Raw genomic sequence first — 72,089 nt, 5'->3', positions numbered from 1 at the left:
GGGCTGCCTTAAGCAAAGAGAATCTACGTAATCTTTCTTTTCTTAAAGAAATGAAATCCTTTGTTTATTGTAATTAACAGCAAGTATTTTGTCAACTGAACAATAACACTAGGCCCGAAGTATAGATAGTGTAATTACAGAGTATTCTAAAGGTTTCTAAAAATATTCATAGTGACATCAAGTCAAATCATGTCTATCCCTACCCTCCCCACACACATACACAAAGGACGCCTTACTCCCTGATTTAGCTACATAATTTCCATTCAAAATGAAAGTCACATAGATAACACCCCATTCAGTTCTTTGAATCTTTCATTAATAAAAAAAATAAAACCATAAGGCAAATCCTGTGGTTAAAGGCATTTTTAGCCCAGAGGACCAGACAGCAGGTTCTGGAGGGCTCCCTTGGATACAATGTCGTTCAGGCTCTAGGTCTTCTGTGGGCTCAGCAGTCTGGCAGAGGTTGTGGTCACTTTGGCTCTCGGTGGCCCCTCTTGGCAGGGAAGATGCTCCCTTCCTCAGTTCAAAGAGCACAAGAGCATCCCAGGCCTCAGCCCTCTCTTGCCTGCCCAGATGCCAGGTTGCCACAGGAGGTGAAACTTCCTGGCCCTTTCCTGCGCAGCAATCCCTGCAGGCGTTGAGTCCTGGGGGAGCCCACACTCTTCCAGTGTCTCCATTAGGACTGCAAGTCTCACCACACTCCATGGCATGGCAGAGCCAAGGCGCACACACTGGGGACTGTCATGCCTGGGGCTGGGGGCGTGGCTCTGCTTTGGGTTGGATTTGAGACTTGGGTCCTGATCCTGGCCCTCTCTAAACCTCACGTTCCTCATCAATTAGATAGTGACTAATACTTACTTCATAGGGTAATTGTGAGCTAAAAGTGTGCACACCAGAAATGATGATGATGATGATGATGATAATAATAATAGTAATAATAAAGGGGCAGAAGGAAACTTTGGGAGAGTTTTACGGCCTTAATAGTGGTGATAGTTTCACAGATCTATATATATCCCCAAACTCATGGAGTTGTATACATTAAATATGTACAGCTTTTTAAATATCAATCATACTTCAATAAGGTAGTTTAAAAAAAAGAAAAAGAAATAAATAAAACATACAAAGATACTTGGTAAATGCTCACTCAATTTCAGTCTTCTTGGTTTCTTTCCCCTTTAATGTAGTTTTCCCTTCAATTTTCCTAATGGAATTAAGAATTGAAACGGTTGATTAACTATTTTAACAATAGTCTTTGGCAAAATTCTGGAAAAAGAAGCTTAAAGGATGGAATGTTGCCTACAGAGCATCAGAATTGCACTGGCCAATAGCTAGCAATGGAGAGGAAATCCACATGGGAGGAGGGAGGCCTGGGATCTGAGGTTGGCCTTCTTGGGGTCTTAGGGTGCTATCCACTGCCAGCCCCGCTGTTCTCAGGGGCCTGTCCTTTCCCTTTGTCCTCCAACCCAGGCATTGTACCCTCCACCAGCCCCATTGTGACAAAGCAGACACCTGGCCATTGCTTTTTTGGAAGAATTACACTAATGGTGAATGGATCAAAAAGATAAATTAACAGGGGCACCTGGGTGGCTTAGTGGGTTAAGCATCAGACTCTGATTTTCAGCTCAGGTCATGATCTCAGGGTCATGAGATGGGGTCCCACATCAGGTTCCACACTGGGTGTGGAGCCTGCTTGGGATTCTCTCACTCCCTCTCCCTCTGCCCCTCCCCCTCTGCTCACTCTGTCTTTCTCTCTCTCTCAAAAAAAATAATAAATCAACAAAAAATAACAACCAATCAGATCATCTAGTTTACATAATGTAGTTTATCCATCTTTAGTATGTAGCCTCAGTGGGAAGGCCTCCCTGCCTGGCTGTCCTTCTGCCTGCCTTTGGTGGAGGTCACATTTAGCGCCTGCCATCCTAGAGGGATCCCATGACTCTCCACACCAATTGCCAGTTCACATCCTACATGCTGCATATCCTTCCTAGGTTGCTCAGGACAGACATCACCAATCAGTCACAGCCCTCTTCTTTGTTGAGTGCAGACTTGGACTTAATACTCTAGGTATCAACTACCAATCAGCCAAAGTTACATCAATTTGTGATCCCTGCTTTAGATCCCTCGAAGCCCTTATCAAAGATAACAGAGCCCTGAGAAAGCTAGAAAATTCCCCATGATGTCAGACTAAGGCCCCCTTCTAAGTTCTGGTTCCCTGTCTGAAGACTACCTAGTCTCCAAGTGAGTGATCTTACAGGAATGACATATGCAGAGGAGCCCATACCTGCCCACAGAGGTGCCCCTCTCTGCTCACCAACTCGAAATCACACATCCATATGAAAGTCAATAAAAGAAGGCTCCTCACAGGAGTCTCCTCTTATACTTTCCACCTAACCCTCAGGCCCAGAATCAAAAACACCAGATGCCACAGTATTGGCTGAAGATGGACATCTTCATCATGTTGTCACTACTCAAGCCATTGTTACCCTCACTGGGGACAGAGAAAAGTGCAAGCCACTAGTTGGTTAAAAGAATACTTGTGCCCCATACTATGTTTTCTTCCCTAAAAGTAGGTGAACACCCACAAAGAACATAAAGATTTTGTTCTGGGGGTGCAGTAACATCAGGGCCCAGGCCAGGGTGAGGGAATGTGAAGAGTGCTCCCTCTTTTCCCTGAGCTTCCTCCTTTCCCACTTAACTGGTTCTGGGGAGGACCAAAGGCATTAAGTGCCTACTAAGTACTTTACTTAGGTCATTAGATTTTCACACAAACTCTGCCAGTCATGTATTCTTGATGCCCATTTTACAGATAAGACAACTAAGGCTTAAGGAGGTTAAAAATCTTTCCCAAGGTCACCCAGCTTGAAATAGGCTCTGTACAGCTTCAAATCTTACGCTCTTCCTCTGCCATGCTGGCCCTCATGTCAAACCCTGCTTAGGCACAGTCAGAGGCCACACACAAACCCAGAATGGTCCCAACCAGGGCCCTATCGCCATTGTCTTTGGCCTTAAAAGATACAAGAAAAAGTCTGACCCCAAAGGAGGGTTTTGATAATATTGTTCACTAGCTTGCCTAGTAGGAGTTTCTCTCCCCCCAGAAATAACTGGTGATGACCAAATGCTGGAATCTTTTGATGACTCAAGAATACTAAGACTGCCTTTGTGGTCATCAGCTTGATGGAGACAAATGAGAGCAATGGCTAATAACCATTCTTCTAGACCAGAGACTTTAACTCCAACCAACCCATTGCAAGTTCAGGCAGTCTTCCTCTGAAACAAACCTCCAATCAGAACACTTTTGCCCACCAGCACTCACACCACCCTGGGCCAAGCCACTACCATGTCCTTCAGGAGCAGAGCAGTAACTCCCCTCCCTGAGTCACTCTGTTCCAAACTCTTGTCCCCACAGCTATCAAACTCCCTGCTTTCAGAAGCCAATAACTGCTCTTAGAATAGAATTCTGTCCCCCGTGATGGCCTCCATGCTTCTATCTGCTTTGACTCCTGCCTGCTCACTTCATATCTTATTTATGTCCTTCGTTATCTCTTTTTCTTCCTGTTTCCAATAGAAAGTTTCTCACAGGAAAGGAGACCTTTCTGTCTTGTCAAATATGTGAGTGAATGTTGAATATATGAATGAATGTTATCTGTGACATGTAGAGGAATGCAAACGCTCCCGGAAAGACTTGCTCAGTTAGTTGGTTTGAGGGACTAGAGAAGTGTAATGACCTAGAAACTGGAAGCCTTGGGTTTAGTCATTGCATTGCTACTTAAATTCACAGCATGAGTCTGGAAAAACCTTTTAACTGTCTTTGGCCTCAGTTTCCCTGTCTGTTAGTTCTGCCTTCTCCATGAACAGATGGGATGATGCTCCTGACATGGCAAACTTTATTGACCAACTCTTTGCAAGGCGCGTCACTGGGTACTGGCAATGCCAAGAGGAATAAGACAGAGCACTAGCTAAGAAGGAACACACAGGTGACTTGGGGCCAGAGACGAGCACATAAATAATGTCTGACATCCTACTATGTGCTCTAACAGAAACCCAATGAAAATACAATACAACACGAAGGAGCGAGTGCCAATTTCATCTGGTATTCAGAGTGGAGACCACTCTTGGGCCGGGCTTTGTTAACGCCCAGAGGATCAGAGGAGAGCACGGAGGATGTGCAGAGGCAGGATGCGTCAGGTGCAGGGAACCGGAAGTGGTTCTGGATGGCCGGTTATAGACCGTAGAAAGGGGCACAGGTGGAAAATGAGGTTGCCCAGGTAAGCGGGACCACGGAGCATGGAGCTTCTATGCCAGGCTGAGGAGTTTAAATCTTACCCTGTAGGACAAGTGTTTTGAACAGAGGCATGACCTCACTAAGTGTATTTTAGAAAGATTATTCTGACAGCAGCCTGGAGGGTGGATTAGGAAGGAAACACAGTGGAAAGAGGACTGCAGAGAGCAAGCTGTGGTAGTAATCCAGGCAAGCAGGGCGCCAGAAGGAGACGCGGAGAACCAGAGAAGAGTTAGCATAGGCATGAGCATTAAGAGACCCGTTAATTCTCCAAAGCCTGGGAGAGGTGGAAGTGCCTAGCTTGGGTGATTGGTTATTGCCTTTTCCCCAACAGGGCAGATAGGACGAGGATCCAGGTCAGGAAGAAATGCACCGAGTTCTTTTTTGAACACGCGAGTCCGCTCCTATGGAAGCATATGAGCGCAGGGTGTTGTAGCCAAACACTTGTTTTAGGGTGGCTGGAGGGGCTGGGACGGTGACCAAGTCACTGTTCGGTTCTCACTTTGTCACCTCTCTGGCAGGAGGAAGGCAAGTTAGGATTGCCTCTTTCCTCATGGGGGTATGGCGAGGCTTTGTTTAGCTGTTTCAAGGGCTGTGCCACACCCAGCTGAAAGGAGCTCTGTCAGCCAGGAGCATAAGGAGACCAGGCACAAAGAAATGTCTAAAAGGCTGCCTGAAGGGTAGGAGACAGACTTGCAGGGGGTTCGTTCTGGCTTCATAATGAGATTTAAAAATCCAGAGATGAAAATCAAAAGATACAACCAGCAGAAGATACAGATTCATTTCCTCTCCAGATGGACTAACATTTGGATTGTTTTTCCCAGATGTAAGTGGCCGGGATTAAAAACCTACCATGCTTCTCCCACAGGGGGACAGCGCGGAGAGGCAGACCCGAAGGGCTCCTAAAGAGACAGCTGTCAGCGCATCAGCTCACTGTGGGGACCGCTCTGTGCAGAGGTGCGGAGGCTGGAACCAGCCACGCTTCAGGCGTGAGATGCAGCCCTTCATAAGCCCAGGGAGCCACCGTGGGTCCCTCCACCCTCACAAAGCCCAGATGCCTAGAGAAAATAAAAAGTTTGCTTGGTACTAAGCATCAGATGGCTTCCTTTCAGATAAGACTTTCAAAGTGTCCAGAGTATTCTTTCTTCTCGGCTCACCCCCGAAGCAGCCCCTCTGACTGCACCTGCCCCCCCATAAGCTGCTCCTCCCTGGGTCCTCTGTGAAAATGGGTCAGCTCTTGTGAGTTCTGGAAAAGCAACTTCTCCCCCCACTTACCAGTTTCTGGGAGAAACCGCACCTTCTTGCTGCAGGATTGGCTCCTTCACACTCACCTTTCCCTCCCTCTCCCTCACTGCCTGGCCTCTAGCATTTGAGTCTTACCCATCCTTCAAGGCCCTGACAAATCACACCTCCTCCCCAAAGCCTTCCTGGCTTGCCAAGTAGGAGTTTCTCTCTCCTTGTTCTCCTATTGCACTTTATTTGATATAATCCTGAGTTAAATCTACTTGCATTATACTTGCGGTGGTTCTAAGCTTCTCTCAAGCTCTTGATTGCCAGCCCCTGGAGACCAGCGCTGTGGCGGCTCGCCCTGTTAGCCTCGGGGCCTGCCACATTGAAGCAGCTTCATCAGTGTTTGCCGAGTTCTTTAGAATAGACGAGTAAAAGCTGCAAATTGTACTACTGCGGTGAGGAGAGGCAGGTGCTCCCAGAGTAAGTCTGCTTGTGCCAGAGCTGCCTGGATCTCATAACCTGACATTATTGCAGGGGGACTGAGGGATGTCTGGCAGGGGCCATGGTTATAGGTCGGGGAGCATCCACTGGTCTGGCCTGCCAGCAGTGAGGAAGCACAGCATCGTTACCTGGGAAGGGTCCTGGCTCAGACGCCATGGGTTCAGTCGTGGCTGCCTCTACCGGTTTTGAGTCCTGGAATAACAGGCAAGTGCCTGTTCATGTTTGGATCCTCCATTTCTTCATCTGCAAAGTGATCCAAGTCATGCCTACCCTTGCAGAGGATGGTAGGAAGGTAACTGTAGGTGCGCGGTGTCTGGCACCTAAGAGACGTGCCCTGAGTTCTCTGAGTCACTCATTCATGGATGGAGAACGTGAGTGAAGAGAAGGCACAGCCCAGAGATGGGAATCCACAGCCTGTGAACGAGAGTGATTCTTGAGAAGCAGGTTAGTGACAATGTCTAGGTGTGGAAACATCTGTAATTCTGTCCTCAAAACTCTGGTACTCACACAACTTGTTGAGCAACTGAGCCTGGACTACGCCGGGTCAAAGCCATGCTTCCTGCCACCTCCAAGCGGTGACTGTGAGTAGTAAACCACCGCGGGCTGTTGAGTCTTCTACGACATGCAGACGCACCACCCAGCCCGGCGCCCAGCCCCAGGAAGCAAGCCATGAATAAGGGTTCCTGTGATAACGATCTTTCTTTCCCTCTAGACTCTAAGTGCCACAGAGGCGGGAACTGGGTTTTGTTTTCCACGCTATACCCAGATCCTGCACACAGCACCTGATAGATGGCGGCACAGGGGAGCGTAACGAATATTTACTGAAGATACGAATTAATACCCATCTGCCATTTTTTAACTCTAAAGCATGAGGGTTGTGATGGTCCTTAATGTTTATTTCATTCTACGGCATTCAGTGATTTCCAGTGAGGGGGGACCCGTTCAGGTCAGGAAGTATTTCAACTATTGAGTCTATGATTGCATTGCTTCATGAATGAAAATAAATCAACATTTTTTCCTTTCTCAATCCTGTTATTATCTCTGTGCAATAATTGGGGATTGAGAGAAATTCTATGTTCCTTCTTTTTTCATGTTGACCAACAGACTTGTGAACTTGAATGCATGTTAATAATTAGTATTGATTAATGTGATTTACAAGCTTGGGCATATCACTTTACCCTGGAAATTCTGCAAATTTTCTTGACCACCGCCAGAAATGGCCAGAGAACAATCTGAATCCACGATCACACTGAGCTTCCTCTGGACCAAAGACCCATACTTCTGAACCTGCCCAAACTCATGGCTCCAGGAGTGGAAAAGAAGAGGGAAGCTACAATTTTTCATGTGCCACGCTTTGTGCAAGGACTTTGCATTTCCCTGGCAGTATTTCGTGCTGGCCACCAATGAGTATTTTAGGTCTTCTAGGCACACTTCCTTTCTCCCTTGAAATTAGGTTTAGCCACATGACTTGCTTTGGGCAAAGACATGCGAGCAGAAGAGATGCACATTCCTTCTGGGATGTAGTTTCAAGAGACAGCATGCTATTTTGCACACTCGATTTTTCCCTGCCATGACAACGTACCACATGATGAAGCCTCCGTCAGCCTAGAACCCAGAGTGAGGGTAACCTAGAAGAGAGCTCCACTGATCCCCATGAGTGAGTGGCATTAGCAAAAAAAACGTACACCTTTGGAAGTTTAAGACACTGAAACGGGAAGTCATTTGTTACTGCAACATAACCTGAATTATCCTGACTAATATAATACGTTAGTTCATTTCATCCTCATAAAAAAGATCCACAAGGTGATGCTGGGAGGTGATTCATCATAGATCTCATGCATTTCTACATCCATGTCTTACAAGCAAAGCCATGGCTCCCTTTAGTCTGAAATATATTCTCAAGAACTCCTGTATAGCAAATGGCCTGGAAAGGCAGAGATAGTATCACCCTCCAGGGGAAAGAGCAAGCATACTTACCGCTCATTATAAATTCAGGATCCCTAAGCCTGGGGTCACTCTCCTAGGACACAGCTCACCATGTGTGCAGGCGTCCATCTGAGCCACTTGCAAGGAGAAGTTACACAAATATGGTAATGTTCATGTTTTGCTGTGCCATGAGTAATAAGTCCGTGTCTTCTGCCAGCCTCCCTGAAATTGTGACAGGCTAACATGTTAGATGGAAGTAAGGCAAAATTTCAGACTTTTCACAGTTCTTGACAGTAAGTATTAACATCACCATTTCACACATGACAAAACAGGGCCTCAGAATCAGTTACCCAAAGTCATGCTACCAATAATTGGACAATACCATTTTCCCCATTATTCCCCATTGGTTGCTATGAAAAAACAAAACTTAAAAAACCATTCATTTATTCCTATATTCCTGAATTCATTCATTCACTTATTCACTTATTCAATTAATGTCTATTAAACAAATGCTTTACTATAGCACCCAAGTACCATGCTAGGATGCTATTTTCCAGAGTTCTTTTAAAATTAGCATTGAATTATCCCAACATACCCAGTTTTGATACCTAAAGTAAGACATTTGAGACTGTCTTAATCTCGGCATACACTACACCCATTTTCAGCTGCTTTCCCCCCAGCAAACAGGTGACCTGGAGAGTATAGTAAACTGTCAGATACCCCATATCTAATGTCAAGAGTACATTTTGCCCATTGATGCAGTGATAGGTCTGGGAGCTCTGGAGATCTCTGGAGGAAACACAGAGTTACATGTAGACTTAAAGACCTTTGGGACACCAAGGGCACTCAGACTCAAGCAGTGGCCTCACTCCACTTCCCTGCCATCTTACAGGTGCTGCAACAGGACAAAGTGGTGGCCGGGGCTCAGCATAATTAGCGTAATCACGCTGCAGCAAAAGCACACACATCGCCCACTACAAAGCCTGGGCTCTCAGGTCCCAAGAAACCTGAGCCGGAGCCTCACATCCACCCTGCTCAAGTCATCCTTTCCTAGCAGGACATCACAGAAGGGACCTGGGCCCATAGATCTGGCTTCAAGTCTTTGTTCAAACTCTGATCTACTACGTTAGTGATTTGAGTGCAGGATTTTTAACCTCTCTGAGCTTCAATTTCCTCATCATAAAGCAGGATAACAATATCTAATTTATAAGGTTTTTATGGACATTAATGAATGAGATCCCCTATGTATGTCCGGCACACAGCAGTCTTTCAATAAACAGCAGCAACTCTTATTACCATCATCATTTTGCTTTGACTGAGTAGATAGAACATCCCTTCAAACAAAAAGAAAATTAGAAACTAGGTGCAGCGCCATTGGCTGAAAGCCAAAGGGGAAGATAAAGCGCTATAATTGCCTCTCCTGGGAAAAGCAATAAATCCAGGCAGCTGTGTGGCTCCCTCCCTGTGGCAGCACAATGGGGGGGGGGCTGTGTTGGAGAACTTCCATCTCGGGACCTGAGTGTCCACCGTGTACCAGGCATTCTGGGGGGTGATGTAAGGGGTACAGAGAGGAGGTGAGCGCTGTTCGGGCTTCCAGGAGTTTATTATCTGCAGAGATTGGCACAAAGGGAAGATTCGATAACAAGAGAGAGATGATGAAGGTACATAATCTTTATCATCTACCAAGATTTGGACAAAGGGAAGATTAGAAAATACTGTATTTTGGAGGAACTGAGAAAAGGGAAGTGATGTGCACAGGTGTTCATGGTGGGTGGGCTCTTATTCTAGGGATGGGGTGTTAAGACAGGCTTCCTATATGGGTACTCGGGATGGGCACTGACAAATGAAATTCCAAGACAGACATGGGAACAGGGAGGGCAATTAAGCAAAAGGAAAATAATGAATCTGACAAGGATCGGGTCCTTTCAGGGAACAGAGAGTAATGACGTTCGGCTGGAAAGTGTTATGGGGTAACCAGGAAACAGCCTACATGACAGATGGCCTCAAGAGTGCGCTTAGTCTGGTCCGCAGTGAAGAGCGGCAGCCTCAAAACCATGTCTAAGCAAGACTAATCTGGTGGCTGTGTGTAGGACAGACCACGGGAGGAAGACTTTGGCAGCAGAGAGACCAAGTAGGTAAGTATGCAGCACCCAAAGCATGCAGAGTGGGAGCCCTGAACTGGGAGGATAGAAAGGGTAAATCCAGGAAAGGTGAAGATTCTGGATTCAAGGAAGAGAAGCTTGAGGAACAGCTTAGCACTACCTAAGCCATGTAGCAAGCATTCCCTGTGCTGGACCCAGAGAGGTATCGGCGGAGCACCCCTGTGATGCGGTCACCACCCACACACTGTGGAGAAAAGACATGTTCTTGAAGACCTCTGCTTAACGGGACCAAACTGGTTGAGGATATAGAGGGTAAATTTAAGCAGTAACTTTCTAACAAATAAGGGGTACTATCCACACAGCAAGAGACTAAGCAGAGAACCTATGGACTCAACTCTTCTGAAAACTTTGAAAGACGGGCATGACAACGGATGCCATTCGCCTGGTCAGAAGACTGAATTCCGTCAGCTGAACTCACAAGGTCAGCTCAGGTTTGAATAAGTCTGCAAACCAGAGAGAACTGAGGCTCCCTGAAGAGGAGGAGATTCCAAAGGACTCCCGGATCAGGGACACTTCCAATGGTCCTACGTGCTGCCCAGGAAGAGAAGGAAGAGGACATTAACTTCTGATTGACAATGTGAAGTGTTCGACTTCCCCCATCACCATAACAGCCCGGTGGGAAATGTTCCATGTGCAGCTTTGGAGAATGAGCTCCACAAAGCAAAGCACGGCTTCTTTCTGCAAAGCAACTTGCAGTTTGAATTGAAATTCTGACATATGTTTATGTTTTGACCCAATAATTTTACTTCTAGGAATCTATCCTAAGAAAATGATCAAAAGTACAGACAAAGATTTATATGCCAAAATGTTTATAAAGGGGGAAAAATGGAGAAAATAAACCTAGTTGCAACAATAGGGACATAGTTAAATAAATCATGGTATGTCTGTTTATGAAATACTTTGTCGACATTAAAAATCGTGTGTTTGAAGAATAAGAGGAGATGTTCACAAAAGAATGCTAAATGGAAAAAGCAGCCTGCTAAATTATACATACTTTACGATACCATGATGATCCCACAGTGGGAAAGTAGCAAACTGAGGAATGAAATTGAGGCAGCTTTCCTTCTTCGTACTTTAATGAACCTTCAAATATTGCTGTATTTATTAACAACAATAGTAAGTCACATTTGTTGAAGACTTCCTGTGTGCCACATACGGTAATAGAAACCTGATACATGTATCAATTCACTTCATCCTCATAACGACTCTACGAAATAGGCACAGTTATCAAACCCATAGTACAGGTGCAGGAACAGAGCCTTGGAGGCGGGTTCTTCCCTCAAAGTCATCCAGCTGGGAGAGGGTCAAGGTGAGACTCGACATTAGGCCCCCGTGGTCCCAATCTCCCAAACTTACTTATGACCTTAACTCACCTCCATGATTAGTAAATATGGTGTGTGTAATGCTCTTAATTTCAAAAATGTTCCTTTTCCCCCTCTACCCTATTTATTTTATAAGGAAATATAGGGTGTTTAGTGGCCTTCCTGAAGCATGGCCTTCAGGAACTGGACTCTGGTTTTATGCCAAGCCATTCACTGTTTATGCCAATGTCACCAAAACACTGATGACTGGAACTTCTTTTCTGGGGAGGAACACAGATTATAAAAGGACAAAGAAAATTACTTTACATTGTTAGCAATTAGCTAATTAAGTAAATTATGTTAAGTATTTAACACTAGAACTAGTCATTAGAGTTTACAAGTAGATTAAGAACAAACAGGAATGGGTTTTTTACTTGGGAATAAAATGAGATGGGAAAGAGATCCCCTGGGAACCCCAAGTGCATTCCTTTGCAAAAGCATGCCTGTGCACCTGGGCTCCAGGCCCAGCCCCTTGTCAGCTGCGTGAGGACCTCAGGTGAGTCACTTTCCTTCTCTGGGTCTCAATTTCCTATCTGTACAATAAAGGAGTCGTCCAGATGATGTACTGGTTCATTTCTTGCTCTGATTGCCACTGCTTCTATGACAAAATTGTCATTGCTTCTGTGACAAATTCTATGACAGAGGATAAACCTCTCTCTGAAAAAGCTGGTAAGCTGACTACCAGGCACAGGAATCCAGCACTTTGCTTGACCTTTCTCCTCTTAGAAAGAGGACCCTTTCACTTCTCCGCAGCCCGGCAGCCCCAGCTGAGATCATAAGCCTTCATCCAAGCTGTTCCATGATAAAGCAGCCAAAGGAGGGGTGAGGCTAGGAGAAAAAGTGAGGATCAGGGAGGATGGAGAGCTTTTGGGTGCTGGGAGGATTTCTAGACCATATTCTCACCCATGCTTCCTTTTTTGGAACTGCCGAGAGAACTGCATTCTGATTCCTTTATTACTGTTGTTGTTTCTTTTTTTTCCTTTTAAAGCACTATCTATGGGAATAAAGGTTCATAATCTCAGGGATCGCTGAGCTAATTTATAAAATGAGAAAAGGAAGTTATTTTCCATGCATGTTGCATGATATTCCCCCTGACAGCGCTCACGCTGGGCTACAGCGCTCACGCTGGGCTACAGCGCCTGGCTGGCTTCTCCTCCACACCACTTGATATTCTGCTCACAATGCAGAACACGGGAGAGTCAAGGCCAAACACGTACAGTGCACAATAGAAACAGGCCAAGAGCATGCTGTTTCCTGGGGACCGGATCCTGTTACCCTCTTATTGTTTGGGGACAGCAGGAAAGGGAGAGAGGAGCGGGCCCTCAGCAGTGTCTGAGGGATGAGCACCTGTGCTCAATCTCTACAGGACCGACCTGCACGAACCTCAAAGAACAAATACCCATTTCCGGGCTGCGTGGCCCCCGGTCAACCAGCAACAGCAGCTACACCTCTAGCCAGCCAGGGGCCAGGCGCCTGCAGGCCCCGAGCAGTATCTGGATTTAGGTGAGTGGAGGCAGAGCTAGAAGCTTCCAGGAAGGAATATGAAAACAGACACTGAGTAAAAAGCTCGCCTGTGGGCACGTACCCTTGCCAGGAGAGTACCTTTTCCTCTTCTGCAAGCCTTCCCCGCTCAACTTAAAGGTTCTTAAAACTAGAGCTGGAAGGAGGGTGGGGAGAAACTGGTGACTACCATTTCTTGACTGATGCTATGGGTCCGACCTGGTGCTAGGGACCGGAAGGTATTTTACCAGTCAGTCCTCACAGGTACCACATGTCACAGTTAAGGAAACTGAGACTCGGTTTCAGAAACCTGAGCAAGCTAACACAGCTGATCAATCACGAAGCTGGGGGGACTGGAACCCGAGTGTGATTGTTCCCAAACCAGATCTGGTCCCATTATGCCACACGATCTGTACGTTGAGTGCTTGCTACATAGTAAACACCATGGATGGAAGTGTGTGTGTGTGTGTGTGTGTGTGTGTGTGTGTNAGAGAGAGAGAGAGAGAGAGAGAGAGAGGGACAGAGACAGAGACAGGGAGGCAGAGAGATATTGCATGTGTGTGTTTGTATACAGATCTCCAAACACTCTGGGATCTGAACACAGGTCAGTCCAGCAGAGCAAACCACCCGAACCTCTCCTTGGCCATCTTTCCTGATTCCAAGAATCCTCCCCTGTGAAGGCAGCCAGGCCGAGTTACCAGCCTTCACCTCACGGCTGGACCTGGAAGCTGATGGGACTGTGACCTACGACCCATGGTATCTCACGTGCTACCCCTACCACACAGCCACCTCTTTAGCATATGAAGCCCCAAAGAGTTGCATTCAGGGCGCTAGGCCATCAGTAGACCAGCCCACCCCAGCAGCTTCGCAGAGGTTCTCCCTGCAGCCGCGGAGCCGCAGTCACAGGGAGCATCGGAGGCCTGAAGAGGAACCAGGGAGCCCGCGTTGCACTTCACTCTACAGTTTTGTGCAGCTTGACTTCTAGGCTTGCCTTGGTTTTCCCCCAATCAACTCCTGTTTCTGGTTGCCACTAAACTGCTGTGTAAAAGTAGAAGTGATGTGGAGAACAAAGGCAGGGAGGAGATGTAGAGAAAATTAAAAGTCCTTATAACCCGCAGCCCCTTGACAAGTACTTGAGGCAGGCAGAGTATGACATTCCTCTGGGAAACTCCCAACTGTCTCAATGTTAATGCTTTGCTAGAGGGAAAAACAACCTTAGCTTGACAATAGCTAAGCCTCTAGGAGACTGTGAGTCTTTTTTTTTTATTATGTTCAGTTAGCCAACATACAGTACATCATTAGTTTTTGATGTAGTGTTCCATGATTCATTAGCTACGTATAACACCCCGTGCTCATCACCACACGTGCCCTCCTTAATACCCATCACCCTGTTACCCCATCCCCCACGCCCTCCCCTCTGAAACCCCGAGTCTGTTTCCCGGGGTCCATAGTCTCTCGTGGTTCATCTCCCTCTCTCATTTCTCCCCCTTCCGATTTCCCTCCCTTCCCCTAATGTCCTCCATGCTGTTGCTTATGTTCCACATGAGTGAAACCATATGATAATAGTCTTTCTCTGCTTGACTTACTTCACTTAGCATAATCCCCTCCAGTTCCATCCATGTCGATGCAAATGGTGGGTATTCATCCTTTCCAACGGCTGAGTAATATTCCATTGTATAAATGGACCACATCTTCTTTATCCATTCCTCTGGTGAAGGGCGTCTTGGGCTCTTTGACATCGGCCACAGTAATTTCTGTTGAGTCTTCTTCAGCATAGAAAAGTCCTTTTGGAAACTTCCCTATGTCTTTACCTCCCCCAACTCCAACATACATAATCAATGGCTCCTCACGACTCCAGTGCAGCTCTTTCTGCCCATGAGTCCTGTCCCTGTGCTTTCATAAAAAAAACAAAAAAACAAAAAAACAAACAAAAAAAAAACACCTTTCCGCACGTAAAACGTCTAAAGACTTCTTCGTTGGCCATCAGCTCCGAACCCCAACCTTCAAACCACATCAGAAGCATGTGTCTCCTTGCTGCTTCCCCAAAACAAGAAAGAAAATGGAGGGATTCAACAAAAGAAACGAAACACAGGGCATCTGCCTATGATGTGCCTACAGAGAAGGGGCCTATGTTGTGCGCAGCTCAAACTGGAAACTTCTGAGAGTGGAGGGGGGCCCACTATGAGTAATTGCGCCAGGACAATAAGCACACACAGGACCGGCCCAGACAAAACCAAGATGTATGGGCGGAAGGAAAGTCTCTGCAAATGGGGTCTGGATCGTGGACCTTTCCTGCGCAGCATGCAGCCTATGAGGAGGTGCGGCAGTGGTGGTGGTTTGCAAGGGAGGCGCAGCTGCAAAAGCAAGTGGTCTTCCCTGCCTTTGGGTCTCCCTGCAAACTGAACTGTCAGAGACATCCCTTTTCTATTGCTTGGCCCCACCCCAAAGCCTCTAAGCTCTCCAAGGTTCAAACTTCTCAGGCGGAAGTGTTAAAAAAACAAATCCTTCGGAATACATTCTCCTGGCCGGAGATACCTGCATTACAACTGGCAACAAATCCCTAAGGCGGGGGAGTGGCTCTCAGCTGCGGGGGAGTTTAGAATCCTACAAAAGAAGCCGGGAAGCCTACCCTGCCTCCCAGCCTCATGAGGTTTTTCTCAGAAGAAAAACACCTCCCCTGCTCCACCTGTTAAAGTGCTTAAAGGGAATCACCTGGCACTCGGGAATAATGAATCCTTAGGATTAACCAGCTCTAAATTTCGTCAATTCGGGGTTAACGGGAGCCAAGCGCTGAGAAGGCACGATGTGGCAGGCCGGCTTCCTCGCAGAGGTGGGAGAGGACCGAGGAAGCAGCACGTCTGAGAAGGCTCGCCCCTGAGGTGCCCCTGGGCGCCAGGCCCACTCCCGAATCCCCCGCTCTCCTGTTAAAAATGAAGCCTCTCTCCCCGCAGGCAGTGAAGACAGCCCTGCAAAGTGGAGCTCTGCAAAGTTGCCTCCGGCCAGCGTGCGGCAGAACGACAGCGGAGCAGCCCCGACAGAGAGCTTCCAGGGTCTTCTTAATTGGGTGCGCAGAATCTGGAGTCTCTTAACGGCCACTTAACACCAGCATCATTAGCTGTGTCGCTGTGGAACTACCCACCAGATGTGTAACAACCGTATTTACTGGTCTGTGTGCAGCTGGTTATACCTTCTCTGGGCTCACGCCCCATTCGCTCGGATGGCTGTTTCCCCATCTGCTTCGATGAGGGTGCCTCAATGTCGCCCCAGGACATGGGGTCCCCTGTGCCCCCTCAGGACGCCCAGTACCGGATCAGGCCCAAGAGCACTGGAGAGGTCAAAGGACTGCTAGCATCTGATTTTTATTAAAAACAACATTAAAAAAAAAACCACCATTCTATTGCCACCAGAGTATTTTATTTTTCTGCTGGGAGAAGAAAAGCCCTGTGAATGTTTTATTCAGTAGGAACTAGAACACTGTTATTATAAAACTTTCTTTTCCAAACTAATTCCCTGAGCTTAGGCTGCCAGAATGCCTCCTCTCCAGGGCAGTTCTGCCTTCACTCATTGACTTTGGAGATCCTTCTAGAAAATGTGCCATCCAGACTCCAGCAAGCAGCAGATGGTCTCTGTGGGGCTGTGGAGCTCACTGTGGGGCAACCCCACCCAGGATGGCTCTGAGAAAACCGATAAGTTGAGTTATCATTGGAAAGGAACACCATGCTGCTGTCCGGAGCAGATCAGAGCCTGGCAATGGCCCTCGGGGTAAAGGAAGGGGTGTCCCTATCTGCAGTATCACCTCAGGAGTTCTGGGTACAGCATCACCCCCCAAAGTCAGCCTGTTGGCCAAGGATCCCTTAAGTCCTCGGAGGGAAATATCAGCCAGGGGGAAATGAGAGACATGGCATACACCAAATTCTGGAAAGATCCTAGATGGTTCTACGAATAGAAACAATTCTTGTTCTTATCCTCAAAAAGGAATGGAGGGGCCTGAGCCTCCCATAGGACACCAGTGGATCCCTAAGATGGATTGACCTTTGACACTGGTCTCATTCCAACATCTCTGATGGAGTCTGACAGAGGAACTATAAAGCTGTAAAAGCCAGCACCCCTTTGAAAGCTCATTCAGACTGAGCACTGTGGGAGGAGAAACTCCCCTGTGATGGCAGCATCAGGCAGAGCCACCACTGAGAGTGAGGAGAAAAAACAAAAAAAGACCAAAAAAACCCAGTGATGAATGACCAGGAGATGAAGGACATGCTAAAGGAAGCAGTCACCAGAGACAAAATGGGAATGGCAACAACAGTGAAAGTGGTGGTCGCCAAATAAGGTACTGTGACAGAGACAGTCTATTGGCACTGGTATCCATTTCCAACTCCCATCATCTTCCCTGAATCCCAGGGAAAGGAAGATTGAAACTGCATCTCCCAGTCTCCTGTCGAGCTACACTTCTGGGTTCATGTAGGTTCAGTGAACAAAATCCACTTACGAGAGCTCCGAAATGTGGAAGACTTGGCAAGTGTGCTAGTGGGCAAGCGGGTGCCAGAAGAGGTAAGAGCTGGCAGGAGATAGACTCCACATTCCCATGGCTGGTGCCAGTTCGGAGGGTTGCAGAGATGACACCAGTGGTAGTGGCAGAGGCAGTTTCTTGATTTCTGGGTTGTTGACAGAGGTGTGACCTCAAAACTGAATGTTCAATGGCAGCCTCCAGGTGCCACATTCCCAGGCTTTGCAGGGATTTTGTAAGCACTTCATTCTCTGTATTAAATCCTTTTCTTCTTGCAATACCTAGAGTGGCAAACAGACTAGCTGGCTGTTCACCAACGCATTTTCTTTCTCCTGTGTACCCAACCAGACTAGACATCTCCTAGCCTCCCTTAGGGTTGGGTGTGACCCTACGTTCATGCCTTTGGACCCATCACAATCTATCACAGTTGGGCACCACTTTCAGATTTAAGCTAAACAGCCAACACCTCAAAGCCTCTACGCTCTTCTCCTTCTACTTATCTGAGGCAGACAAGCACATTGACCTTGAAGGCTACACGTGGAGACGGTGGAGCCGCAGGACGGAACAGAATGAGCCTGGGTCTCTGCATCACCGTTTGGAACAGAAGCTCTTGGCCATCACGGTGGCGCCAGACAAAACCACAACCAGTGCAAGGGGGACAGAAAGGTGTTAGAGATGAGAAAAGGGTTATAGACACAATGACCGAGGACAAGATGGTTGAAAGCAGTGGTCACTGAAGGTAGGGAGAAAAAAACACCTGCTGTTGAGCTAAGCCACCGAAGCTGTGCGGTTTATCTAATATGGCGGTTAGCAGCACCCCAGTTAAAGGAAGTTGTTTCTGTTTCTGGTGTGAACTGACTGACAACAGCTCCCACGGTAGAAGAGTAAACCACTGATAATACATAAAACATTACAGGCCACAACCAAAAAGAACACATGAGCTGGCAGAATTACCTAAAAAGAGAGATGTGGGGTCATTTTAAAGTTCCTTGGTAGAGCTTCAGGAATGAAATCCCTTTGATGTCATATAAACCCTGGCCCCTGCCTGTCATTCCATCCTTATCCTCCTGCACCTGCCACACAAGCTGAGCTCCAGAAAAACCACAGAGAAGCCCCTAAACACGCCATAGGCTTTTTTTTTTTTTTTCAGATTCCATAGAGGGGCTGGGCCCTGGGAAATGAGCTTTCCAGGTTCCAAGGTGTCCAGAAGTGGCACCCAAGGAGAAGCCTCCCTGCTGGACAGATGAAAGGCCATCTTTCTCGTCAGTGGACCTTGATTCCAAGAGCTGTTCCCTTTGAATGACCTCCAGGGGCAGATGCAGAGCTCAGAAACAAGTGGGCGCATCCCAAGCTACAGATGTGAGGCCTGGCAACTGAACTGACAACTCAAATAGCATCTCTCATGGATGAGCCAGGCCAGCTGGTCTGTTCCACTGGCTGGGAGCATCGTACCTTAGAAACGGGCCTGCCTTTTATTTTCTGATGTGTCACAATTCACCCTTTTGTTGTTCTGGAACATTCTGGAGCAGGGGAGGCTAATCATCTTTCATGGTGTGACATCTGTTTGAGATGACTGCGGGCTCAGGCCCAGGACCTCCCTACGTCATCCTGAAGGCAGCCACACAATCACTGTTGGTCCATCCCCTGTCATTTCCCTTTCAGTAGTTCACGAATCAAGAAGAGAGGGAAAACACATTCTTCGGGCTGGCAATGTAAGCAAACCCTGAGAGAGAAATGCACTGTACTAAAAGTAGAGAACAAAATAAATACCCAGCCCTGCTCTGAGAAGACTGATGTTCTTGTTGACCGAGCAAAGCAAGTGGAAAACCTCTGCGTCTATTTTGGCCCCACCCTTGATGGAAGCCAGTCTTCAGATAGGTTTTCATTGGCTCAAAAGAAAGGGAAAGGAGCCTCAGTCTCTGCTGCTATGTCAGTCTGTGTTTGGGTGTCAGAACATAATAAACACCAGCTCTGAGGGCCCGTCTTGGAGTTGAGGACAAAGAGAGGGTGCTCCTGCCGTTGGAACTCCTTCATGACAAAAACGGCACCTGCTTAGAGAGTTGCTACTCACAACAAGTCTTATAGAGGAGAAGACGTAAACTCTGACCCCAATGAGCTTTATATCCTGTCAACCCAGTGACCACTCTGAACGTAAGACTCAAAATGAGAAACCAGGATAATAGCTCTTTGTTGAGGGCAGAGCATGTGCCAAAAACTGTACTAAACACTTTCTATATTTAATATCATTTAATTCACCCAACAGGACCCAGAGGTAGGTGGTTTTATTCCATTATACAGAGAATGGCATGGAGTCTCAGAAAAATTAAGGAAATTGCCCAATGCCATACCACTTGTCAGCAGCAGAACCAAGAGTCAAATCCAGTTTTGCTTGACCCCAAATCCTGCGCTCTTACCCACTGTGCATCTGTAATTAGTATCAGGACTCATCTGGCTAGAGATGCTTGCAGCTCAGGGATAGAGATTGGAGAACAGACACTGAATAAGGCTAGGAAGTTTCAGGTTTGGCGAGCACTGCCAGGTAGGTAGGCTTGACTGACACCCATAGCTAGGCCCCTCCCATGGCAATTCCAGGCCAGGAGGGAATCCTTACAAGGCAGGAGGTCACCTCAGCTCTCCACACCTCTCCCTCTCCACCTCCCTCAAAATAAAAAAATGGGGGGAACCCTAAGAACACCTGTTAATGCTCAGTTACCCGCTGGGTAATTTGAGTCCACAAGTTCACTTTTTCAAGAGGAAACCTGAAGAAGGCAGACTCAAAAGGCTACGTATTGTATGATTCCATGGAGGTAGAAAACAGATCAGTGGTTGGCAGGGGCTAGGCGGTGAGGGTAGGAACTGACTACAGAAGGGCACGAGAGCACGTGGGGGGATGATGGAAATGTTTTACATGCTAACTGTGGTAGCCTTTATACAACTGTATGTGTTTGCCAAAAGTCATTTAAGTGTACACTTAAAATTGGCAGATTTTACCTCATAAATTACATCTCAATAAAGCTGATTTAAATATATATACACAATTTTTCCCCCAAAGGGCACTAGCTGATGAACCCTGACCTAACATTTCCATCGTGTCACTGCATTGCAGTAAACCTGGAAGCTGAATTCCTCAGTTAGTTGTTTGACCTTCTCAGTAGGGAGATTTCCTGCAGGCAGCCACTGCAGGCTGATAGGCCACGTCCAGTGGGAAGAAGGTTCTGAAGGGGAATTTCAGGCAAATGCATCTGTAGCCATTGAAATGAGAGGCTAATTGTTAGGGTTACCTTGGCTTCCTGCCTTCTTTCCCAGACCTTCAGAGGTCAGACTGTGAATGTGGTAGAAATACTCATCTGGAAAACTGCCCAGAGCCAGATTAATATAACATCACTGTTTTTAACTTGTATCTCACATGACATACCCGTCTTTATGTTCATATCTTGTTGCATTTTGAAGGCCATACCTGTCTCTACGCTCAGCCTGAAAAATACAGAATAATATTGCTGAAAATACTAAATATTGTAGCCTCCGCCTGCCTCAAAAAGTGTGGCATGCATTAAAAATGAGCATTTCAGTAAGACTAACTAGTCTATCCATCCTTCCAGCTCTAGGTCACCTGTCCCCTACACATTCTCTTTGGTAAAGGCATCTCTCTCCCCCGTATGGCCGGTTAGTCCCTTTGCTTTCTGTCCAAGACCTTCTGTTTGGGAAAGATCTGGAAGCTTCTAACCCATGTTAATAGCTCAATTGGAAAAGGAACATAAGCCACACAAATATAGTCTAACATTGGAAATAATCAGATCAGTCATGCAAATTAATAAGTACATAAGGTCATATCCCAAAAGAAAAGAGTGCAGCCTCATACAAAAAAAGCTGCCAGAAAGGATGGATTTTAAAGGGAAATGAAAACTAAAGAGCCAGCCCTGACTTTGGACTCCTTTAAAAGCTCGTGACGCTCTTTGCTGTAAGGTGTACCATCTCCGGGCATTGCTGTTTGGGAAGCAGCCACACTTACCTCACAGCAAGGTGGGGACCCCCCTACTAGAGCCTTTTTTATAATAAAAATAAAAGAGTTTTAAAAAACAAAAAGACAACATTTTAATCAAAACACACTTTAATCATTTATTAAAAGGGGACGATTACAGCATTGAAGGAGCCAATCCTATAGACTGGGACTTGTGAACATCAAAGGGAAAGAGACCAAGGCCAGATGATAAAAGCACCCAAAAGCACCAAAGCACAGACACCTGGAAGGTCTTCAAATGGCACTGATTTGCTAGATGCTATCAGTGGTTTTTAAAAATATTTTTTCCTCAAAAAACTTCATTTTCTTACAGCTTTCAGGTTTAAACAAAGACAAAAACTGCATGAAACAGTTGATATGACTTAATACAAGTGTCACATACGCTCCAGGGGCTTTATCATATAACCACATATACTAGTGTTTTATCTGCCATCTGATCCTCCTATGGTCTTAGAATCATGGAAGTGAAATTTCAAGAAGAGACAAAAAATGTGATTTTGTTTTTCTTCTATCCATGCCATAAAAAAAAAGGTTAATTTTCATAAAAAGCAGGAGGCAAGAAACGGGGAGAGTGTGGGGGGATGAGAATCAGTTGGTAAGTCTGGTTCTAATCTTCTGAGCTGCCTTTGGGATGACGTTATGAGGTAGGAGGGCTCTATGACTATTATATAGGTGGACAGAGGGAGCAAAGAAAAATCAAGTGCCTCATCTGTAGGTCCACCTGGGACCGATTTACAGTGTACAATTTAATGCGTAAAAGAGCCTCTCTTTAGAAAACTCTGAGCATTTTACAGATATAATATAAGCATGCTAAGTTTACTAATCTGCTACCTATAAAACATTGTTCCAGGTGCCAGTAAGAAAAACAAAGATGGAGATTTGATCCCTTGAGGAGCTTCAGGTATTAATCTGCCTAATTGAGCCCAGGTTTCTTTCAAGTATGGATGAATTAGCCTGGCTACAAGGGGGAGAACTGGTCATTGAGCTACGTTGGTATAAAGAATCCCCCAAAGCCATAAAGAGTTCTCTTCAAGATCCTTCATTTCCAGATGCTGCCTGGACCACTGCCACCTTCCTGGGACCCATAATGCCCCTAGACCTCCACAATCCCATCCACCCCGCAAGGACCATCTTTCCAGTAGGGAAAGGCATCTCTGGAGGCAGACACCTTCCAAGAGAATCATCAAATCAGGGCAAATATCCTGTCTCCAGCGTGACACAACTATTCTCCCAAATATCACTACTAAGCAAACACACTTCCAAATTCCCCCGCGGATAGCTAAATAGTGGAAAAGACCATTTTTTCAAAGAACGTTCTCTGCCTCTCTCACCCTATCACATTTACTTGGGTTTCTGATTAAAGATCACATCATAATTCAGAAGGTAACCATCATTATAGACAAAAAGTTTCTGCTCAAAAGGGTGATAGTTAATGCTCTGCACTCTTTCCTGCATCTTATGCAATGTAATGTCTAGTCGGCCCTCTTTCCCTGTGTTTGTGTCATAATAGTAGAAAATCTCTTCTGTTTTGGTGTTCAGAGTGCGGGTGGCATACAGAACCCCGCATACCATGAAGGCATTAGAAACAGATGGTTTATACTGCCTGGTGTACCAAGTGTTTAACACCACGAGTGTGGTGTCGTTGAGTTTACTAATCACCATGTTACCCGTGCTGGCTTCAGTGGAATAAATCACCCACAATCCATTCTCATCCACAGCCAAGTCAATATCTTGCCAACCCACATTAGCATATGAAAAGCGGTTATTATAGGCAGCGTTAGGGAGACTTTGAGTCACTTCAGCCCTGTTGTTACTCAGGTTAATTTTGGCAATGCTCCTGGTGTTGTACCAGTTGACATACATGAAGTTGTTATAAACTGCTGTACCACCGCCTTGGCCATAGGTAATCCGATAATCTCGGGCATTTACGTACAACAGCAAATCATCCAGTGTATTGTGGAGTCTGTAATATTCCAGAGTTCTCCCATCTGTATTCAAAGGTGCCACCCAATACAGCCCCCCTTCTGGATGCTGGGGAGAGTAATCCCGACCCCAGGCACCATACTTATAGGCAAACCCTCTCCAGTTGAGCTGAACTACAGCCGGTTTACTGATATTCATCACACCGCCATGGCCACAGCTCCCTGTACAAACAAGAACATAAAAGGGCATTCTTAGAGAAAAATGAATGACATGACACAAGTGGTTTAACACCCTAAGAACCAAAGGAATCCATAAAGATTTTTCTTGTCAAGGTTCAGTGACGACAGTGGTTCTGATGGAGAAGAGCCAAAACCTTCTCTTGGTGTCAGTCTCAATGCAAACCCGCCGTGGGCTCTAGAGAAGACGATTTTCTATTTCCATGAGTGGGCTTTCATTCTCGAAATGGGGATGCTAAAGCTTCCAAGAGCCATATTAAAAAGGTTTGAGGGCCCAGAAAGAGGAAAGGAGGACTTGATAGATTTAACAGATTTTCTTCTATCAGAAAGCATTTTGCAATCTTTTAACATTTCATCTTTCTTACAGAGCAATCAAGAAAGCCAGGTCATCCCAGACCCTACCCTCTTCCCATAAAGCCTGATATTTCCCAGGATCAGGTACAATTGTGATGAAGGAGAAGACTATCCTGGGTAAAGTGTCCATGCCCTTCACCTTTCTGCCCCTCCCTGGCACCCCAATGCATACACCAAGTACCAATGCTGTCCCAAGCCAATCTCAGAAGAGGAAGTTTTAAATATGGTATTTTGAAGATACAAAGATGGTCCTCTCATGGTGGGATATCAGCCTTGAGAAGCCATGGAAGTTATTTCAGGGCAATATTGCCTACTCTGTGCCCAAAGCATAGCCCATTACATAGATCACTTGGTGACCATCTTGCTGTAGAGTTATAAAATAGGTCTTGCTATTCATACCACGTATTCTACTGGGCCACAGAATATGGGGCAAGTACTTCACCTTCCCCAACTGGACACCGGAGTCATAATGTGTACAATCAAGTGGGACCAGACTTACTGGTCCACTGAATCCACCTTCCCTGTAACACCAGTGAATGACCCAGGCTGGGCAACTGGCCCTTTACATTGTACTCTGAAATCCCTGCCAAACTAAATCCTTTATGAACTACAAAAATAAAATAAAATTCCTCCAGGATTTTTATAATAACTATCCAGAGTGGAACACACATTTTCTGGGATCTTAATAAATACCCTTTACAAATGGGTAACATTGTTTCTTGAATGACAAAGAAAATTCAACTTCAAGTACATTCGAGGTCATTTTCCCTCATCCTACTGCCTGGAGCAGAGCAGGTGAGGGAAGGAGGAACAGAACCTGAATCACTCGATCTGGCTTTGAATGCTTGGAGGGAATCAGGGAGCCGTGGAGAGCACATGATGTGAGCTGGAGCCAAGAGCAGAGCTGAAAAGAATTACCTGATTTATCACAGAGGGGCGGGGGGGCTGGTTNAGGAGGACTTGATAGATTTAACAGATTTTCTTCTATCAGAAAGCATTTTGCAATCTTTTAACATTTCATCTTTCTTACAGAGCAATCAAGAAAGCCAGGTCATCCCAGACCCTACCCTCTTCCCATAAAGCCTGATATTTCCCAGGATCAGGTACAATTGTGATGAAGGAGAAGACTATCCTGGGTAAGTGTCCATGCCCTTCACCTTTCTGCCCCTCCCTGGCACCCCAATGCATACACCAAGTACCAATGCTGTCCCAAGCCAATCTCAGAAGAGGAAGTTTTAAATATGGTATTTTGAAGATACAAAGATGGTCCTCTCATGGTGGGATATCAGCCTTGAGAAGCCATGGAAGTTATTTCAGGGCAATATTGCCTACTCTGTGCCCAAAGCATAGCCCATTACATAGATCACTTGGTGACCATCTTGCTGTAGAGTTATAAAATAGGTCTTGCTATTCATACCACGTATTCTACTGGGCCACAGAATATGGGGCAAGTACTTCACCTTCCCCAACTGGACACCGGAGTCATAATGTGTACAATCAAGTGGGACCAGACTTACTGGTCCACTGAATCCACCTTCCCTGTAACACCAGTGAATGACCCAGGCTGGGCAACTGGCCCTTTACATTGTACTCTGAAATCCCTGCCAAACTAAATCCTTTATGAACTACAAAAATAAAATAAAATTCCTCCAGGATTTTTATAATAACTATCCAGAGTGGAACACACATTTTCTGGGATCTTAATAAATACCCTTTACAAATGGGTAACATTGNGGTGTTGTACCAGTTGACATACATGAAGTTGTTATAAACTGCTGTACCACCGCCTTGGCCATAGGTAATCCGATAATCTCGGGCATTTACGTACAACAGCAAATCATCCAGTGTATTGTGGAGTCTGTAATATTCCAGAGTTCTCCCATCTGTATTCAAAGGTGCCACCCAATACAGCCCCCCTTCTGGATGCTGGGGAGAGTAATCCCGACCCCAGGCACCATACTTATAGGCAAACCCTCTCCAGTTGAGCTGAACTACAGCCGGTTTACTGATATTCATCACACCGCCATGGCCACAGCTCCCTGTACAAACAAGAACATAAAAGGGCATTCTTAGAGAAAAATGAATGACATGACACAAGTGGTTTAACACCCTAAGAACCAAAGGAATCCATAAAGATTTTTCTTGTCAAGGTTCAGTGACGACAGTGGTTCTGATGGAGAAGAGCCAAAACCTTCTCTTGGTGTCAGTCTCAATGCAAACCCGCCGTGGGCTCTAGAGAAGACGATTTTCTATTTCCATGAGTGGGCTTTCATTCTCGAAATGGGGATGCTAAAGCTTCCAAGAGCCATATTAAAAAGGTTTGAGGGCCCAGAAAGAGGAAAGGAGGACTTGATAGATTTAACAGATTTTCTTCTATCAGAAAGCATTTTGCAATCTTTTAACATTTCATCTTTCTTACAGAGCAATCAAGAAAGCCAGGTCATCCCAGACCCTACCCTCTTCCCATAAAGCCTGATATTTCCCAGGATCAGGTACAATTGTGATGAAGGAGAAGACTATCCTGGGTAAGTGTCCATGCCCTTCACCTTTCTGCCCCTCCCTGGCACCCCAATGCATACACCAAGTACCAATGCTGTCCCAAGCCAATCTCAGAAGAGGAAGTTTTAAATATGGTATTTTGAAGATACAAAGATGGTCCTCTCATGGTGGGATATCAGCCTTGAGAAGCCATGGAAGTTATTTCAGGGCAATATTGCCTACTCTGTGCCCAAAGCATAGCCCATTACATAGATCACTTGGTGACCATCTTGCTGTAGAGTTATAAAATAGGTCTTGCTATTCATACCACGTATTCTACTGGGCCACAGAATATGGGGCAAGTACTTCACCTTCCCCAACTGGACACCGGAGTCATAATGTGTACAATCAAGTGGGACCAGACTTACTGGTCCACTGAATCCACCTTCCCTGTAACACCAGTGAATGACCCAGGCTGGGCAACTGGCCCTTTACATTGTACTCTGAAATCCCTGCCAAACTAAATCCTTTATGAACTACAAAAATAAAATAAAATTCCTCCAGGATTTTTATAATAACTATCCAGAGTGGAACACACATTTTCTGGGATCTTAATAAATACCCTTTACAAATGGGTAACATTGTTTCTTGGATGACAAAGAAAATTCAACTTCAAGTACATTCGAGGTCATTTTCCCTCATCCTACTGCCTGGAGCAGAGCAGGTGAGGGAAGGAGGAACAGAACCTGAATCACTCGATCTGGCTTTGAATGCTTGGAGGGAATCAGGGAGCCGTGGAGAGCACATGATGTGAGCTGGAGCCAAGAGCAGAGCTGAAAAGAATTACCTGATTTATCACAGAGGGGCGGGGGGGCTGGTTAAGCTTTGCCTGTAAGTCTGTGCCTCTGACCGATATGGAAAGACCCATTCCTCTCCTTGCTAAACTTCCCCCCCACTCTCCTCTCCTTACTCAAGGACTGGCTCAGAGGTGAAACCATTACTAGAAACCCTGCTTTTATTTTTCCAATCTGCTGGGGCTTTTTGGTCCCAGAATTACATACGTGCTCCTTAAATGCTCTCATAAATCCATAGTTGGTGGGAAAGCCAGCCAACCATACAACAGGTAGAGAAATGAAACCACTCTGTACCCAACCTCAAATAATTTTGCATATCATTAAGCAGAACACAGTCGCAGGTTTGTTTTAATAATGCATGCACCATTTCATAAATAAAAAAGCAACGTGTGTTCAGTCAAGAGACTGTTCTCCACCAAAGAAATAATAAATAAAATTATAAATTATTATTTCTTCTCCTAAAAGTGATCTCTCAGATGAATGCTTGTTTGCTTTTGTTTATGAAACAATGCATGAATTATTAAAATAAAGTTAGCGGTGTGTTCAGTTTAATGATAACAAAAACTGTTTGAGTGTCCATATGCTACAAAGTGGATTTTCTAGTTAAAATATCTTCCTGAGAACTTATTTATTTAACTACATTTCACTCTGAGGAAATGAAAGAAAGTCACGTTTTTCTTGCAGGTTGGAAGACTTAGGAACTGTTTGCTTAATTGAATCTTGCTTTCCTGGAAAGAAAATATCCCAAACCAACAGCAACAAAAATACTTAAGGGAAAGTTATGATGCATAAATGTATCCAAGCATTATCAAGGGGTTAAAGAGCATAAACTGATCTGTCTTAGATGTGGAAATCCTTAGATATAANATGAATCATCGAACTTTACATCAAAAACCAGGGATGTACTGTATGGTGACTAACATAATATAATAAAAAAATTATTTTAAAAATGACTATTTCTACTACCATTAATAATAACAATAATAATAATAAGAGGAAATTAAAAATTGTACCTGGTATAAATACCACAATCTTTGTTGAAACCACAATCTCTGTTTCTCACTTTCCAACCGTTCCTAAACATTCTCCTGTCCTTTTTGTCATACCCCTCTTCTCCTTGATGTCCTCTGGGCCATTTTTAGGGCCCTCGCTATAGTCAAAGGAGGTGGAAAAAAAGAAGAGAACTGAGCATCATTGCCAATACTACAGATGTGGCTACAGCAGTGACAGACAAGAGAAAAGGCCATGGCGGGCTTCCTCGACTTCTGGCAGCAAACCAACCTGGAAACAATACTGAAACTGATAGCCAGCCGGGTGCCCACTGCTCATCCAGCCCAGCCAGAGCCCCCCCCCTTACCCCATCTATGCCAAGCTTTTTCCCACCCCACCACCAATCTCATACCCCTTCCCCGCTCCTTCTTTCATTTCAAGGTCTTAGGGGTATTCCATTCCCTTCCTCGGCCATCACAAGTTTACCCTGACACTGGGACAACCACCCATGCTCAACCATAACCCAAGAATGTAAGAGACCAATGAATCATTTTGCATTTTCTGGTAGAAAAGAACATGCCACAGAAATAAGAGTAAAAGTACTCTTTCAGCTACCCCACAAGCAAGAAACCAAGACAACTTGGTATTAATCAGGTTCATGAGTTGTTGGAACTTTCTCGTTACTCTGGGAATCACAGGTGCACCTCTCTANTAAGCTTTGCCTGTAAGTCTGTGCCTCTGACCGATATGGAAAGACCCATTCCTCTCCTTGCTAAACTTCCCCCCCACTCTCCTCTCCTTACTCAAGGACTGGCTCAGAGGTGAAACCATTACTAGAAACCCTGCTTTTATTTTTCCAATCTGCTGGGGCTTTTTGGTCCCAGAATTACATACGTGCTCCTTAAATGCTCTCATAAATCCATAGTTGGTGGGAAAGCCAGCCAACCATACAACAGGTAGAGAAATGAAACCACTCTGTACCCAACCTCAAATAATTTTGCATATCATTAAGCAGAACACAGTCGCAGGTTTGTTTTAATAATGCATGCACCATTTCATAAATAAAAAAGCAACGTGTGTTCAGTCAAGAGACTGTTCTCCACCAAAGAAATAATAAATAAAATTATAAATTATTATTTCTTCTCCTAAAAGTGATCTCTCAGATGAATGCTTGTTTGCTTTTGTTTATGAAACAATGCATGAATTATTAAAATAAAGTTAGCGGTGTGTTCAGTTTAATGATAACAAAAACTGTTTGAGTGTCCATATGCTACAAAGTGGATTTTCTAGTTAAAATATCTTCCTGAGAACTTATTTATTTAACTACATTTCACTCTGAGGAAATGAAAGAAAGTCACGTTTTTCTTGCAGGTTGGAAGACTTAGGAACTGTTTGCTTAATTGAATCTTGCTTTCCTGGAAAGAAAATATCCCAAACCAACAGCAACAAAAATACTTAAGGGAAAGTTATGATGCATAAATGTATCCAAGCATTATCAAGGGGTTAAAGAGCATAAACTGATCTGTCTTAGATGTGGAAATCCTTAGATATAAAGGAACCAAAATAAACTTCTCTTAATAGTCAGAAGGGGGAATGAAGCATGAGAGACTATGGACTCTGAGAAACAAACTGAGGGCTTCAGAGGGGAGGGGGTGGGGGAATGGTATAGTCTGGCGATGGGTAGTAAGGAGGGCACGTATTGCATGGTGCACTGGGTGTTATACGCAACTGATGAATCATCGAACTTTACATCAAAAACCAGGGATGTACTGTATGGTGACTAACATAATATAATAAAAAAATTATTTTAAAAATGACTATTTCTACTACCATTAATAATAACAATAATAATAATAAGAGGAAATTAAAAATTGTACCTGGTATAAATACCACAATCTTTGTTGAAACCACAATCTCTGTTTCTCACTTTCCAACCGTTCCTAAACATTCTCCTGTCCTTTTTGTCATACCCCTCTTCTCCTTGATGTCCTCTGGGCCATTTTTAGGGCCCTCGCTATAGTCAAAGGAGGTGGAAAAAAAGAAGAGAACTGAGCATCATTGCCAATACTACAGATGTGGCTACAGCAGTGACAGACAAGAGAAAAGGCCATGGCGGGCTTCCTCGACTTCTGGCAGCAAACCAACCTGGAAACAATACTGAAACTGATAGCCAGCCGGGTGCCCACTGCTCATCCAGCCCAGCCAGAGCCCCCCCCCTTACCCCATCTATGCCAAGCTTTTTCCCACCCCACCACCAATCTCATACCCCTTCCCCGCTCCTTCTTTCATTTCAAGGTCTTAGGGGTATTCCATTCCCTTCCTCGGCCATCACAAGTTTACCCTGACACTGGGACAACCACCCATGCTCAACCATAACCCAAGAATGTAAGAGACCAATGAATCATTTTGCATTTTCTGGTAGAAAAGAACATGCCACAGAAATAAGAGTAAAAGTACTCTTTCAGCTACCCCACAAGCAAGAAACCAAGACAACTTGGTATTAATCAGGTTCATGAGTTGTTGGAACTTTCTCGTTACTCTGGGAATCACAGGTGCACCTCTCTATCAGAGCATCTATGGAAGGCAGCCTGGTACAGTGAAAACATTGGCAGATAGATTCCAAGTCAAATCTTGACTCCAGTACTTACCAGCTGTGTAACCTTCTGAGATTCAGTATCCTTATGTTAAAAAAAAAAAANTCCAGTACTTACCGGCTGTGTAACCTTCTGAGATTCAGTATCCTTATGTTAAAAAAAAAAAAAAATCCTAATACCTACGCTATAGAATTCTTACAAAGAAGAAGAAGTTGTTACGTGTAACTCAGTAAATGGTAACTAGCAGCATTATAATCACATCACGTTGGAATTGAAGGTCCACCTGCCTGTCTCCCTTCCTACAGAGTGGTTTCTGGAGGTTCCTGTAGCCATCCTGGTAACCCTGGTGCCCTGAACAGGACCAGCCACGCAGTGGTACCAAATTAGAATCATGGAATAAGGGAATGAAAGACTGATCAAATCTCCCAAACCCAGCTTACCTTATTTATAAATCCCTAGGCCTCTACTCTGCTACACATCTGAGTTTTTCAAAAAGCCTAGTATCCATTCCAAAGAACATAATGCAAGGTACCCTCCACACAAGGGCAGCCTTGGTTGGCAATCTCTTCATCACGCAATTCATCAGATATTGGTGGCATTCTGAAAACACCCTGGGAAGCCACAAAGCAAGACTTTTTTAAAAGTCTCATGGTTGTATTTGTGTGTGGTGTAGTAGAAAGTTTTCAATTTGCATCAACAAATGGGAATTCAAATTTGTATTGCCCAATTTTGAAAGTTGGATAAAAAAAGTTAGAAGCTAGGTGCCAAACTCCAGAATTAGAACCCATAAAGATATCTTAGTTTATCTGATTAAAATTTTTAGTACCAAAAAAAAAAAAGTCTCATGGTTCGTAGAATTTTTCTTAAGTCAAAGTCTATACACAGAGGAAACTTAATCTGGGATCCATGAGTGCAATCTCCTACCTGGACAACTACACTGTGAGCGAAGAGGAGGGTACAATTCACTTGTGAGAATTAGGCAGTTAAGCTGGTCATCATCATAAAATGATGAAGACCAAGTTGACTGAATTATTGGATATGTACTACCCAACCCTCTGCTTTTCCTAAGGCCTTGGATTTGGGCGGGTCACCCCATATCTTCCATCAACCATGTACCGAGCACCTACTACGTGTCAGCACAGAACACAGCATCACGGCCAAGCACAACGGCAACCCACCCCCGAGCAAGTGCATACATGTTGCCTGTCTTCTGTCATTTAGATTCAGGAGGAGATCCTAGAGACAGTCGATTGTTTTTAGGAAAAAAAGTTAATGAGCAGAAGGCCAATTATTTTACATGAGAAAGTTCTATGAAATGAAGCAGAAAAAGATGCCATTTGCAGCTTAAACCAAATATTTTTATTGAACCCTAACTACATGTGCTGGTTCTAAGACCAAGCTGACCACAGGGGTAGCAAGCCGCAACTTCAAGGGAGGGGCCCAGAGAACGCAGAACTGCTTTATAGCCGAGACCTGCATACAGCCTTTTGTTCTGTGCAACTCCACAGTGAAAAAAAGCAGACAGGCCAGATTTTAAAGTCCCATAATCGTGAGTAACTTGAATTAAAGTCTCCATAGGCTCACAACTTTGTGGTGCCTGGGGAGTTTCCAACTCTGCATTATCAACCAATCCAAACAGAAAGAGAGCAAGTAAAAAGAAATTGATTTAAAAACATGACAAAAAGTCAGTTTAATACAAACATCATAAATATAATATGAACAAAGCTGGAGGAGGGCCAAGTGGCTTGGCTGGGATCCAGGTACAGTCAAGGTTGTGGGAAAGTGAGAGGAAATCTGGGTCCAATTTGCTTAAACAACACAGCTGGGCTGGGATGGCTCACAAAAGTCTAAGTGTGAGGACCTAGGGGAAAGTTCTAGAAAAAAAATTCTAACAAAAACAATCCAACAGACTCATTTGTTTTCCTCCTTAGATATACCAAGCAGTGTACCTTGTCTCCCACCACCACCCTTGAGTTACTGCCATCGGACATTCCAGATCCTGAGACAGCCACAGAGCAAGGGGCCTTGCATGTCAGCTTCAGCTCTGCCACTAACTACCTATGTGGCCTCAGAAAAGCAGCATCCTCTCCACCTAAGTCCCCTTCTCCTGAGACATGAGGGACCTGAGCCAGATGGCTCTGAATGTCCCTTCCAGTTCTAAAATGTCCTTACTCTAAGGAATGCAGAGAAAACTGTGCTGGAAAAATCTATTCCACGAGGAAAATTTGCTGTGGAGGAAGAAAGAAAGGGGGGGAAGGAAGGAAGGAAGGAAGGAAGGAAGGAAGGAAGGAAGGAAGGAAGGAAGGAAGGAAGAGACGGGAGGGATGGAGGGAGGGAGAGAGCCTTGCTCAGCTGTTATCAGGGTTTGTCACTGCTTTGACCCCTGCCTCATGGAGCCCTGCGTGGCCCAGCAGAATGAGCTCACATTTTCAACGCACACTGACACCACTGATCCCAGACCGAATTTAACCTTAGCTTGTTATGGAGGACGAGGCACGGCTCTGTCCTGAACCTCCTCTATATGTCATACTATGACAGACTGCCAACAAAGCAGAGGGCAGGACGAGTCTCCTCAGCTCCAGCAAGAGGCTTAGAACGACAGCGGTACCTAATTAAAGCCTTAAAGAAACCAGCTACATCGACAAGGACCCAGAAACACACAGCCTAAAAGGAAACAGGTTGTAGGAAGAGGAATTAATGAAAACAACAACAGTTGTAGGATGGGATGAGCAGACACAGGCCCTTTTCGGGCAGAGCTGCTCACGCCCGCAGAGAGAGCGTCCCTGTGCCAGGGCTGCAGCCGAGAGGCGGAGAGGCGGCCTCGCGTTCACCTAGAGGGGTGCACTGAAGCTCCGAGGACCTAGAGCCGCTTTTGTTCCCAGCAAGGTTTCCACTTCAGCTATCGTCATTAATAATAATAACAAACTCCAGTGCATAAGTGCCAATCATAGAGCTCTGTGCTTCCCAAGACTGGTTTCATTAACCCTCACAGCGACCCTGCAAGGCAGGTCCTGTCCTCCTGCTTTATCACTGACGAGATGAAGGATCTTTTGCTGTGGCCACAGACCTGGGGAGCTCAGGTCTTCGGGGTCCCAGAGCCATACTCCTGACCCCTACACTCCACTGCCTCCCTTCCTGGAGGTATCACGGAGCACCTGCCTCTATGCTCTACCCAGCCCCAAGGATGATCGTTAGAGAGAGGACGTCCCTGCCCTCTGGGAACTCACATCCAGGAGGGACGTCAGGCCACACCGGCAAGTTCTGGGCGTGTGGGGCCATCCATTAAAGCCTCCCTCGATCATAAGACATGCTAAACAGCATGTGCATTTAAGGAAAGCATAAAGGAAAAATAAAGAGATGGAAGCAGGGAGGGAAAGAGAGGAGGAGGGAAGGAAGAGCCAAGGCATAACCCAGCTCATCAGCTACAGGAGCCAATCAGACCCTGCAGTCCATAGGACGGCGTGGATGCCCTGCCGATTCCAGAAGCTTTCACCCCGCCCCCAACAACAACTCCATCACCACAGAGATGTTTTTCTTGTTAGTAAATGCAAAGGGACACGTGTAATGTGTGGATTTTGTTTTAAATCAACTCATCATCAGTGCTTTTCCTCTATGAGCCCCAGAACGTGATAGCAAGTGGAGCTACTAAGGGAGAGATTTCAAAGCATGGAAGAGGAAACTGAGAGCTGCAATGATCCCATCCCTCCCTTCCCCACTGCAATCCCAAATCCCTTCCCCGCCCGCTCTCGGCTCCTAACTGGGCCTGGCTCAAGTGGTAAAAACACGGCATGCTTACCAGGGGCAGGAGGAGGTGGGGAGACAGGAACATTTTCACCTTTAGAGGCTTCGCATTCCTTTAGCCTGGTCTTCAGAGCCAAGATTTCTCGTCGAATGGCAAGGACATTGTTTTTGTCTAGCGTCTCCAGCTTCTCTACCAGGAGAGTCATATTCCTTATCTAAGGAAATAAAAATTCAGAATGACTTTATATTATTGTGCAATTTCTTTCATAAACATTCCAGGGCTGAATTTGTCACTTAGTGAAACATTGCTGGAGAATACACCCGAGATTCTTCTGAATGGTTTCATTTGGAAGAATACATTTTATGGTTTAGCGTGAACGCCTGTCACATCTCAGGCAGATGTGTGTGACAAGAAGAAAATGGCAAAGATTTTAACAGATTTAATAATAGAGCACAGGCTTAGTCAAAGCATCCACAAAGGTCCATTGAAGTTCATTTCTAATAACCTTCCCTATAAACTCGGGTTTACTCATGTTGTATTATAATTATGATTCTAACGAAGGTGAGGGCCAGAGAAAACTTAAAGTCTGAAATATGTAACTAGAATTCTCAGTTATAGCCCACATCATGACGTGCTAGTAAATTCTCATTCATATGAATTACCCGACCATAACATTAATGTGATGGTCTTTATCCATAGAGGCTAAAGGCTTCACAGAAACGCACTCACAAGGAACTCCTTTAAAGAGGGTTGCCAGGAGGTGGAGAAGTGTTCCAAGAGGGATCGAGGATCACGTGATCATGCAAAAGGAGAAACAGACCTAGCAAGTACAAAATCAGGTAAATTGTGGCTTCTTAGTGCCACGAGCATAAATCCAGAACAGAAAAGGCGCTTGATCTAACTTGGCCACGGAGTTGTTCAGATTTATATCATCTCCTTTCCAGAGACATTCAAAGGCCACTTGGTTCTGAGGCAGGACCACTGGATGACACCTGCTCGTCAATGAACATGTTCCCATCGCGCTTAACTTACTGTTCAAAGACAGATGTCCGCGGAAGGCAGAACACGGGACATGCCATGCGGTCACGTGAGAGTGCAGAATTGGAAGTTGGAAGAGAGATGTGTAGCCTGGTCCTGACACCTGCCCACTGGGGAGAATTTACTAGTAAAGCTCTCAGAAATGAGTTCATTCCCTACCTCCACTTCCAGCTGGTCAACGATTGCTGTGCTTCCGACCACACTGCCCTTCAGCTGNCTGGTCAACGATTGCTGTGCTTCCGACCACACTGCCCTTCAGCTGTGTGACCAGCTTCTCCATCTCCTGCACTTCTATCTTGATCAGCTCAAAGTCCAGTTCGGTGTAAGAAATGGTATCCTTTTCCATGATCTCTACTCGGACGGTCAGATTCAAGAGCTTCTTCTCATACACGCTGATTAACTGGACATACTCCCTCACCTGAAAGGGAATCAAAAAGCTTAAGTCAATTCCCAGAGTAATACCATGCAGTCTTCCTCCACTGCCAAGCCCTTGGGGACTATTTGATTGCTGTCAATCTTTTTTTTTTTCTTTCTTTCTTCTTTGGTAAAGAAATGAATCAAAAATATATTTGAGTAGTTTTTTTTTTAATCTATCTAAAAGCAAACTAAAAAAAAATTATTACAATTGGTGGGGTGGATTTTGCACTTGCCTAGACTAAAAATAACTTTGCTTCAGAGTCATCACACACAAGTATATTTTAATTTCCATTTTAATGTTTGAAAATATTAGGTCTCCAAACTATATTGGTTTGAACCAGACTCCCTTGCCCTCCCTCCTCCCATTCAATGCACACGCCGTGTCTAAAGAAGGGTTTCCCAACCTCAGCATTACTGATATTCTAGACTATTCTTTCTTGCGGGGGGAGGGTGCCTTCCTGTGTCTTATAGGATATTTACTAGTATTCCTAGCCTCTAGATGCCAATAACACCCATAGACCATTGAGCTGTGACAACCAAAAATGTCCCAGACATTGTTAATGTTCCCTGGGGGCAAAATCACCACCACCATCACCCTACCTCCATTTAGAAACACTGCTCTAAATCTAAGTATTTTCTACAAGTGGGAGAAATGCACTAAGTAGAATTCCTTCTCTGACTGCCATATGCATTGGGTTGTGAGCCCCTCTATCTTTTACAAAGTAGCATAAAGACCCAACTTTACTATACAATATGTGAGTGTATATGCAACTGTCAAGTGCACATCTCATTAAGTGCACCCACATTTATTCCAAGAACTGATTATTGCAATCAGACTTTTATGCGTTTGTTGCATATATTTGAATGTCTGATCATTAAGTTAAAATACTTGCAAAAATTCCCTTGGTGGTTTAGTGTATAATTGGAATCTCCAAGTGGATATTTCAATAAACACATTTGGTGGTTCTTTTTTGTATCTGATCTCTAAAAGAAATGCCATGGCTTTTTTAAGGACCCGCTCATTAAAAGTTGCTAGTTTTGCATTCTTTTTAAAAATTCGAACATAAGTGATACTTTTCCCCAAACCATGCTCATGTCAAGTAGCTGATCCACGGGGCTGGATGAATTCAGAGCCAGATGTTGGCCTATAATCCTCCTAATACCAAAGGCAGCCCTAACTTCTGTCATTTTAGCCCTTCCACTTAACCCCACTGTGCAAATTAGAGCAGACTCATAGGCCACAGACCTCAAGGGCTAGGGCTTCAGGCAAAGAGGATTTTAATGAAAGTTGAAAATGCAGCCCTTGGCACTGAGAGTGTATCTCCTCGGGCAACCGATGCTCGCTGCCATCAGCCGTGGCATCCCTCGGAGGCTGATAAGGCTGGTGACATTTTGGTGGATAAGGCGGTTAGAAAAATATATATATGTAACCTAATGAGTTCCCCTCTCAAAAGTATAAACACAAATAAAAGGTAGCCACCTCTTAATTTCTACAAAAATCAAGCATAAAACTTGCCTGTGATGATGATGATAATAATAATAATAAAGTGCCAATCCACTGCAGAAATGGAAGTTTGCAAAATGAGTATTCTTGCTGGCATTTGGCCTTGCCAGCTCTTGGAACACATGACACACCCTCTGCTTTCCTGGAACATGTTGGTGGTACATCGCAGCTGTTGTTCTACAGAAATGAGTGATCCAACTGTCATCCCTGCTAAAAAAAATGTGGCTCTCCCCGATTCTCACTGAAAACCAAGGCATAACCTAGACGTTGCCACCTACGAGAATGCGTGGCATGCCTGCCCTCGATCGGCTACAAAATGGGTCTCTAAAGCTCTGTTTGGGGAAAATCTGAGGTTCTTTCAGCTGACATTTAAAGGAAAGCTCGGTGATGTTCAGGAAAACCAGAATCATCCATGGAGTTCTAAGAAGGCAGGAAGGAGGGGCACCTGGATGGCTCAGTGGGTTAAGCATCTGACTCTTGATTTTGGCTCAGTTCATGATCACTGAGCATGCAGCCTGAACCTGCTTGAGATTCTCTCTCTCCCTCTTCTGCCTCTCCCTCCCCCTTCCCCACTCACGCACATGCATGCACTCTCTCTCTCTAAAAAAAAAAAATCAAATAAAATAAGGCAGGAGGGAATTTGAGGACTTTACTGACTTACATGTTCGACTCTCCAGGGTTGAGATGGTGTGGACAATTCTGAGAACATCCAGCTCTCCCCAGAAGTGCAATGTCAGCAGAAGCAGCCCAACGTGCCCAGAGATGGGTAGCAAGAATATGGATCTAGCAGCCCTAAGGGGACGCCTCCCTGTGTCAACATCTTTACTGTAAGCTCATCACCACTACAAGTTTGAGCTTTCAAAGACTCGCCTATGCTTGCCTTCAAACTACCAACCTAACATTCAGAGTTTCCATTTTTTTGTTTGTTTGTGATGCACATACGACATCATGGGTGGGTTCTAAGAATCGAAGTTTGTTTGGGGGTTCACTTTGGGGTGTTTGTTGTTGTTCTACACAGTAAATGTAGTCTCATCATAGACAGGGGTGCCATGTGGCCGGCTAGTAGCCTAAAGAATCTGACCGGCTCGTGTTTCTGCCTCAAAACCTGTGATCATAATTATGGCCAGATTATTTGAAATAAATAACCATACTGTTATTTTAATACATCTTTACCAACAAGATGAGTTGAGCTTGAACTGACTGTGAAGACATATGAAATACTTTGGAGCTAGAGTCACCTAAACTCAAATCTGCCTCAGTACTTAGCAAATCACTTAATTACTCTCAGCCTTAGTTCCCTCCTATAAACTGGGGTAATGACATCAAGCTTAANAACTGACTGTGAAGACATATGAAATACTTTGGAGCTAGAGTCACCTAAACTCAAATCTGCCTCAGTACTTAGTAGCAAATCACTTAATTACTCTCAGCCTTAGTTCCCTCCTATAAACTGGGGTAATGACATCAAGCTTACAAGATTATTGGAAAGACTAGAGATAATGCATATTAAGTGCCTCACCTAGGGGCTCCTGGCTGGCTTAGTCAGTAGAGCACACGACCCTTGATCTCGGGGTTTTAAGTTCTAGTCCCACGTCGGGTACAAAGGTTACTTAAAAATAATAAAATCTTTTTTTAAAAAAGGTGCCTCACTTACTGGATGTTTATAAACTGTAGCAATTATTAGAGAAACAGTGATTTCAGGGGTTTTTTCCATCTGACCTTTTAATTTATTGTATTTCACTGCACAAAACATTGTTCAATCGGTGTTGTTTGTTTGTAAGTTGCCTAAATGTCTCCCCAACTGCCTCAACCTTCTTGTGCATGAGGATCTATCCGCAAATGTGTCCTATTAAATACTTGCCCCAAAGACCACAGAAAGAAAACTCTGAGCTGCCTTTCGCGTCATCCCCTTGAGTATGGTCACAAGAGGCCATAGCATAAACAACAGAAAAGGATAAAATGCCTTCTGCATCTCATGCAGAGGCAGCCCCTATCTTCCCTGTGTACTGACAGATCATGAATCAATGCAAAGCAGTCAAAACCCTCTTCTGCCAGCTTGTCCAATCGGGCATTCCCCCCAGGCCCCCAGATAAACGGTGATTTCCAAGACAACGCGGGGACAGCTATAATCATTCACCTGAAAACTCAGAAGCCCTCAGCTGAAGAGAGAACTCTGGATCGAAGGTATGACTGACTTCCTGCATCTCTTCTTGGAGGTTGATAACAGCATGGCCAAGAGAAAAGAAACTGGGATGATTCTGAAGACCCAAACTCCTGACCTGGCTCACCCAGCCAAGAGAGGAATGACCTGTCCATTTACATCTCTTGACCTTTATGAACCTCCATTTTTCCATCCCTGAAATGGGAAGAACACTGGCCTATCTGCCTTAAAGAGTCGCTTGAGAGTAGAACAGACCCAGAAGCATTTAGAAAAGCACAAAGGGAAGCTGTTCTTGCTGTTGTTATTATCATCTGTCACACAGAATTTACGAGGCAAGTCTCAACGGGCAGGTCAATTCCTTTCTTAGGCGGCAATCACAGATTTCTTGAGGACCAGCTACTCCTGCCTTCAGAACTGAAAGTTCTCCCACCTACTCCGCACTTCCTCCCTGCCAATTACTAGCAAGGCAGATGCCACCTGCCCCCTTTACAGGATTGGAATTAAATGTCCTGTACTCTCCACCCTGGCAAGCTGCACACTTCCGGAGCAGCATGGGGTTTCAAACTGCCCTTCACACTCCTGCCAGCAAAGAAGACATGCAAATCAGTAGCTTCCACTATTTCAAAGCAAATGACTCTAACTGAAAAGATCTTTACTTAGGATTTTCCTCCACTTGTTATGTTTTTATGCATAACTTCTTATCTGTACTTGATTATGCTGGAATAAGGCTATGAATATTAATGGAGGGAATTTATAATTTAGTGCTGTGCCTTTTCTGCTGATTAATTCAAGGACATTTTATTTCTTAAGAAGCTAGGTTCCTAGTGTAGTCAAACACATTTTCCTGGACATTCATTTAAACATAGACTATTTATCTACCAATTCAGGTTGAAAGCAGGGTCTCAGCCTCATCATAATTTTTGTCTTAAAGGATAACTGTGCTGGATGTTGAGGCAGCTAAGTTTAAGTTTCTCAGGAAAACTTATTTGGAATCTTGCAGGAAAGCCAGAGCTCCTTGTAAATTAATGGAGTTGTATTAAATAATGCATAATGTGATTATAGCCTAGCTTGGACTTCACCTGTGCAGAAAATGGGAGCCTTTCTAATTGATTTTTAACTTGGCTAAAAACGGAGAAGGGGTCAAAACTGGAATGCCAGGTCACATTGCTCCAGCCAGCTCAGAGAAAGGCAAACCCTGTGGGATGGCTTCCTCTGGCTAGAGAAAAACCATAATCAGGGGGTTGGAGTCGGGGTTTTTACCAAGGCTATGTGACCTATTAGAATTGATTCAAATTCCCAGGGAAGTCCTACATTTTGGTCTAATGCTAGACACGACTAATGTAATGTTCCTGCTGAGACAACAGAGGATAACACAAGAGAGAGAGAATGAAAGAGAGAGATACAGAGACAGAGTTAGGAGAGACAGAGGGAGGGAGCGAAGAAAGTAAACTGGAAAGAGAAAATCAGAGGAAGAGAAAGGAAAAGAGGGAGAAAGACAGGAAGAGGACAAGCTTCCAAGAGGGGAAGAGGAGAAGGAAGATGAAAAGAAGGAGGTAGGGTCTTTCCAAAAAGAAGGAAACATCAAAAAAATTAAGAAGGAAAGGGAGAGAGACTAGAAGGGATGGACAAGGGAAGGGGGAGTGAACAGGAATTGGAAGGAAAAGTAAAGGAGAAGGGAGAGAGAACAGAGGATAGAGGAGAGGAAAGACAGGCAAAGCTGGAAGAAAGACGAGGAAGAAGACCAAAAGGAAGAAGAAACAACAGAACCCAAACCAAATAAAAATTGCAGGGTTGGGTTTCACAGGGGGAGCTCAGGGCTTCTTTCCAATCACACGTGCACAATATTGAAGTGAGTTTATCCGTGGCGTGCACAATCTCCATCCCATTTTCTTCCCCGGGCCCTCATTTTTCCTGCTATAAAGAGCTCCGCGGGTGTACTGTAAAACAAATGCTAACGCCTCCATGGGCGGCAGGCACGTGGCTTGGGCACAACAAAGAAGGCTGCTTATAAAGGCCTGCGTAAAAAGGGTTTTGTTTTGTTGGCTGGTTTGTTCTTATCATGATTTGGCTGGAAGAGGAAGAAAAGCAATGCTTACTTTAGAAAGCTCTTTCTCGAACTTCTGGGAGAGAATGTGAGCCGTGACTTCCAAGCGTTCCACTCTCTGCACGGGAAAGGTGGTGTCTGGGAGGGTCACAGAGCACTGGCAGGTGCCGTGGTCATCCTCGAAGCCAGTGAAATTGGAAAGCGACTGTAAAGAAAAATAAGTTCAACATCAGTAATAAGCTGGGAAATGAGCTTTTTGGTAACTGGAGGGACAGAAATTGGCCTACGAAGTGCGCTCAGAGGCAAGCAAGTGGAATCCAATACATAAATGAATAGAACCAGGGGCGCCTGGGTGATGCGGTTGGTTAAGTGCCCGCCTCTTGATTTCGGCTCAGGTCCTGATCACAGGGTCCTGATCTCACGGTCGTGAGCTCGAACCCCACTGGGATCATGCTCAGTGGGGAGTCTGCTTGAGATTCTCTCTCTCCTTCTCCCTCTGCCCCTCCCCGCACTCACACTCGCTCTCTCTCTAAAATAAATACATCTTTAATAAATGAATGAATGAATGAATGAAGAGAATCAGAGACACAAGCTAAAACTACCATGTTTCCCAGACAGTGATTACACTCAGTTCAGCCACATCTCCACCAGCCAGGCTAAACCACTGTCAGACACCTTTACCTAAAGGAAGATTCTCCTTTCCTGAGGAAGCGTCAAGGAAATTATTACTGTTCCCATGTAAGGAAAGGGAAAGAAAGAAGAGATGGGACGCCTAAGTTTGAATTCCAATTCTACCACTTATTGGACATGAACCCTCTGTAAGTCTTGCTTTCCTCATCTAATAGAGATAACCCACTTCGCAGGGTCATCCCCAAGAGTAACTACGTAATGTAAGCCAAGTCCCTGGTATGTGGTCAGTAATCAGTAGATGGCACTCTCCCTTTCCTTCCATGCACTCATTTTCTTTACCCCAACCCCAACCCCAACCCAATGCCTTCCAATGACTGGAATGGGAAAACCACCATGGATATGGGTTACAGGGAAAATATACAGTGCAAATTCACATCCTTTCTTCACCCAGGAAATTGTGTAATTAACATTCTTCAAAATGGAAACAAACCAGCCATTTTTAAAAGACTGCATAATGTAGGAGTTTGAAGGTTTTGTGCAAAAAAAATGTTTTTAAGTTTTCCAGCTTACCACTTGCAGAAAAGTCATTTTAAAATATTTGATGTTTCTTTAAGATATTCAGGCTCACACTTTGGTGCCGCTGCATATTTTAAAATGACAGGTTTGAAAGATCCTGTTTTTCCTCTGTCCCCTTTGAACTTCCCCAAGGGGATCCCAGCACAATTAACATTTTTTTTATTACTACTGTTGCCTTCCAGAGGAACTCTTGGCAGCCAACTGGTTGAGCTTTACAATGATCTCATCTGATGGCCAGCCCAAAGCTCACCTGTGAAACATCAGACTGAACCGTCTCCCTGAAACTACCAAGGGCAGAGCAATGGCTTGCAGAATTTGAAGAGATACAGACCACACCCCTCAAAGTTTAGGAGGTCAGCTCGCTGCAGCGGAGACTGTGTGCTCTGTGCATTTAATATCTACCAACCTCCATGATTTCCAAACAAGCTGGACCTAGATGCATCTATAATCAACATGTATTCTGTCAATGACCTCCAGACCAATTAATTCAGGCTTTTTTGCAAATAAATTGCTTGTTGATTTAACCTAATCTTCTTTAAGATGAGCACACACTCTCACACACACACACACACTGCTTATGTATATAGATGCCAGGTAAATTCTTGACATTGGTCTCAATTTTCTTTGCCAATCACATCCCACACCCGTAGGAACTGGGGAGTAAGGAGGAGAGACAAGCAAGTTTATGCTGAACATGGGGGCTGGGAGGGGGCTAAGGTAAGGGTCTTTGCCAGGGATGAAGAAGGCCTGGACAAGCTACCCCAGAAGTCTGTTAGAGAGACCAGCTTCCCTTGGAACCAGGTTTATCACTCCCACCGAAGCTAGAAAGACTCCAGTTCAAGCATACCAAGGCTTTTACGGAGGACCAATGTATCGTGGACTTTCAAAAAAAAACAGCTTATTATAACAACTGTCTACCCCCCAAGAAATGTCTTGCATTGCGTTTTGACAAGGCGAGGTTAATTAGCTGCGCAAGACAGGGTTGAACCATTCTTAGAGTTCGCTGAAAAGCTCTGTCAAATCAGAAAATAGTGGAGACCATCAAGCAGTCTCTAGATAATCAACCAGAAACCACCAGCTAACAACTTTTAGTCCTGAAGTTCACCTGAAAGGCAGACAAATAATTATGAGCCCTGCTGACAGCCATTCCACTGTCTTCTATTGAACATCTCTGTCCCAGAACTGTGGACTCCCTGGCTTCCAACCCGCTTATCATCAGCCCAGTGTGCTCAGCTGACATCAAAATGGTCCATAAGTTTGATCAGTGTCTCCCATTAGAGATATTTCTGCTCCTCACATTCAAAGACAATGAAGGTAATGGTGATGGGTCTCTCTCTCTTTGCAGTGAATGCTTAAGCTCTACACGAGTATAACACAAGGAATGGGAGACACAGACATGTGCTTGTCTCCTTGGCCTTTGAAAGGGTCTGCAATCTCCCTTGTGGGGGACAAACAGGACCCTCTGTACCTTACAAGACATCTTACACTGATGGGGTCTCGCGCAGCATGTGTTCAATTAACATTTACTGGTGTCTACAGCTCCTCAGGCTGTGGTGTTAGGGAGACAAATAAGACCCAATTCCTTCCCAGTGCATCAGGTCCATTGTCATGAGAGAGCCTTCGTGTCCTTTTTTTCAACAAACCCAAGCCCCTTAGCCTGATGACAAAAGCACACGACTCCATGTTCCAACTCTGCCAGTCACTGGCACCTTCTCTTGTCTGTGGAACAAAGCATGGCGGCTTCTCTTGTCTGCGAAATGAGGACCCTGATAGCAGCTCCTTCTTTGGAGGGGGACATTCGAGGCATGTGGAGTGCTCGGAGCGCTGGAGCTGAAGGTGTGACTCACATTTGTGATTTAAGGTTGCAATTGGCTCTAATTAGCAGCCAGGTCTAAGTGCCTGTAAAGATTCAAGGCATAAAATTACAGTACTCAACATTTTCAAAGTATAGAAAATGATACGTTTGGAACTTGCTCAATGACAGTTATAAAGGGGTTTTCCACCACTTTCCAAAGAGCTCATCAAGCTGACAGCCAGCCCTAGAAAATTGGGTTTATAGTGGAAGTGACACCTAGCCTGCAATAAAAAAGAAGCTGGGGTAGTGATACTGACTCACCAGAGGGAGATAAGTAAACCAGGAAGGAAATTAAAATCTCTAAGTGCAATTTAACTACCATTCCTTATCTACTTTTAAATAGTTATCTTTTTACCAGACAACGGGCCTACTGGATTTCTCTGTTTCTTGACCTATATTTTATTTTCTGTTATTTTAGCTGATCATCTTCCCCAAATGATGGTTTCTGATTGGTGATGAGGTTTCAAAATCCATTATTTATTGTTAACCTATTTCTTTAATGTTAACCAGTTCTAACTGTCCCCAGAAGTTACTTAGCATCATGGGATAAAACGTTGCATCTGGTTTCTGGCTACAAAGACTATCTGGGCATCTTTATGATTCCCAAACCATTCTCCTCTTAAAAATAAGCAGTTTTCATCTATACCCCCCCCCAAAATATAGAAAGCTGCCTAGGGAGAGATGGGGAAGAGGATGGGCAGACTAAGTCTGAGTTATATAATCTGCTGGCTTAGTGACTTTAAGCCAATGATGTCACCTCTCTAAACCTCCGTTTCCACATCTCCAAAATGGGACCATTAATTTTACCGACCTCTGAGGGTTAAATCAGATAACACATATTATGTGAGCCCTGTCATTTATTAGGTACTCAGTGAACATTGTTGTGGCAGTTTCTACCTGGGCCCTATCCAAACCATTTGTTGATCAACAAGTTTCCATTGCCTACATTGTTTTTTTTTTTTTAAGATTTATTATTTATTTTAGAGAGAGAGAGAGAGAGCAGAGGGAAAGGCAGAGGGAGAGGGACAAGCAGACTCCCCATTGAGCGCGGAGCACCGACAGCACTCGGGGCTCAATCCCATGACCCTGAGATCCTGACCTGAGCAGAAATCGAGAGCCGGCCACTTAACCCACAAGGCCTCCCAGGTGCCCCTGCATTACTCTGCTTTTGCCTTTGCTCTGATGGCAAAATGGAAACTACAGAAAAGCCTTTTCCTCCCCTTTTCCCAATGGCCCTTCCATTCAGATAGGAGCATGTAAGCAGCAACCTGACCTGTGAATAAAGATCACAGAGGAGCACAGGGACAGCCTTTGGGGGAATTACGGTTCCTCTACCCTCTACGGCACACCATAGCAAGGAAAGCCTGGGTTTTACAGAGCAGGGCTCCTACAGAGAGGCCCAGAGCCCATGTGGGCAGAGCTGGAGTGAAGAAATGCTTCCCGGCCCCTAATGTCTCACCCTCCCTGCCTCTTCCTAGCTCCTCAAAGGAGATACAAACAGGACTCAGTTCCCAAGGGATGAGGCACAGGATGTGGCCTAGTAATGGGGCCTAGCTGGGACAGTCCCTTTCTAATACATTCTTTGGCTCTTGTTGTTGTTGTTTTGTTTTGCTATTTATTGCTACTGCTGTTGCTGTTTTTGGAAATGGCTCTTATGATTTCCCGTAGCGAACCTAGAAGAGAGTTCATACTCTTCTGGGCACATATCTACATGTAAGAACACTTTCCTGAAGACCTCCCCGACTTCTGTCACCCACCTCCTCTACAAACCCTCGGGCTCCAGCTGCAGCCCCGTGGCTCCCACTCCCTCGGGGCTGTTCTTCATGCTCCTCAGGGTCCCTAGTGCGTGGGCAGCAAACCAAACTTCTGTAGCTTCTACTGGCTGGGACCCTTCCCTAAGAGCTCTCATTTGGGATAGAATTTGGACATCTCTATTTTCAGAGTCTCCCTCCCACCCTCACCTCCTACCCCAGATTCCAAAGTGCAGCCAAGTTTGAGAACCTCTTTCAAGTTTAGATTCTTTCCCTAAAGCCTCCAGTGGAAGAACCAAGATGCTGTCCCCTTGGCAAACAATTTAATTATTTTACCCAGGTTTTAATTCATTTCTGGGGCACCTATAGTTAACAGAGGAAGTTGTAAATCTTTTCCAGTGCTCAAGTCTAACCATCCATGAAATTATATTCAGGTCCCCAAAAAGTGAGAGGAAGGGAATGAACACAGCTCTCAGACTGTGGGGCCTCCTCACCTGAGACACGGAGCCAGGGCTGGGACCAAAGCTGCTGTTGGAGCTGGAAGCAGAGAGGAAGCTGGAGCTCGGCACAGAGTCAGGGAAAGAGCTGGAGGGGGTGCTGGGGATTGGGGGCTCCAAATCCCCTGTGGTCTGGCCGAGGAGGAACGGAAGGGCCAGGAGGCAGAGGATTCCTGACATCATCTTGCGCTCTTACCTAGAGCCGCTGGCTTCTGCGCAGAGCCCCGGGGCTTCTTATAGAGCCCAAAGGGGATTTCCCCACATCCAGTCTGTAGGAAGAGGAAGCTGCTGGGGAGCATGTGACCACCCCAGGAGGGTCAGGACGCCCAGGAACTGAGCCACCTTCACACCTTGTCACTGAGCCCCACTGTGCCAGCAGCCCTTCGATCTAGATATCGCCTGCCAAGTATTAACTCAGATGTGTTTTTTGACACCCAATATCTGGTTTCCAACTTGTTACTTCCTTGAAAGAGATGGGTTCAAAGCAATCTTTGTAGATGAAGCAGAGCTTGGAGGTCCCAGGAGGAAAAAACAAGCCTCAGTCCTTTGCCCAGAAGTCGTTTCTAGTTGTTCCTCTGGTCCCTGGCCCCACCTCCCATTTTACTGAATGATGCTTTCCAGAGAAAGTTAGGGAACTTGGTTTAGGGGCTGTGAATCTCCCCAGGGGAACTCCCTCTTTAGCCACTACTCCCCAGGTTGTCTCTCACTGCTCCCTTACAGAATCTGCTTCTGGACGATTTTTTCCCAAAAACCTCCCACTGAGGTAGAGACCAGCAGTATTTTCATCCTGGATGTTCAGTGAGGGTTCCACACTACAGAGCACTTACCACGGTGAGTTCGATGAAGGAGAAAGAATCCAAACAGGAGGCTGCCCAAACCGGTCAGAGGGGTCCATGGTGAACAGCTTCTCCAGAAGGCTCTATCTGGCTGACCTCCACTGGTCCACACCCTCTTGTGAGTTGGTCAAGTCATGTTCATCATGAAACTGAGAAACAGGGATGCATCTTCAGGCTACATTTGGAACATCTGCCTTCCTCCTTGTAGAATAAAAAAGTGTTTGGGCTGAATATTAAAAACCAGCTTTCTCGCTCATTAGTTAGTAGCCTTAGGCAAATCACTTAGCCCCTCTAGTGTTGTAACGACTCCTAAATTGTTAGAATTAAATGAAATATTATATGAGAAGTTGCTTATAAGCTTTGAAACACTATACAAATGTCAGATTTTATAGGTTTTTTTTGGTTTTATCTTTAATTTCCTAAAACCTGGCTCCATATGTAAGATTGTTGGGTTCACAGCAGGGAAAGAAGGCCCCTGCCCCACTTCCTTCCCCACCCTACCAAAGGAATGCTTTGGAAAACCTGGTCTGAAGCCATCTGGAAACAATGCTTCCCCCAAATTATCTGCTTTAAAGGCAATCTGTGGTGGAGATTGAGGTCCTGGGCAGGGAATCCATGGCCAGCTGTTAGGGGTAGGAGGAGAATTTTGTAGCCCCTGCCTCTCATATTCTGCCCTATGTAGAGTTAACACATTTAACAAATAAAGATACAGGCCACACAGTCCAATTTAAATTTCAGATAAGTAATGAATAATTTTTTAATACAAGTATGTCCCACGCATAAATATTGTTACTTCCTTGAAAGAGATGGGTTCAAAGCAATCTTTGTGGATAAAACAGAGCTTGGAGGTCCCAGGAGGAAAACACAAGCCTCAGTCCCTCGCCCAGAAGCCGTTTCTAGTTGTTCCCCTGGCCCCTGGCCCCACCTCCCATTTTACTGAATGACGCTGTCCAGAGAAGTTAGGCAATAAAATAACTGGATGTTGTTTATTTCACATTCAAATTGAACTGGATGTCCTATATTTTATCTGGAACCCTACTATCGAAGGCTGCTCGCTCCACCTGGACAGAGCCTCCTGGGGCAGGATATGAGCTGCAAATGTCACTGGTCCCTATGGGAAGCAATTCAGCCTCGGCCTCTTTGGCTGAATGTTCTAGCCATTAGCTGCTCAGTCCAAAACAGGATAAGCATAGGACATGTGTGAGAATGAACATTGGTAGTCCAAATGCATTATATTGAGGCTGAATGCTATGACAATGGTTATAAGGAGGAGAGCTTTCCTCCATCACATTTCCCCTCTTCCTCCAGATCCCCAACACAGCAAAGGGCAAAATCTCTTCTCATTTGCCAGTAGCTTCTGTCTGTGGCTATAATGAGCTTTCCTCTTCCCTTTCATCAAGGAGCATGTCAGTGCCCTTGTCAGGAAGAAAAAAAGAAAAAAAACCCTCATTAACAATAATAGTCTGAAGTCACAACAACCTTTCGGGGCTTCTATGACCAATCCTTTAGGAGACCCCTTTCCAGAGGGGTTATGTTTGTACAGGAATGAGGCAGCAATTCTCCCAAACACAAATGTGCCCCAGCCAGAAAAGAACCCCCCATCCCCCACACAGTGCTCTTAAGCTGCTTTGAGCCTGTATGCCTCCAGTTCTCAGAATAAAACTTTAATCTATTTGGTAGCCTCAAATGCACAAAAGAATTGGCGATGCCTCAATAATGAGATTATTAATAATAATAGTTTGATCAGTTCCTCTGCAAATATCTTTGTCCTAAGAAAAAACAAGCCTCCTGGTTATTTGACAGCCTCGAAGACAGGAGAAAATTATCAGCACTGCAAAGCAAACAGTGTATTATTTATAAAAATTTGTTCTGACACCGGGTTCTCTCTAGAGTAAGAGGTCACTGAAATTCACTTGAGTAACACAGCATTCCTCACTGACAGCTTGAAGGGAAGTTACTGTTTATGTACTTCATTAGGGAAAATCCCTAAAGCTGTACTTCTTGAACAGTTGCAACAAACAGGAAAGATGTCCATATAAGTAGAGCCTTAATTTAATTCCCTTGTCATTACAAACCAATGCCAAGCATAACTGTGGTACTTTCAGAAGAGAGTGTCCTTAGTGTATCAGTATATAAAAAGACGATAGAAATCATGTTTACTCCACAGACTTATTACAGAGATTGTGTTGGGGTGACCATTTTCATGTCTGTTGACTCTGTGCCCCAAAACCCTCAAATCTCTATTAGCAATAAGCCAGTAATCATGTATAAAAACAATAATCGGGGCTCCTGGGTGGCACAGTGGTTAAGCGTCTGCCTTCGGCTCAGGGCGTGATCCCGGCATTATGGGATCGAGCCCCACATCAGGCTCCTCTGCTATGAGCCTGCTTCTTCCTCTCCCACTCCCCCTGCTTGTGTTCCCTCTCTCGCTGGCTGTCTCTCTCTCTCTGTCAAATAAATAAATAAAATCTTTAAAAAAAAAAAAACAATAATCAACGGACACCATTCATGCACCCCGGAAAGAAAGTTAACAATGAGTATTAGGCCCTCACTAACAATGTGTAGTAGGCCCACTCTGGGCCAAGTATCAGACCCTATGAAAAGTTATCAAGTAAGAGAAAAGCATAATTTTTGCTAATGACAATGTCTAAGCCCTCTGCAGAGGCAGGCCACATGAAAGAATATTCTAGAAATAATAACAACAAATTGAACACAAACCAATTACATCAATATTGAGGAATGACTGGATAGACTATGGTGACCCAATCCAAGTGGTGACAGGGAAAGCTTGCCAGGTGGTAAGCTTCTTAAGGATGGATGGAGATGAAGGCCTTGTTGGTTTTGAAACTAAAAACCTAGCCCAGTGCTTGGCACTTGGTGTTAAATAAATATTTGCTCACCGGAAAAATACATTTAATAAATATATGAATGAATGAATGAATGAATGAATGAATGAATGAATAAGAATTATGAATGAGGGGCGCCTGGTGGCTCAGTCAATTGAGTGTCCCACGCTTCATTTTGTCTCAGGTCATGATCTCAGGGTCGTGAGATCAGCCCTGCATCGGGCTCCGTGCTGGGTGTAAAGCCTGCTTGGGACTCTGTCTCTCCCTCTCCTCTGCCCTCCCCCCGCCCACCGCCAAAAAAAGAGTTGTGAAGGAAATTCTTAAATTACAATTGGAGAAAACACTAATTTTGTCAATGACTGTTGGGAGAAAAGAGAATGGATTCCCAGCAAGAGAAACTGCATGAGTGGAAGAACTCAGGCAACCTCAATTCTCTCCAGGGTCCCGAAGATGCCCATGCCTCTGAAATCTCATGTAACCAGCCCTAGCAATTCATCCTCAGATCAGAGTTCTTCAGACTGTTCCTCAGCCTGACCCAAAACCCCAAATCAACGTTCCAATTCCATAAGCATATTGTATATCAGGAACTAACTAGCTTTGGCCATCCGACAATGGTTTAGAAGATCTGAACCACAAATTATGGAATTTTCAACTAAAAACTTATGTATTCAATCCACAGGAAAATCATCACCATTGACAAAATGCAGAATCAAGCTAGTAAAAAAGTGTGTAAGTAATGCAGGCCGTGCAAGGTTCTGTGCAAATGCTGAAAAGCACCAGCAACAAAAACACGTCGGAAGGTAACAGATGTACCTTGGCTGGTACTAATGTACCAACTTTTCAGTAATAAGAGAAACTTTATGCTCTTTACAGAGAAAAGTTTGGACTAATGAGCATCTCAGAGTATTTCCCTCAGGGATGCTAGTGTGGAGTCAGGAAATACCCACCTCCACCAGGGTGGATGGCTTCAGGCTTATCTCTGGACCCCCGCAAAAGAGTCTCTGCCCAGTGGACCTAGGACCATGGACTGCCCCCTAAATTCCTCTTGCCATCTCTTGACCACTGCATTAAGGCATCCCCTCACTGCATCTGCTTAACAACACCTGAGTTTGCCATTGGATGTTGTAAGTCACCCACCATTCCTCAAAGGCCAGGTGAGTTGGTTTTCCCAACCAGAGGTGAAGGTGCCTCCTCTTGCTTATCTGTCCTACTGCAGAAGCTTGCCTCACATCTAAGTTATGGATGCGAGTTAGACATCAGGTTTCTCCACTAGGTCTATAGTTAGTTGTGCCTGTCTAGCCTCATGCATCTGTCATTGTGACCAAGAGTCAAACTCTTCCTGCATCTGAGAAAAGTGGTCACCTGGAAATTCTATGTCTGACCACTGCAACCACTACAGAATTTTCAGATTTAGTCATATCTTTTAATTTTTGTTTGTGTGTTTGCTTCCATTACTTCCCTGGCCTGAATCTTTTCAAACCCTATAAATGTCAAGTCCAAGCTGGAAATTCTGCATTTAGGGACAAATCAATGTAGCGAGAAGGACAAAGAGTCCAAAATACTGAGCAAAATTAAAGTTGGATCTGCCAACTTCCTAGCTGAGTGACTTTGGACACTTAAGCACAGCAGGACATGTCAAACCTGAGCTGTCCAACATGGTAGCCACGGACCGCACATGTCTATCAAGCCACTGAAATGTGGCTAGTCTGAACCAAGATGTGTTGTAAGTATAAAATACATACTGAATTTCAAAGACTTAGTATGAAAGAAGAGAATGTGAAATATGTTCTTAATTTTTATATGGATCACATGTTGAAATGGTAATATTTTAGATATACTGAATGAAATAAAATATTTTATTAAAATCAATTTCACCTGTCTTTTTTTTTTAATGTGGCTTCTAAAAATATTTTATTTACATGTGTGGCTTACATTATATTTCTACTGCACGGTGTTATGGCAGAGCATCCAGCATTGTTAACTGTGATGGAGAAGCTTCTGGAGGTTACTGAAACATCGGAAGTTGTACCAAATGGCTCTTCCCACTGACAGGAGATTAGCTAATCAGGTGGATTACTGTCATTGGATTTCAAATTTAACATTTCTTCATGACTGTAATATGTTACAAAAATTCTCTCTAAAGAGCCTCAAAATGAAATTATAGGTAAATTTTTCTTTATCTTAAAAAGTTTATCATGTGAAAGAAAGGAAAGATATTTCAGAGCTATCTGGGACAAAGTAAAGGAATCATATTAAGAATTACCTCTATGACAGCAGTCACATGGGTTTTATTTGAGCTCAAGAGATTAAAGACCAGGGCCTGCATGGCTCAGTCGGTTAAGCATCTGCCTTCAGCTCAGGTTGTGATCCCAGGGTCCTTGGATCAAGCCCCACATTGGGCTCCCTGCTCAGTGGGGAGCCTGCTTCTCCCTCTCCCTCTGCTGCTCCCCCTGCTTGTGCTCTCTCTCTCAAATAAATAAAATCTTAAAAATAAAAGAGAGAGAGAGATTAAAGACCAAGATATTTCACATAAATTTCTATGTTTAGAGTTCCTTTGGGGGCAAAAGAAAGATAGAGTAGTGGCAGGCCTACATTCCCCATCTCAGGGAGCAGGAGCTGGGAAGCAGCTGCCCCTTTAAACCACACACCTACTTCCCAGCTGGCCATGGTCCATATCATTCACCTGGTCTCTTTCCTCAATGCGCGTGACCTAGCTAGCTTTTATAGTCCTTTTGGATATACAATTACTGTTCCAAAGATTTCACATTTGAAAAACCAGCTTTTCAGAGGCCGAGACAATTTGCTCAAAAAAAAACCCACAAAAAAACAAACAAAAAAACCAAACCAAAAAAACAAGAATGTGGCAATTTGGATATTGCATTTCCCCCGTTTGATCAGAAGAACAGCATAATGTTAAAATGTATTACCACGGATTACATGCCATATAACTAAACTTAGATTTATGAGTTTTGGAGAATAATCAGAATACGAGACAAATTTTGAAACTGCTATTTAAATAGAACAAAATTTAATGAATCATAAAAAGAAGCAATAGCCAAACGTGCAGGAAATTTATGCAAATATGATCACAGAACTATCAAATAACTCAACCTTATCTATGATCATTTAAATATAATTGAAGTTGGCTGTTGGCTTGTCCATCCTGGGCCTCACTTAACACACCCTACCTAGCCCAGCCATGATTTATCAGTGTGTTGGCCCATGTGGGGCACAGGGAAAAATGAATATGTGGGTCTCTTGTTCAAAAATGATATAGAATTTTAAGTCAGAGCAAAGCCTCAAAGCAAGCGTGAACCCCTCCTAAATCTGGGGCCCTGTGGGATTGCACAGGATACCTGCCCATGAAGCTGGCCGTGACTATGAAAAGGGGCATCTCATCAGTTCTGGGGGAGGTTAAGTCTTCCTACAGAAGGGTAAGTCCCAAGACAATCAATACCTGAAACGTGATTTTCTAATCTCTATCATCTAAAGATGGACTTGGCAGCAGCGAGACAGAAAAGATACTCCTGGAGCTGTCACGTGTGCCTATCGAGCAGCAACTGGCAACTCACTGCTGGAACCTGAGAGACCTAGCAATTGTGATGAGAGGGACAGAGCCTTCTCTGAGTTCATCTTACCTTTAAGAATTTTGCACTTCGGGGCACCTGCGTGGCTCAGTCGGTTAAGCGTCTGACTTTGGCTTAGGTCATGATCTCAGGGTCCTGGGCTTGAGCCCCGTATCAGGCTCCCCACTCAGTGGAGAGTCTGCTTGTCCCTTTCCCTCCGCCCTTCCCCTGCTTGGGCTCTCTCTCTCTCTCAGATAAATGAATAAAATCTTAAAAAAAAAAAAAAAGAATCTTGCACTTCAATTGTTACATAATGACATTTTACAGTTTCAACATTCTTTATAAGAAAGCTTGCTACTAAGGATGATGATGACTTTGATGTCACTGGGAAAATTAATATTTAATGGAGAGTTTTCGAGATTATTTTTTAAATAAGTAACATTTATAAAACATTGACCTGAATTTTTTGAGTGTATTGCTTCATTACAACCCTCTAGTGACTAGACCAACTATTACCAAATACAAGCAGTCTCTGCATAATCTTGAACCAGAGTCCCCTACCATTCCCTGGGTCAAGCACACTGATTATGCTTTACCTGTTCTTAGCTGAGTTTTGTTTTATAGGAGTAGATACCTATGTGTACACGTGAATGTTTGATGTTATTGAGTTCCCAATTCCTCCATTTATAGAATGGAGGAAAGAATAATGCTTATTTAATAGGACTATTCATTTGTTTATGAATCTTTAATGATCATGTCCTATTTATCAGGCACTGTTCTAGGTGCCCAGTGATATAGCAACAAAAATTAAAATTCCGACCTTCATGGGTTGAACAGGTTAATACCAGACAGACAATGAACAATATAAATAAGTAAAATATGTATAATGTCTCAGGTGTTAAGTACTACGGAGAAAAATACATAGGAAAGAGAAATAGGAAAAGTGCAGGGCAGGGGTTGCATGTTTAAGTAGGTTGGTCAGGGAAGGCTTTTGTGGGAAGATGACATTTGTGTAATGGTGTAAAGGAGGTAAGGGAGAAACACATGAGGCTATCTGAGGGGAGAGCATTCCAGGGAAAAGCAAATGCAAAACCCAGGGCAGGCATGTCATTGAATGCCACAGCAAGGAGACCGTATGGCCGGCAGGGAATGAAGTGGAAGTGAGTTGGTGGTGTCAGAGGGAATGCCATACTGCACTGGGCCTCAAGACCATTAGAAGGACGTTGGCTTCTACTCTGGGTAAGTGGGAGCCATTTGAGTATAGGAGCGCCATGGTCTGATGTATATTTTAACAGGATCACTGACTGCTGCGTTGAGAACAGACTGCACTGAGAAAGTTGTGGAAGCTTCTGAAAAAGAATCCAGGCAGGAGATGACGTGGTTCGGACCAGAGTGACAGCAGTAGAGGCAGTGAGACATGGTGTGAGAGATGAAAATATCTTCTGTCGGCTAAAAAAGAAAGGAGTCAAGGCTGACTCTGAGGTCTCTGGTCTTGGCGAGTGGAAGGATGACGATGGCATTAACTAGAAGGAGCAGGTTTAGGGGGGAAGGTCAGGGACATTTGTGAATGCAAAGTTGGAGATGTTTTTTAGACCTCCAAGTTGTGATGTTGTGTAGGTAATTGGATATATGAGTCTGGAATTAAGAGGAGAGGCTCAGGTCCATGATAAATATTGGGAATTGTTAGCATAGCGACGATACTTAAAACCATGAGACTCAGTGAATCACCAATGAGTGATGATAGATCCCTGTAGATTTGAGATCTAAAAGATCCTAAATTTAGAAGTCAGGAATCTGCGAAGGTAACAGCCAAGAAGATGGAGAAGGAGCTGCCTGTGAGATCAGAAGGAAGCCAGGCAAGTGTGACATCTTAAAGCCAAACGAAGAAAGAATTTCAAGGAAAGAGAGATCACCTATGTCAAATGACTCAAAAGGGTCAAGTAAAATGAGAAGCCTGAGAATTGACTATGGGATTTAGCAACATGTGGGTCAGGGTGACCCCTTGTGAGAGTAGTTTCAATAGAGGAATGAGCCTTGAAAGCCTGTGAGGAAGTGTATAGAGTGTGAGAAGAAAGAAATTGGAGACAGTTAAGTATAGACAACTCTATCAAAAGAGATTTGTTTACAAGCGTACCAAATAAATGCAAGGACCAAATGAGATACTGTAGGTGCAAGTATGGTTTGAAAATTATAAAAGCACTTTGTAAATGCTGGCTATGAACGTAGAAACCTAAATGCGTTGTGTGTTCTAAGAATACGGCTTTCAAAATGTCAGCCAGACTCAAGAATTTCTGTGCCCAGTTTGAGCCTTAGCACCTCAAAAGACTGTGCTCTCATTACACCTATTGCTGTTCCAAGAAACCACTAAATCCTCAGAAAATCAAAGTTCAAAGACTCCTAACGTGATAAGCATGGTCCACTAAACTCACCTTTCCAACCTAGTTTTACAATCAGTTCACGAAGTGCAGGATGAGGAAAAAGTCAGAGTATAGGCAAAAAGAAAAGCTACAGTTACAGTTTAATAAAAGGTTCTTTGTTTTTCAAGTTTGCAGAGCCTTGGAAAGTTCCCAAAATAACCAATACATCCTACTTCATTACAGCATTGAGATATTATAAAACAAGTAATTTCCAGTAAGAGAAGTGCCCTCACCCTCTGCTGAGAATGCACACCCCTGATACAACTGAAGGGTGTTGCAACTGTTCAAAATGAGCATCTGTCCCGTTCCCAACTGGGGATGTCAAGCTGATATTGTACTCCTGGAGATACGCAGCAGGTGCACAATGTGCCCATGGGAATGGGTCCATAAGCTACGGCTGGGTGTTCCGACCAGTTTGCTCCATCCCTTGGGGACCCAGGCCCACAGACCACTTAGAGCCAAGCTGCCCAGTTCAGAGCACCGAGCATGAAAGGGGGAGCGGGGTCACACTTGGAGCAAAGCCAGCACTTAGAGCAACCTGAGCTTAGGCTGAGGGGAGATCCATGCTTTTCTACAGATCCATCCACCAACTCATTCACCCGACAGATGCCCCAGGCAATACACTGTAAACCAGCACCATCCAGTACAGACATAAGGCAAGTCACAAAGGTAAGCCTTATATGGGATTTTCAATATTCTAGTAGCCACATTCAACAGAATAAAAAGGGGGCCCCCGGGTGGCCCAGTCAGTTAAGCATCTGACTCTTGATTTTGGCTCAGGTCATGATCTCAGGATCCTGGGATCCAGCCCCACGTTGGGCTCCAAGCTCAACAGGGAGTCTGCTTGAGGATTTCTCTCTCTCTCCCTCTGCCCCTCACCCCACTTGCACGTGCACTCCCTCTCTAAAATAAATAAATAAATCTCTAAAAAAAATAAAAAAACAGGTGAAATTAATATTAATAATACACTTTATTTAACCCAGTATATCCTAAGTCTTATCAGTCCAACAAGTAATCCATATAAACAATTATGAACAAGAATGTAAAAGTATTTCACATTCTTCTTTTTTCTTGGACTGAGTCTTTAAATTCAGTGTGTATTTTATACTTCTAGCTCATCTCAATTCAGAGTAGCCACGTTTCCAATACTCAGTAGCCATCTGTGGCTAGTGGATACCATATTGGCCAGTACAGCTCTAGACACTGGGAATTCCCATTTGAACAAATCATGTCTTGCCTTCAAGAAGATTTAAGAAGTCTTCTGGAAGACTGTCAGGGGTAGACAGGACTCAGACAAAAAGTAGGCTATCAGAATCATGTCAAAAGAGGGAGATAGGCAGCATGTTAGCAGCCTGCAAGAAAGGAGTACCTAATCAGATATGAGGGGGCTGGGCCGGAAAGGCTACTTCAGGGAGTGAAAGTCTTAGCTGAGCCCCTCAAAAGTAAGTACGAATCAAAGGGAGAGAGAGGCAGGACGGGGCACAGGAAAAAGTAGCATCTGTAAAGTGCTGGCACTAAGAGAGAATGTGGTGTGTCTGGGGACTTCAAGTCATTCATTATTGTCAGAACTTAGAGTCTCAGGCAACTAAGAATGAAGCCCTCAAGGTAAAGAGGGAGCAGACCACAAAAGGCATTGCGAGCCATAGTGAGGAGGCTGGGCTTCCTCCTGAGCAGAATGGCAGTCCTTAAAGAACTCTGAGCAGGGTTTCCTGGTCACCCCATATTCTAGGTCCATCTACTTCAAGCCCCTCTTTTTCATTGTGAATGGATAGCCCCTACAGGTGAGATGGCTGCTTAGAGTTCTCAGCTGGCTGGTGACAGAGCCGAGGCCAGAATCCTGATTGCGACACAGAGATCCTTCTAACTCTCCCACCAGGCAGGACATAGGAGTGTCTGAGCAGAAGGGGAAACGCCAACAAACTGAGGGTTGCTGGAGGAGGGTTGGTGGGGGGATGGGGTAACTGGGTGATAGGCATTAAGGAGGGCACATGATGTAATGAGCACTGGGTGTTATATGCAACGGATGAATCACTGAACTCTACCTCTGAAACTAATAACATGCTATATGTTAATTATTGAATTTAAATAAAATTTTAAAAATAAAGGAAGGGAAAATGCCATGGTCATTGGCACACAGCAGATGTGGTAACAGAACAGATCACACCAGGAGGTGAGGCAAAGAGAGTCAAGAACTAGCCTCCCAGGGGAGGAAAAGGGAGAAGTGTGATTGTCCAGAAGTGGGCGGCCAGCTCTGGTTCTGCTCACCTGTCTGAGCAGGATCAGGATAAAGAGAGAAGTCCCATCTGGTCAGAAAGGAAAGCGCAAATGTTAAAATAACACTGCAGATGGACACAGGGTAAGTACCTAGACTGGGATATTCTTACCCTCAATGTGCCAGGAGTGTGGAAAGCTGCAGGATGGCTGTGTTCTATCTTCTAGTTGTATCCCTTTTAAGTGCTATTTTTATATTAAAACAAACATGGGCACATTCCAGACTCGCTGTCTCACTTGCTGAATTACTGGGCAGGGTCTGGCTTCATCCCCATCTCTGCAGGTGGCTTCTAGTTACAGCCTGTGAAATGGGGAGAACTTATTAATCCCTATCTCAGGCTCAGGGAGGTTAAGGGGTTTCTCTAATGACACCCAGGAAGTTGGTGGAGAAGTTGAGTTTAGGAGGCACGTCTCCTGGCTCCTTGATCTCCCCACAGAGTAGAACTGTGCAAGAGGAATTAATGATCCAATAGGAAACTGGTTCAAGGCCACCAGTAGCAACATCTAGCTGTTCTACTATGTGGCTTAAAACCTGTGGGTGTGATGTGTTTATAGCTCTAGGGCCACCCTTGTAAATGAAAACATTTCTAGGAAGGGTCCGATCTTAAAATATTTTCCATTAACAAAGATTATGTGAGATCGGGAGTGGGATACAGAAAGAGTTGATGACCAGGGGCCAGGATGAGAGCCCAAGAGGCCACAGTGGGGCTCTACAGGGCTGTGGGAAGGCACAAAAGCTGGCTCTGCCCTCGCCACTTTCCTGGAAACAACCGGTGGCCACAGAGCAAACATTTACTGAGCACCTAATGGATATAAGGCACTAAGCTCCATACCCTGGGGGATACACAAAGTATAAGGAAAGTCTCTGCCCTCTACGTACTTAAAATCTAGTTGGGGAGTATATAAGGTTTCTATGGCTGCTGTCAAAAACCTGCCACAAAATGGGTGGTTTAAAACAACACAGAGTCGCTGTCTTACAGTTCTAGAGCGCACCTCACTGGGCTAAAATCAAAGGCATCGTCAGGACTGTGTTCCCTCCTGGGTCCTTGAGGGAGACTCCATGTCCTTATCTTCTCTGGCTTCTAGAGGCTGCCTGCCTTCCTTGGCTCATGGCTACTTCCTCCATCTTTCCCACTTCACATCCCTCTGACACAGATGCTTTTCTTTGCCTCCCTCTTTTACTTTTAAGGACCCTTGTGATTCCATTGGGCCCATGTGGATAATCGGGATCATCTCCTCATCTCAAGGTCAGCTGATCTGCAACCTATGGTTTCCATCCGCAACCCACTCCCCCTTTGCATGTAACATACATATTCACAGTTTGCAGGGATTAGGACGTGGACATCTTTGGTGGGCAGTAGGGAGAATTATTCTGTCAACCACAGGGAGGTTAAACATTCAGATATAAAATTAATTCTGACATAAGAGCTACGTGGATCGTAAGTGCAGTCAAGTTCAGGAAGGGAGAGACCATTCCCTGCAGGGGCATCCGGAGAGGCTCTCCAGGCCAATGGATGAATGAGGTGCAGAAGACAGCAGGACATGCCGGGAGATGAGGGGCTTGATCTCTGTGACCCCTCACAGATGGCCAGTGCTAAAGCGTTATGCCCTACAGAAGCAGTGGCAGCAAAATAGCAGGAGTGGGAAAGGGCATGCTATGGCTGAGGATGCTGCAGAAAACCATGGGATCTCTACCAAGATGCATTCCCAGAGATGGGTTGCAGAGGGCATGGACACCTGGTCCACCAGTGGGGCTTTGTCCCAAAGGCACTGAGCAGCAATCAAAGGCTAACTAAGAAATGCATCGATGGGGATACGGGGAATATGGGGATGGACAGTGATGAGGCGGGAGGGATGGCATTTTGAACAATCCAGATGGATGGTAGAGGGAGAGAAGGAGGGCAGGGAGGGGGCTGGAAAAAAAGGCATAAGCACATGGGCTTCTTGCAGGCAAATGAGAGGACTCTGGGTTGTGGGAAGTGGCAAGGGGGTGGAGCAGAGGGAAAGAGGACATCTTAGGGGCAAGAGTAGGAGGCATGGGCAAGCTCCCCATCAGAAAATGGTCTGGTTGGCAGTGGAAACACAGGCTGTGGCCTGGGGAAGCATCAGGGGTGCTTGGAGGAGGCATGGAAGGAGCTAATGTCTGTGATCATGAGTAATGTAATAAAGAGGGGGGTGTGAGGACCTGACCTTGGGTAACATCCTATTTAGGGGTCTGGAGGAGGAAAGCAGCCACTGAAGGAAACACTGAGCTTTTCTCCAAAGAATGGAATCTGGCTGATGGAGGAAACTCCCAACTGGGCAAGCTCTCCAGGTATGGCTGGGGTGAGAGGCAGCTTTGCCATTCATTGCTTGTCATACAAAGATGGCACCATGGACTCTGCAATCAGCAGGACAACAGTCTCTGTGAAGATCAAATTTATGTCAACTTGGCTGGGCTATGCTGACCGGCTGCTTGGTCAAACACTAACATGGGTGTTACTGGGAAGGTATTTTTCAGACGTGATTAATATTCGCAAAGAGCTGACTTTTGGGAAAGCAGATTATCCTCCATAATGCGAGTGGGCCTCATCCAATCAGTTGAAGAAGGGCTTTAAGAGCACTTTCCCCAAAAAAGAAGGAATTCTGCCTATAGAATGCAACATAGAAATTCTACCAAACTTCAGACTCAAGACTGCAACATCAGCTCTTGAATTTCCAGCCTGCCCTACAGATTTGGCTTAGGCAGACCCCACAATCACATGAGCCAATTTATATAAATACTGATTTACAGAGTTCCTATTTATTTTGGTTTACCCTGTTGGTCCTTTTTCTCTGGAGAACCTTGACTGAGGCAGTTTCCAATCGGCTGTTTTCCAGAATCTCAAAGCATCTTTCTCAGGCCTCCCCAGACAGCAGACAATGTGGGTGCAGAACTTTCATTTTGGGGCTACAACCTACAGTCAGAGGCTCTTCCATAAAGGAAAAGGAAGTCACAGTCAGTCCAAGCATCTAACTGCTGGCTTTGTCCTATCTCAACTCACTGAATGTCACCAGGCGCATTCCAGCTAGTGCTGACAAAAAAAGAAGTGCTGGGAGAAAGAAATATTGAGAGAAATCAGCACGTTTCCAGTTTTACCAGCTAGGGTTACTTATAAGACTTGTTCTGGGAGTCCCCAAACAGCCACATTCCTAGAGGGATATCCAAACCCACCTCAACTCTGACCCAGTTAGATGCAGCAAAGGAACTGGGTGAAACAAACAGGAACATTTGCAGGGCTTTAATCTTCTCCAAACACTAAAATATTGTTGAGATGTTTTATCTTCTATTGCACACAGAGGAGATTAAAAAGCCATGATAAATGGTGTGCTCTCCGGGAGGGAATGCCATATATAGGGCAATACATAATTTCCTGCTTCTGGTACCGTTCGGGATAATTGTCCCGGTAACGTGAAAACAGGAGGGATATTAATTTAAGATTAAAGCACAATTATAATCCCTGTCATACTGTTAATTTCTTTTAAATGTTCCTCTGAATAATTCCACCTTGCAAGATGGAATAAGCACACAATTAAAAACTGCATTAAATAAATGAATAACTAATTAATGAATAAAAAGAACTCAAAAACAAAATGGGCCATGCAAATTCTAAACAATAATTTTAACAGCAGGCCAGATCTTAATCCTTCAGATCTTTGAAGGAACTGCACTTGGGTGCAGATAGATAGCATCTCTCTCCAGATTGAGCTTTCAAATAGCTGTGTTCTTGGCTCACACACTGCCAGCAACAGCTTTAGCTAACGGCTCTGCAGGCAATGAGGCTGCATCAGTGACCAACTCGAACACTGTTCTACCTCTGCAAACCTTAACACCACTGCCTTCTCCCTAGTGCCTGAAATTCTGCACTTACCTTCGTCCTCCAGTCAGAAAGTCTACCAGGGTGATTCTGCCATTGATTAGGAATTCCATTACAAAATGCAAATATTCCTGTAAAGCTTAAAGGTGGACCATTCATTAGCACATTGATATGAATCAATTTAATTAGACTGCTTTCCTCCCAACACCTAATTGAGGCCAACCTCTCGAGGGAGCAGGATGAAGGACAGAGGAATGGTCATGTCGCAGCAAAGGGTAACAGCAGGCTGCAATGGTGCAGGGGCGTTCTGGGAGCCCAAGGAAAGTGAGAAAGTAAGACTCCCTAAGGAGCCTCTGGGACACGTGCACAAGGGAAAGAAGACTTTAAGGATGAGCCAGATGGATGAGGAAGAAAGGGAGGGCGCTATCAACTATGACTGCCACCTGTGTGCCTAATGAAGGTGACTGCGATTATATACATTTTACCAACTTAGGAAATGGAGCCTCTTAAAAACGTAGTAATAATGAAGACCACATAGTAATGCAGTAGATGGGAGAGAACGTAAAACCTCCGTCCATCTGACTCCAAGAGCCATGCCCTTTCATCCACATCACACTTCCTCACAGCAACTTACGAGTTAGAAATGACTGCCCCCATTTTTTTTAAACGAGCAAATCAAGGCTTTCGGAGGCTGGAGAAGAGGAATCATTTGGTAGTTTCAGGTTTGAAAACATCAGGCATGTGCGCTAACCGCCAACACTTTGGTTCCTTGTAACAAACCTGGAATGGCAGGAGAGGAGGCTGAAATGTTCCAAGTGGGATGATGGGAACCAGGAAAACTGCTAATGCTACCCGCAAATCCATGAGTCAAGCTCAAATCCTCGTAACAGGATGTTCCAACCTTGAACTAACTCAAGTTGCCAAACCTGGGAGACAGTCCAAGTGCCACCCGAAGTATTGCTTTCACTTCAAACCATCTTGCCCTAACAGCCATTGATAAGAGTTGCAGTTAACAGCTCTGTGATCAAGGGTGCATTACCAACATAAAAGGCTGCAGTTATTAAAATTATCACTTAATTCTAAGAGGACTGTGAGATAACCATCTTCACTAGGAGCTGGGAAATTCTCAGCACACCTGGCTCCGGAGAAAGCCTGTCATTCATACCCAAGGAACTTTCTCATGAGGCCCACTACAGCATCAGAGCCCAGTGCCACCTCCACGTCCAGCCTCTGTGGCTCTCTGCCTGCCTGGTAGGGTCACCTGGGAAGCCCTCCGAGGCTAGAAGACTGCTAGCTGCATGGCCTAGGGGCCCACCTGGTACAGCCTTCTCCAGAACCATCCTGCCGTCCACTCTGCTCCAGCTNTTTTTTAGACCTCCAAGTTGTGATGTTGTGTAGGTAATTGGATATATGAGTCTGGAATTAAGAGGAGAGGCTCAGGTCCATGATAAATATTGGGAATTGTTAGCATAGCGACGATACTTAAAACCATGAGACTCAGTGAATCACCAATGAGTGATGATAGATCCCTGTAGATTTGAGATCTAAAAGATCCTAAATTTAGAAGTCAGGAATCTGCGAAGGTAACAGCCAAGAAGATGGAGAAGGAGCTGCCTGTGAGATCAGAAGGAAGCCAGGCAAGTGTGACATCTTAAAGCCAAACGAAGAAAGAATTTCAAGGAAAGAGAGATCACCTATGTCAAATGACTCAAAAGGGTCAAGTAAAATGAGAAGCCTGAGAATTGACTACGGGATTTAGCAACATGTGGGTCAGGGTGACCCCTTGTGAGAGTAGTTTCAATAGAGGAATGAGCCTTGAAAGCCTGTGAGGAAGTGTATAGAGTGTGAGAAGAAAGAAATTGGAGACAGTTAAGTATAGACAACTCTATCAAAAGAGATTTGTTTACAAGCGTACCAAATAAATGCAAGGACCAAATGAGATACTGTAGGTGCAAGTATGGTTTGAAAATTATAAAAGCACTTTGTAAATGCTGGCTATGAACGTAGAAACCTAAATGCGTTGTGTGTTCTAAGAATACGGCTTTCAAAATGTCAGCCAGACTCAAGAATTTCTGTGCCCAGTTTGAGCCTTAGCACCTCAAAAGACTGTGCTCTCATTACACCTATTGCTGTTCCAAGAAACCACTAAATCCTCAGAAAATCAAAGTTCAAAGACTCCTAACGTGATAAGCATGGTCTACTAAACTCACCTTTCCAACCTAGTTTTACAATCAGTTCACGAAGTGCAGGATGAGGAAAAAGTCAGAGTATAGGCAAAAAGAAAAGCTACAGTTACAGTTTAATAAAAGGTTCTTTGTTTTTCAAGTTTGCAGAGCCTTGGAAAGTTCCCAAAATAACCAATACATCCTACTTCATTACAGCATTGAGATATTATAAAACAAGTAATTTCCAGTAAGAGAAGTGCCCTCACCCTCTGCTGAGAATGCACACCCCTGATACAACTGAAGGGTGTTGCAACTGTTCAAAATGAGCATCTGTCCCGTTCCCAACTGGGGATGTCAAGCTGATATTGTACTCCTGGAGATACGCAGCAGGTGCACAATGTGCCCGTAGGAATGGGTCCATAAGCTACGGCTGGGTGTTCCGACCAGTTTGCTCCATCCCTTGGGGACCCAGGCCCACAGACCACTTAGAGCCAAGCTGCCCAGTTCAGAGCACCGAGCATGAAAGGGGGAGCGGGGTCACACTTGGAGCAAAGCCAGCACTTAGAGCAACCTGAGCTTAGGCTGAGGGGAGATCCATGCTTTTCTACAGATCCATCCACCAACTCATTCACCCGACAGATGCCCCAGGCAATACACTGTAAACCAGCACCATCCAGTACAGACATAAGGCAAGTCACAAAGGTAAGCCTTATATGGGATTTTCAATATTCTAGTAGCCACATTCAACAGAATAAAAAGGGGGCCCCCGGGTGGCCCAGTCAGTTAAGCATCTGACTCTTGATTTTGGCTCAGGTCATGATCTCAGGATCCTGGGATCCAGCCCCACGTTGGGCTCCAAGCTCAACAGGGAGTCTGCTTGAGGATTTCTCTCTCTCTCCCTCTGCCCCTCACCCCACTTGCACGTGCACTCCCTCTCTAAAATAAATAAATAAATCTCTAAAAAAAATAAAAAAACAGGTGAAATTAATATTAATAATACACTTTATTTAACCCAGTATATCCTAAGTCTTATCAGTCCAACAAGTAATCCATATAAACAATTATGAACAAGAATGTAAAAGTATTTCACATTCTTCTTTTTTCTTGGACTGAGTCTTTAAATTCAGTGTGTATTTTATACTTCTAGCTCATCTCAATTCAGAGTAGCCACGTTTCCAATACTCAGTAGCCATCTGTGGCTAGTGGATACCATATTGGCCAGTACAGCTCTAGACACTGGGAATTCCCATTTGAACAAATCATGTCTTGCCTTCAAGAAGATTTAAGAAGTCTTCTGGAAGACTGTCAGGGGGAGACAGGACTCAGACAAAAAGTAGGCTATCAGAATCATGTCAAAAGAGAGAGATAGGCAGCATGTTAGCAGCCTGCAAGAAAGGAGTACCTAATCAGATATGAGGGGGCTGGGCCAGAAAGGCTACTTCAGGGAGTGAAAGTCTTAGCTGAGCCCCTCAAAAGTAAGTACGAATCAAAGGGAGAGAGAGGCAGGACGGGGCACAGGAAACGTGGGAAGACAGAGAAGTAGCATCTGCAAAGTGCTGGCACTAAGAGAGAATGTGGTGTGTCTGGGGACTTCAAGTCATTCATTATTGTCAGAACTTAGAGTCTCAGGCAACTAAGAATGAAGCCCTCAAGGTAAAGAGGGAGCAGACCACAAAAGGCATTGCGAGCCATAGTGAGGAGGCTGGGCTTCCTCCTGAGCAGAATGGCAGTCCTTAAAGAACTCTGAGCAGGGTTTCCTGGTCACCCCATATTCTAGGTCCATCTACTTCAAGCCCCTCTTTTTCATTGTGAATGGATAGCCCCTACAGGTGAGATGGCTGCTTAGAGTTCTCAGCTGGCTTGTGACAGAGCCGAGGCCAGAATCCTGATTGCGACACAGAGATCCTTCTAACTCTCCCACCAGGCAGGACATAGGAGTGTCTGAGCAGAAGGGGAAACGCCAACAAACTGAGGGTTGCTGGAGGAGGGTTGGTGGGGGGATGGGGTAACTGGGTGATAGGCATTAAGGAGGGCACATGATGTAATGAGCACTGGGTGTTATATGCAACGGATGAATCACTGAACTCTACCTCTGAAACTAATAACATGCTATATGTTAATTATTGAATTTAAATAAAATTTTNGGGGATGGGGTAACTGGGTGATAGGCATTAAGGAGGGCACATGATGTAATGAGCACTGGGTGTTATATGCAATGGATGAATCACTGAACTCTACCTCTGAAACTAATAACATGCTATATGTTAATTAATTGAATTTAAATAAAATTTANAAATTTTAAAAATAAAGGAAGGGAAAATGCCATGGTCATTGGCACACAGCAGATGTGGTAACAGAACAGATCACACCAGGAGGTGAGGCAAAGAGAGTCAAGAACTAGCCTCCCAGGGGAGGAAAAGGGAGAAGTGTGATTGTCCAGAAGTGGGCGGCCAGCTCTGGTTCTGCTCACCTGTCTGAGCAGGATCAGGATAAAGAGAGAAGTCCCATCTGGTCAGAAAGGAAAGCGCAAATGTTAAAATAACACTGCAGATGGACACAGGGTAAGTACCTAGACTGGGATATTCTTACCCTCAATGTGCCAGGAGTGTGGAAAGCTGCAGGATGGCTGTGTTCTATCTTCTAGTTGTATCCCTTTTAAGTGCTATTTTTATATTAAAACAAACATGGGCACATTCCAGACTCGCTGTCTCACTTGCTGAATTACTGGGCAGGGTCTGGCTTCATCCCCATCTCTGCAGGTGGCTTCTAGTTACAGCCTGTGAAATGGGGAGAACTTATTAATCCCTATCTCAGGCTCAGGGAGGTTAAGGGGTTTCTCTAATGACACCCAGGAAGTTGGTGGAGAAGTTGAGTTTAGGAGGCACGTCTCCTGGCTCCTTGATCTCCCCACAGAGTAGAACTGTGCAAGAGGAATTAATGATCCAATAGGAAACTGGTTCAAGGCCACCAGTAGCAGCATCTAGCTGTTCTACTATGTGGCTTAAAACCTGTGGGTGTGATGTGTTTATAGCTCTAGGGCCACCCTTGTAAATGAAAACATTTCTAGGAAGGGTCCGATCTTAAAATATTTTCCATTAACAAAGATTATGTGAGATCGGGAGTGGGATACAGAAAGAGTTGATGACCAGGGGCCAGGATGAGAGCCCAAGAGGCCACAGTGGGGCTCTACAGGGCTGTGGGAAGGCACAAAAGCTGGCTCTGCCCTCGCCACTTTCCTGGAAACAACCGGTGGCCACAGAGCAAACATTTACTGAGCACCTAATGGATATAAGGCACTAAGCTCCATACCCTGGGGGATACACAAAGTATAAGGAAAGTCTCTGCCCTCTACGTACTTAAAATCTAGTTGGGGAGTATATAAGGTTTCTATGGCTGCTGTCAAAAACCTGCCACAAAATGGGTGGTTTAAAACAACACAGAGTCGCTGTCTTACAGTTCTAGAGCGCACCTCACTGGGCTAAAATCAAAGGCATCGTCAGGACTGTGTTCCCTCCTGGGTCCTTGAGGGAGACTCCATGTCCTTATCTTCTCTGGCTTCTAGAGGCTGCCTGCCTTCCTTGGCTCATGGCTACTTCCTCCATCTTTCCCACTTCACATCCCTCTGACACAGATGCTTTTCTTTGCCTCCCTCTTTTACTTTTAAGGACCCTTGTGATTCCATTGGGCCCATGTGGATAATCGGGATCATCTCCTCATCTCAAGGTCAGCTGATCTGCAACCTATGGTTTCCATCCGCAACCCACTCCCCCTTTGCATGTAACATACATATTCACAGTTTGCAGGGATTAGGACGTGGACATCTTTGGTGGGCAGTAGGGAGAATTATTCTGTCAACCACAGGGAGGTTAAACATTCAGATATAAAATTAATTCTGACATAAGAGCTACGTGGATCGTAAGTGCAGTCAAGTTCAGGAAGGGAGAGACCATTCCCTGCAGGGGCATCCGGAGAGGCTCTCCAGGCCAATGGATGAATGAGGTGCAGAAGACAGCAGGACATGCCGGGAGATGAGGGGCTTGATCTCTGTGACCCCTCACAGATGGCCAGTGCTAAAGCGTTATGCCCTACAGAAGCAGTGGCAGCAAAATAGCAGGAGTGGGAAAGGGCATGCTATGGCTGAGGATGCTGCAGAAAACCATGGGATCTCTACCAAGATGCATTCCCAGAGATGGGTTGCAGAGGGCATGGACACCTGGTCCACCAGTGGGGCTTTGTCCCAAAGGCACTGAGCAGCAATCAAAGGCTAACTAAGAAATGCATCGATGGGGATACGGGGAATATGGGGATGGACAGTGATGAGGCGGGAGGGATGGCATTTTGAACAATCCAGATGGATGGTAGAGGGAGAGAAGGAGGGCAGGGAGGGGGCTGGAAAAAAAGGCATAAGCACATGGGCTTCTTGCAGGCAAATGAGAGGACTCTGGGTTGTGGGAAGTGGCAAGGGGGTGGAGCAGAGGGAAAGAGGACATCTTAGGGGCAAGAGTAGGAGACGTGGGCAAGCTCCCCATCAGAAAATGGTCTGGTTGGCAGTGGAAACACAGGCTGTGGCCTGGGGAAGCATCAGGGGTGCTTGGAGGAGGCATGGAAGGAGCTAATGTCTGTGATCATGAGTAATGTAATAAAGAGGGGGNTAATGTAATAAAGAGGGGGGGTGTGAGGACCTGACCTTGGGTAACATCCTATTTAGGGGTCTGGAGGAGGAAAGCAGCCACTGAAGGAAACGGAAGCAAAGGAAACCTACAGGCCACCGGGCTGGAGCAGAGCTGCTCTGTGGTTTATGGCATTATTAAGATATGAACACCTTATCAGAGAGATAATGTGGTAAACTATTATCAGCCAGGGTGCTTATCAGCAACTAGTCCATCAAAAAACCATAGAGAACCAGGAGGGTGCTAAGAGGTTAGAACAGGTGGGCTAGGAGTGAAAGAACGCCCCATCCTGGGGCTCTGCCAGGAAGGGAGAATTCTAGAGAGCGTCCTCCATGCCATGTCTCCTCCGGACAAGTCAGGAGTGCGGCCCTCACTTACATGGGGCCTTCTGAGAGGACAGATGAGGGGCTAGAACCAGTTCTGAGATTGCTGAGGCAGGGCCCCTTCCGGGTTTCCCCACAGAGCCTCCAGGCTGCTGCTCTGTTAATGTCCCTTGGGCAACTATGCATGTCCACAGTCTCTGGCACAATGCCCCATGTGTCATAGAACAGCCATGTTTGCCGGCTACAAGGATAGGTGGAAGGAGGGAACTGAGCCACTCAGGGTACTTCCCATCATGGTATTTCTCTACACAAAACTCCACTATGGTGAAGGAAGACATACCGTATTGTCCCGTTAAATAAAACTCAAAATAAAGGCAAGGCTAATGTGTGGGGCTAGAGGTCGGGATAGAGGTAACCTGTGGGGCCAGGGAGTAGTGGCAGGGTTGTGGCACAAGGAAGGCTTCTGAGGGGTGGGAATGCTGTTTCTTGGTCTGGGGCTGGTTACACGAGACGGAAGAATTGGTGAAAATTCATCTAAGGTGGAGTCTTAGAACTTGTGCATTTTTCTGTATGTATATTTTATATACATGAAATAGTTTGCTTTTTATTAATGCTATGGTGGAAGAGGGCCCTGTGCTCCTGTGTGGGAGGTCAGGAGTCCTGGGACAGGAAGAGGGAAGTGACGCCAAAGAGAGGTTGAGGAGCCCAGAATGAAACCGTGGCCATCCTTGAAGGGCACACTGAGCTTTTCTCCAAAGAATGGAATCTGGCTGATGGAGGAAACTCCCAACTGGGCAAGCTCTCCAGGTATGGCTGGGGTGAGAGGCAGCTTTGCCATTCATTGCTTGTCATACAAAGATGGCACCATGGACTCTGCAATCAGCAGGACAACAGTCTCTGTGAAGATCAAATTTATGTCAACTTGGCTGGGCTATGCTGACCGGCTGCTTGGTCAAACACTAACATGGGTGTTACTGGGAAGGTATTTTTCAGACGTGATTAATATTCGCAAAGAGCTGACTTTTGGGAAAGCAGATTATCCTCCATAATGCGAGTGGGCCTCATCCAATCAGTTGAAGAAGGGCTTTAAGAGCACTTTCCCCAAAAAAGAAGGAATTCTGCCTATAGAATGCAACATAGAAATTCTACCAAACTTCACTCAAGACTGCAACATCAGCTCTTGAATTTCCAGCCTGCCCTACAGATTTGGCTTAGGCAGACCCCACAATCACATGAGCCAATTTATATAAATACTGATTTACAGAGTTCCTATTTATTTTGGTTTACCCTGTTGGTCCTTTTTCTCTGGAGAACCTTGACTGAGGCAGTTTCCAATCGGCTGTTTTCCAGAATCTCAAAGCATCTTTCTCAGGCCTCCCCAGACAGCAGACAATGTGGGTGCAGAACTTTCATTTTGGGGCTACAACCTACAGTCAGAGGCTCTTCCATAAAGGAAAAGGAAGTCACAGTCAGTCCAAGCATCTAACTGCTGGCTTTGTCCTATCTCAACTCACTGAATGTCACCAGGCGCATTCCAGCTAGTGCTGACAAAAAAAGAAGTGCTGGGAGAAAGAAATATTGAGAGAAATCAGCACGTTTCCAGTTTTACCAGCTAGGGTTACTTATAAGACTTGTTCTGGGAGTCCCCAAACAGCCACATTCCTAGAGGGATATCCAAACCCACCTCAACTCTGACCCAGTTAGATGCAGCAAAGGAACTGGGTGAAACAAACAGGAACATTTGCAGGGCTTTAATCTTCTCCAAACACTAAAATATTGTTGAGATGTTTTATCTTCTATTGCACACAGAGGAGATTAAAAAGCCATGATAAATGGTGTGCTCTCTGGGAGGGAATGCCATATATAGGGCAATACATAATTTCCTGCTTCTGGTACCGTTCGGGATAATTGTCCCGGTAACGTGAAAACAGGAGGGATATTAATTTAAGATTAAAGCACAATTATAAGCCCTGTCATACTGTTAATTTCTTTTAAATGTTCCTCTGAATAATTCCACCTTGCAAGATGGAATAA

General features: G+C 44.9%; 1 protein-coding gene across 1 annotated transcript; it reads right to left on the bottom strand.

Moving 5' to 3' along the window:
* Window positions 1–21,876: 21,876 nt before the first annotated feature.
* OLFM4 (olfactomedin 4) lies at window positions 21,877–47,308 on the bottom strand. Its single transcript, XM_034663795.1, has 6 exons — window positions 47,123–47,308; window positions 41,869–42,021; window positions 35,935–36,108; window positions 35,850–35,897; window positions 34,707–34,866; window positions 21,877–23,625 (listed from the first exon to the last, which is right to left on the bottom strand). The coding sequence occupies exons 1-6, from the start codon at window positions 47,306–47,308 to the stop codon at window positions 22,823–22,825; spliced, it is 1,524 nt and encodes a 507-aa protein (XP_034519686.1). The 3' UTR covers window positions 21,877–22,822.
* Between the last annotated feature and the right edge of the window lie 24,781 nt (window positions 47,309–72,089).

Source organism: Ailuropoda melanoleuca, chromosome 7 (assembly GCF_002007445.2).
Source record: "Ailuropoda melanoleuca isolate Jingjing chromosome 7, ASM200744v2, whole genome shotgun sequence".
NCBI classification, from domain to species: domain Eukaryota; kingdom Metazoa; phylum Chordata; class Mammalia; order Carnivora; family Ursidae; genus Ailuropoda; species Ailuropoda melanoleuca.
This window is presented reverse-complemented; position numbering and strand designations above follow the sequence as displayed.

Bases quoted from the DNA above. Each gene is read 5' to 3' on its own strand.
- OLFM4 (XM_034663795.1), bottom strand. From the start codon at position 47,308: ATGATGTCAGGAATCCTCTGCCTCCTGGCCCTTCCGTTCCTCCTCGGC. The intron at 42,022-47,122 runs GTGAGGAGGCCC...TTTTCTTTACAG, and splicing joins GCCCTGGCTCCGTGTCTCAG to TCGCTTTCCAATTTCACTGG. The intron at 36,109-41,868 runs GTAAGCATTGCT...ATTCCCTTTCAG, and splicing joins TCGAGAAAGAGCTTTCTAAA to GTGAGGGAGTATGTCCAGTT.